The following is a 72,089-nucleotide window of genomic DNA, read 5'->3' on the forward strand; positions in this document are numbered from 1 at the left end:
AGTCTAACTGCTGTGGTGGGGAAAATATTTGAGGGGTTTGTTAGAGATGCTATCCTGGAGTATCTCACTGTGCACAACCTTATAACCCAGCGTCAGCATGGGTTTATGAGTGATCGGTCCTGTCAGACTAATCTGATTGGTTTCTACGAGGAGGTAAGTTCAAGACTGGATCTGGGGGACGCTGTGGATGATGTATATCTGGACTTTTCAAAGGCATTTGACACTGTGCCACATAAAAGGTTGGTATATAAAATGAGACTGCTGGGAATTGGAGAAAATCTGTGTATTTGGGTAAGTAATTGGCTTAGTGATAGAAAACAGAGGGTGGTCATTAATGGCACATTCTCAGATTGGGTTGATGTTACCAGTGGAGTGCCACAGGGGTCAGTATTGGGGCCACTACTTTTTAATATTTTTATTAATGACCTTGTAGTGGGTTTACACAGTCAAGTTTCAATATTTGCAGATGATACTAAGCTGTGTAAAGTAATAAATACTGAGGTCGATAGTTTAGCATTACAGAGGGATTTGTGGAAGCTTGAGGAGTGGGCAGAGAAATGGTTGATGAGGTTTAATGTAGATAAATGTAAAGTTATGCACTTGGGCCATGGAATCAAAAAGTATAATTATGTTCTAAACGGTCAATTACTTAGTAAAACTGGAGCTGAAAAGGACTTGGGGGTATTAGTGGATGGTAAACTCAATTTTAGGGACCAGTGCCAGGCGGCTGCTGCTAAAGCAAATAAAATTATGGGATGTATCAAGAGAGGAATAGATTCTCATGATAAAGACATAGTTTTGCCCTTATACAAATCCCTGGTCAGACCACACATGGAATATTGTGTACAGTTTTGGGCGCCAGTGTATAAAAAGGATATAGTAGAGCTGGAATGGGTGCAGAGGAGAGCAACCAGGATTATTAGGGGAATGGAGGGATTACAAAATTTGGGATTATTCAGTTTAGAAAAAAGATGACTGAGGGGAGACCTCATTACAATGTACAAATACCTGAACGGACAGTACAAGGATCTCTCCAAAGATCTTTTTATACCTAGGCCTGTGACCAGGACAAGAGGACGTCCTCTACGCCTAGAGGAGAGGCGATTCTACCATAGCCATAGACTACGAGCAGTGAGACTATGGAACGCTCTGCCGCAGGAGGTTGTTATGGCGGACTCTATGTACATGTTCAAGAGAGGCCTGGATGCCTTTCTGGAGAGAAAAAATATCACGGGTTATGGGGATAAAACATTTATTTAATTCTTAAAGGTTGGACTTGATGGACTTGTGTCTTTTTCCAGCCTTATATACTATGATACTATGATACTCAGAAGACTGAAGCTTCCCTCCACGTCCACCCTGCTTGGGTGAACATGAAGCCTTACATCGAGGCCTGGTGCTGGGAATGCCCAGCCTGCGCCATCGCTCGAGGAGAGTGACACAATCAAGGGGCCCCTCTACATCCCATTGTGAGCCAACGTCCTCTGGAGATCTTGGCTCTGGACCATGTGAAGTTGGAACCCAGCAGGTCCGGTCACACATACGCCATGACCATCATAGACCACTACACTAAATTTGTGGTCACCGTACCAGTCAGAGACTTGTCCGCAAGGACCACCACAACGGCCCTGGGGAAGAGTTTCATCCTCCCCTATGGCTGTCCTGATAATATCCTTACGGACCAGGGAACCGCATTTGTGTCACAAGTGTTCCAGGAGCTGTGTACCCTCTATGGCTGTAAGAAGCTGAGAACCACAGCCTACCATCCACAGGGAAATGGACTCTGCGAGAAGATGAACCAGACTCTCATCAATATGCTGTGGACCCTGACCCCTGAGAAAAGGGCTGACTGGCCGAAGCTGCTACCGGAGTTAGTATACCTGTACAATAACACCACCCATTGCTCCACAGGATACATTCCCCACTACCCGATGTTCGGGAGACATGGCCATCTCCCTGCAGATATGGCCTTGGACATGGAATCCCCTGATTCCCAATCTCTACTCCCCCAGACTGATTGGGTTCAGGAACACCAGAGAAATTGAGGACCTTCGGGTGGAGGAAGCCCGAGACAAACAAAAAAAGAGAATTTGACCGTAATGCCTGCGCTGAGCCTCTTGCCCCCGGAGAACGAGTGTGGCTGCGAAACAACCATCCCACCAGTAAATTACATGGGCGTTGGGAGAGTGAGCCATACCTAGTTAGGGACAGTCTCTCCCCTGAAGTCTACGAGATTTCAAGAGGAGAAATCCATCACTCCGAGTACACAGGAACTGGCTGAAGAGATGTCTACGATCCTTTGCCCCTGTGTCAAGTCCTCTGACCCCAACTTCCAGTTCAAGAGCCCCTTTGTGTTCATCCACTCCTAGTTTTCTTGAACTTGTGACTGTGCCTCAATTCTGTGTGGCTGTCTCTACCCCGTGAGAGTTACTCCGGAGAGGTCACCATCCCCGCCGCTGTCCCCAATGCTGCTGCCTGTGGAGGATGACCCTGTCCCAGAACCTGTTGCCCCTGTCACCTCTGAGGTGCCTGCGATTCCTACTCCAGTGCCTGATTCTGGAGACGATGACGAGGAATTGGTAGTTGTCTCCCAACAGGAGCTTAGGAGATCTCAGCGAGAGACAAAGGGAAACCTACTGTGTATCTGCAGGAGTACCAGCTGTCCCAGCACAAAGGTCGGAAGCCAAAGACTGTTCGCTTCACCGAGTTGGGCTGTGCCCCATATACCTCATAGAGCCAAAGACTTTCCTGAGACTCTTCCCCCTATTTATCTCAGTCAAGAGACTCTCCTTGAACTGTCTACTATTGTTATATGCTATGTTAGCATCAACCTCTGCTGACGCAGAACCACCATCCACAAAGGATTCTGTCCCTCCACATCTAGAGGAGACCCTTTGTGTGCACTTTTCCCACATCAAGGGCTGTGCCCAGAAGATGGACTTTGCCTTAAAGCCTTCTGAGGGACTTTTAGCCAACTGCCATAGAGGAAAAGTTGCTATTGGCTGTTTTGCACTGAATGTTTTTCATTTGCAGGAATGGACATTCTGTTTGCATATCTATGCCTTTTTCTCCACAGGAAAATGGACATTCGACATTTTACACTTTGTTTATGCTACAATGAGTAGTCAGTTTAACTAACGTTTGCAACGTTCAAGTAATGTACCCATTGGGCTGCTAAAGCCAATGTGCGTTCAAGTGTTTGCACAACTGTGATTTATTATCAGTCAGTTTGCAATTAACATTTTCATAGGCTTTGCAGGTGATAGTATGTGTTGGACCATCTTTGTATGTAAATCCTGACCGCAGGCTTACGCCTAGAACCGGAGTTCAGTCATTGTGTGGCCTCTGGAAACTGTGGGTCCTTAGGGGACCGGGGGTGTTCACTTAGATGCACCTAGATGTCATACACGGCAGGTAAAGTGTACTGTATGTATTGCATGTACCTAAATGTATTATTAATGTCGCCAAGGAAGAAGAGTTTTCGAACAAATAGTCAGGCCTTGGTGCATGTAGTGGATTACAGGACATGACACCACACCTTTCCCACATACAGTTGGTTTAAGGGCATTAGCTACCAACTGTCACATATGTTAGTATTTTGTGTATCCAGTCCAACACCAACCCAGGTGCCTGTCTCCAGGACCATGGGCGGTTTGTCCCCTATACTGCACATAGCCAGCACTTCTAAGCAAGATGGTGTATACCATCTACACCCCTACCGGCTGTAATACATCTGGACCCTCTGGAGACCATCTGCTGCTAGTCAGCGTTAGTTTTCTTCTCCCATCTGGTCCATAGCCGAGCCGTGGGCGGCTGTTTTAATTAACCCAGGGGTATGCAATATCCCTGCCAATGCGCATGTCGAAGGAGTAGTTGCGAATAAGCTCCTTGTACCATTCAGTATACCAAGAGGTAATATGCAGCGGTAGATACTGCCTGGATAGGCAAGGGTTAATGATGTTCCACCTTTGTAACTGGAGTGTGATTGGAGAGTGAAACTACATGACCAGGAGCTGGGGAGAAGTGACAGTGCTAACAGTCAGTTAGAGGAGTTAGTGCTGACAGGGAGTTAGCTGAGCTCTCACCTCATGAGCAGCTCTTAGGCCCAGCTCCTGACAGAGGAGCATATCAACTCCACACTGAGTGAGAGACAGCGTGTGCCTCACATCTCTAGTGAGCTCACACAGAAGACCCAGGACAAAGCTGCAGCTTCCAGCATTGGACACAGCTACATCCCAACCTGCATCTGCAACCAGGCTGGTGACCAACCTCCTGAGTTTCACTCTCCAAGATCACTCTCAGTAACCCGACCATTTGTACAGAATCGTTTGGCCTGCTGCTGCTGTTGGTTCGAATAAAGAACTGTAAGTTATTTTTGCACAACCTTGCCTCCGTCTGGTCCCTGCTATGGCTGTATCACCATCAAGGGCCCCCCCATCTATCATACAGGGGGTATGAACCAGTACAACAGCCTCTCCCTCATCTAATTTCTTGCACACACCACCCGCTATAGACCTGCCAGGCTGTGAAACAGCCCTCCTGTCCCCATACAAAGCACCATGACACTAGCGTGCCTAGGCCGCAACCGCCAGCCACTCCAGTATTCTGGGCCCCGGCTGCCTCCAGGCCCCAAGAGAAAAGGCTAGGCCCCGGGAGGGGGGGGGGGGGTTAATATTAAAAAAGGAACTATTAAATAAATAATTCTTTTATTGATAAGTCAATAAAACTTCTATACTGTCACTGTGACTGTGACCTTATCTAAACACACTTGTGGGTGTGAAACCCACCTTAAAAATACCGGCATCTACTGGGGATGGTAAAAAAAATTCCAGTCTAACAGTAAAAACCACAGTTAACCACAGTTACACTGAATGTGTATCATTCCTGGGGACCAGAACATCATCTGGGACTATTTGTCCTATAGCAGCCATTACTGGTACCTCTCGATACATGGCTTCCCTCACAGGGTGGATGACACTGTGCACCTCAGCTCAAATGCTACTCCAGTTTTTCTCTGCAGCAGACCAGCTCGCCCTTTATTGAAAACCAAAACTGACAGCAGGCAGCGCTCCGGAGGTGGGGCTAGCACACATGTTTGTGGGCGACTCAAGAAGCCCCAAGCTATCCAATGACGACAGTGCTGAGCTTCCAATATGACGTCACTGAGCAGCCCTATATAGGCTTTGGAGATGAAAGGTTATCTTTCAGTGCAATAAATAATTAGAGATACAGTAATACAGATAGATGAGTTTCCATGTAGTGAGATTGTCTTTGTTGGTATAATATGAGAGGCCCTTTTCTCATACAAAAAATAAGGGTATATAAATATATAGTAATACCTGCGCTGACTTTCGTATATGTAACTTTAGAAGTGATACTGGTAATTAATATATTGGGAAACATATAACTAATCTGCATGAGGAACACCAGACTTCTCAAGATCGAATAATCCACAATGCATGAATGGGCTACTTGCCAGGTGAGAAAAGATACGAAGCTACTTTCAAAAGTGCCCCATGTAAAACTATCCATTTTATCCACCCACACACTGGTGGGTGGACAACCCACCTTAAAAATACCGGCATCTATTGGGGATGGTAAAAAAATTCCAGTCTAACAGTAAAAAAACTGCCATGCCAGATACATACCAGCCTGAGGGCAGCCCTAACCACAGTTACACTGAATGTGTATCATTCCTGGGGACCAAAACATCATCTGGGACTATTTGTCCTATAGCAGCCAATACTGGTACCTCTCCTCACAGGGTGGATGACACTGTGCACCTCAGCTCAAATGCTACTCCAGTTTCTCTTCAGCAGACCAGCTCGCCCTTTATTGAAAACCAAAACTGACAGCAGGCAGTGCTCCGGAGGTGGGGCTGGCACACGTGTTTGTGGGCGACTCAAGAAGCCCCAAGCTATCCAATGACGACAGTGCTGAGCTGCCAATATGACGTCACTGAGCAGCCCTATATAGGCTTTGGAGATGAAAGGTTATCTTTCAGTGCAATAAATAATTAGAGATACAGTAATACAGATGGATGAGTTTCCATGTAGTGAGATTGTCTTTGTTGGTATAATATGAGAGGCCCTTTTCTCATACAAAAAATAAGGGTATATAAATATATAGTAATACCTGCGCTGACTTTTGTATATGTAACTTTAGAAGTGATACTGATAAGTAATGTATTGGGAAACAAATAACTAATCTGCATGAGGAACACCAGACTTCTCGAGATCGAATAATCCACAATGCATGAATGGGCTACTTGCCAGGTGAGAAAAGATACGACCATACTTTCAAAAGTGCCCCATGTAAAACTATCCATTTTATCCACCCACACACTGGTGGGTGGACAACCCGCCTCAAAAATACCGGCATCTATTGGGGATGGTAAAAAAATTCCAGTCTAACAGTAAAAAACCTGCCATGCCAGATACATATCAGCCTGAGGGCATCCCTAACCACAGTTACACTGAATGTGTATCATTTCTGGGGACCAGAACATTATCTGGGATTACTTGTCCTATAGCAGCCATTACTGGTACCTCTCCTCACATGGTGGATGACACTGTGCACCTCAGCTCAAATGCTACTCCAATTTCTATTCAGCAGACCAGCTCGCCCTTTATTGAAAACAAAAACTGACGGCAGGCAGTGCTCCGGAGGTGGGGCTGGCACACGTGTTTGTGGGCGACTCAAGAAGCCCCAAGCTATCCAATGACGACAGTGCTGAGCTACCAATATGATGTCACTGAGCAGCCCTATATAGCAGTGGTGGCGAACCTTTTAGAGACCGAGTGCCCAAACTATAACATAGACCCGCTTATTTATCGCAAAGTGCCAACACAGAAATGTAATTAGTAATTTATTCTCCCTTCTCTGTCACAGCTTTCAGTGATAACAGCACCTGTGGCACTAATATAGCAGAAAAGAGTCCCAGGTAGCACTGTCACTTTAAAATAGCTCTGTGCACAGCAAGTCCTGGGCTGTCTGGGACTGCAGGAAGATTCCTGGAGTCATCTCTGGTGATGGACTGAGTGCCCATAGAAAGGGCTCCGAGTGCCACCTCTGGCACCAGTGCCATAGCTTAGCCATCACTGCTATATAGGCTTTGGAGATGAAAGGTTATCTTTCAGTGCAATAAATAATTAGAGATACAGTAATACAGATAGATGAGTTTCCATGTAGTGAGATTGTCTTTGTTGGTATAATATGAGAGGCCCTTTTCTCATACAAAAAATAAGGGTATATAAATATATAGTAATACCTGCGCTGACTTTTGTATATGTAACTTTAGAAGTGATACTGGTAAGTAATGTATTGGGAAACATATAACTAATCTGCATGAGGAACACCAGACTTCTCGAGAGCGAATAATCCACAATGCATGAATGGGCTACTTGCCAGGTGAGAAAAGATACGACGATACTTTCAAATCTGCCCCATGTAAAACTATCCATTTTGTAAATGGAAAAAAGGCATAAGCAGTGAAGTCCCAGCCAGTGGCTTCAACTTGCTGTAATACAGAAGTACCACTGACATCACTATAGGTACAGATGGAGTAGTGGGACAAAAAAAGGCTTGCACCTAACATGTTTTCGAAAGGCTAAGGCTCTTTTCCTTATGGTAAGGCTTCCCTGAAACTGCTACTGCTGGAATTTATAGACTTCCCATATACTTCTACATCCGGATTTTTTACACTTACTGAATAGCAATCCTATATTAGGGCTAGATAACGAAAAACTCTTCTATATTCCACTCTACTGGGAAAAAAACTTGTATGTTAAAAGGTTATAGAAAGAAAAAAAGAAGGAACAATTAAATAAATAATTATTTTTATTGATAAGTTAATAAAACTCCTACTGTCACCATGTGACTGTGACCTTGTCTAAAGTGGGGGGACAACCCACCTTAAAAATACCGGCATCTATTGGGGATGGTAAAAAAATTCCAGTCTAACAGTAAAAAACCTGCCAAGCCAGATACATACCAGCCTGAGGGCAGCCCTAACCACAGTTACACTGAATGTGTATCATTTCTGGGGACCAGAACATCATCTGGGACTACTTGTCCTATAGCAGCCATTACTGGTACCTCTCCTCACAGGGTGGATGACACTGTGCACCTCAGCTCAAATGCTACTCCAGTTTCTCTTCAGCAGAGCAGCTCGCCCTTTACAGAAAACCGAAACTGACAGCAGGCAGCGCTCCGGAGGCGGGGCTGGCACACGTGCTTGTGGGCGACTCTAGAAGCCCCGAGCTATCCAATGACGACAGCGCTGAGCTGCCGATATGACGTCACTGTTCTTAAAAAAAAAAAAAAGTCATCCGACACTGAGCAGCCCTGAATGTGAATAGGTTTTGGGGACGGCCCCTCCCACGGACGTCACCGTAGCGCCCCGCCCCCTGGCCTGGCACTGGGAAAGGTATTGAAGAACGGAGAGCAGCGCGGTTCAGTATTGTTCACCGAGTAGTCGCGAAGCGTGCTGACAGCCTCCCGTGCGGACATGGAATGTGGGGAACCGGAGTTCAATATTCTGCTGGCGACCGATTCTTACAAGGTGAGGGCAGAGGGCCGGTCTAGAGGGATGCTACGCCGTGTCATAGCACGTACCTATAGGGGGTGCGGAGGGTTCATGGCCTCCTCGCCTGCATGGAAGGACCGGGGATGCAGAGCATCCTATAGCGACACCTTGCAGCTCCCCTGTGTCAGGATGAAGGTCAGGAACTGCCGGCATGATCCCTAGCAGTGATATGGTGCTCTTGGTACATGTAGTGCAGGGGGATGTGGAGCTCTACACACATGTGATCATCATCCCTCTCACCAGTTACTGGATGTGACTTCACTCTCATAGTGAAATGGAGAAGTCACTTTGTTCCCACTACTTGATGTCTTTGAGACCTTTTCATAATGTCTCTGGGTTTAAGTGGGATTTGTGTTAGTAGTGTAGTTTTCCATTTGCACTTTTGTAATATTCCAGCTGTGGAGCTGGAAAGGAGTCTGAAGTCTAAAAGAAAGATCTTATTATATTTAGCAGGTACATAGATCTTTCTGCTTTAATATCCAGGTCGCAGGCCGGCATGTTTCATCCATGGTGTGACTTTATATCTCAATGGATGAAACATCACTTCATCTCTGTGATCACAGTGGACAGAGGATGGCATTATCAATATCTATACTTAGATTGTGCCCCAAAAAGTGTAACCAACCTGCTACTACTTATAAACAATCTATACAAATAAATAGTATACAGGTACAAATAAACTTGCTTTAAAAGTCATATAAAAAATGTGAAAACCTTTATTTAAGAAGTCAATCTAATTCAAACCATCAAAAAAGATTCACCCCTTCATCCTCCTAGATTGTAAGCTCTTGCAATCAGAGCCCTCACTCCTATTGTTCCATATGAATGTTTGTACTCTGTAATGTAATATTATATTTACGTCCCCTATGATTTGTAAAGCACTACAGAATTTGATGGAGTTATATAAATAAAGATTATTATTATTATATGTCTATAAACCTAAACCACAACACTGTGCTGGTTTGACCTCCATCCTAACTACACACACAGTCATGTAGCAAAAAGTAATGCTATTCAATTCGCAAGATATAATAAAACCATCAATTGACTCCAAAAACCAATTACCCTCCAGGGTGTAACATAGCCACACAGAGATGGTAGAAAGGTCTATACCAACCACCACAGCGGTCGGGGTGCTGTGGTGGTGGTCTGTATACATCTTTCCCCCATCTCTGTGTGGGTATAGAACACACTGGTGGGTAAATGTTCGTATGTTAGTCCCATGATATTTTTATTACACATTGTGAATTTACCAGTATTACTTTTTGCTAATCGGTGTGTACGGTACTTGGAATGGAGGTGAGGCAACCACAATGCCGTGTTTTATGTTTAGAGATGTCTTTTATCTTTAATTGTATTGACTTATTGAATAAAGGTTTTGTAATTTTTTTTTAAATAATACCTTCGTAGCATATATTCCTATTGGTATAGAGGATGGCATTAATCTATAATGTATTGCTTGACTACATGTTTATTCTATAAAAAGGTTGTTTTTGCTTGTCAAGTTCTTTGTTGGGCTCTTTCACATTTGCAGCATGGGTGCAAGTGGTTCATGACAGGTCACTTAACATGCTTTTTTACAATGGAATAACATACCTGAAATGTGACACAGGACACTTTAGATGTCAATAAATGGGATCCTGATTTACAATTTAACCCTCAGTATCAACTCAGTGGCACCCCTTTTTGACCAGCTAATTAATGGGGCTGCATATCTGGTCTTAAATAATAGTTGGAGTTAACTACCCGTATCCTTGCCAATCAGTTGGTTCCAGCAAACCATTCTATGTGTAGTGACTGGCTCTTGGATCCTCAGATGAGCTCCTTTTCCTTAAAAAAAAGTAGTCAGCTATAGATCACTGACTGCCTGCTATATAGAGAATAAAGCTGTACTTCCAGCTTTGGTCTCCTTGTGCTAGAATCATTGGACCCCAAATTATATTGATGTCCTATGTTAAATATCTACACCCCCTTCAAATAGCTGATCAGCGCTGGTTTGAATGTTTAACCCCCAGAAATCTAATATTGGTGACTATGTGTAACACATTATTATGTTCAACTGTTGTCAAGGCAAGTAAAGATCCACAGTCCAGCAGTACACATATTTACTTATATGTACATGCATGTTAAGAAGGGTGTGATCTCACAAAGTGATCAACAACCTAGAGAACCTGACAGAGGCATGGAAACTCAATGTGTGGCAGAGAATGTGTGACACTGCATGTATTAGTAGTAGTGGTTATTGGTGATGGCCCTGATTTACAACCCTATTCCTATGCTTTAAAATGCATTGCAACCTTATATTAATAGTGTACACTTCCTCGTTCTCTAATGGACATGTGGCTTCTTGCCTGCTATATGGAGTTAGATTCCCAGTTGTACTTTCCCTTCTGTTTATAGTACTGCAGTGTCATGTAGTCTTTGGAATCTTAGTCCAGGGCATAGTGCTTCACCAAGGTCAGTGTTAGAATAGCATTTACATGACTCTCCATGAGCAGCACTTCCTGCACACAGGGCAGGTCTCTTGTTCTAAAACTGTCCCATTGACCCTGTACTGCACCTATGTAGTATTTCTCCTGACTTTAAGTGTCACGGTGTCCTTTGAGCATACATGCTGCTGAAAGGCTGCTCAATGAAGGTGACCCCAAGCTTTCTTTATGTGGCCTTTGATTCAAGGTTTACAGTAGCAGAGGAGACTTGATTATCATGAGATAATGTTCTGAAAGGCCTCCCATAGTTGAAATTATTAGTATGTAATCAAATTAGGGCTAATTCACAGTGTGTGCTTTGTTTGAAAATTGAAAATGGTTAAAGAGGCCATATTCGCAGACGACTTTATCTATCATGCAACCCAAGCAACTGCAAGATCATGGTGGCTCACACTGATGTCCTCAGGATGCCAATAGAATTTAAAGCTATTGCAGGTCAGGTAGCAATAGATTCCATACACTGCTATTCAGAGCAAATCTATCCATTAGAGGACCCTCAAACATAACATTGCTATGCATTGTACCAAATGCATCCTTGCCCACACACTCCTTTTTAGAGGACATTTCATATTGAATCGGTAATGTCGTCATCATTCAGATCAAGTTTTTTTCATTGACTGTGAAATAGGCACCAGTTAGGGCTCATTCAATTCTGTGTCCACAATAAACACATCCATTTTCTGTCAATTTTGTGTTTGTATTCTATCTCAAGTTTGTTTTTTTTGTTTTTTTTTTGTATACTCATTGACTTCTGTGGAAGCCAGTGAACTGCAAAAGCGGTCTTTGTATTGTATACTTACCATACATGACCACAAGTATTTATAATATGGACTTATAATAAAAAAGAACATTTTCTTTTTATAAAGAGCTGTCTGTGGCTTTCTTTTTTGTTGCATGAATAAAATAGTGCATAATTCAATATTTTTGAGAAGACTGCAGTCAGTAAGGAAAAAAGGACATAGTCACATAGACAATAAAGGGTCAGTATTCTATCCATGGAATCACAAATAACATGCTGAAGCAAAAAACTGATGTGTGAATAAGTCCTTATTTTGGTCTGTTTTGAGTAGCCATTTAGAATATTGTAATTGAAGGTTTTTTTTTTTTCTATTTTACACTCTTGACTGAGTCCTCTATAACAGCTCCAGTTAGAAGGGGTAAGAAATATACAGCACATAATGCTTAGTCATCAAGTGTTGTCATCACCATGAAGTTCCTTTATTATTGCTTCATCCTTTCAAATTGGTTCATTTTTGCTAGAGGCATTAGTTACTTCACATACACTAATCTTAAATATGCAAACAACTAGAAAAGTCTTTTAAAATACCAGTTAAGCATGTTCAGTGAGAATGCAAAGTTTCTATATCCGATCTTGTAATTGTTTTATTTGTTTGCATTGGATAGATAAGAACTTTGCTATTTAATCGAATTGCATGAGAATTTACATACCGTAAGTTAGAGTGCTGCAAGATACTTGTAATTTACATTTCAACTAAAGTACAAACTTACGATTACAAAAAGAAAGAGAAGGTGGCTTTAAGAAAATCGACTTCACCGATGGGGGTGAAGATTTTAGTAGGCAGCAGGAGGGGAGCGATGATAGAGCAGAGAGGTGGTAGGGAGAAATACTAGATGAAGCCTAAAGGGGCTGTGGTTATGTCCCACAGAGCTCTTTTGCTTGAGTTAAATAAATGTCAAAGTAAATTTTTAATATGTAGTAGTCCAAATCCCATATAAACATATGGCTGTATTTACCTTCCTTTAAAAAGCTTCATACAAGAACAAGAAGCTAGTTAAGGGTACATCCATCCGCAGTCGGGCGGGCATACCACTGTGTACCGCATGGCACCATACTGCCGCCGGGCCACCATTGCCGTCTATGGGGATGCATATGTGGCTGCAATTTTGCGGTCGCATATACATCCACCCGACAGCCATGTGACTGTACCCTTACTTTAAGCAAAGGGTAAGAATTTTACCTTGCAGAGTAAATTCAACTAAGGTAGTTTTCAGAATCAGAAATAAGTATTGGTCCACAGGAGGCAAGGTTTAAAAAAAAAAATAAAATAGAATTTTTCATTCCACCATATATACTCGTGTATAAGCCAAGTTTTTCAGCACAAAAAAAAATGTGTTGAAAAACCTCACCTCTGCTTATACACGAGACGATAAAAAAACAACTTACATACTCGACCTCCAGAGGCCTGATGGTCGGCGTGGCTCCCGATGTTCGGCGCATTTTCCGGCGGCTCCTCTTCTCTCTTCCCCGCGGCACCTCTTCTCTCTGTTTTAACAGCAGGCAGATACGTGCCCATGCGATCTGCCAGCCGACGCACAATATGATGCATCATAGTGCACCAGCCGGCAGATGACCTGGACGTATCTGCCGTCTGTAACCAGAGAGAAGGGGGAAGACCAGCCGCGGGGAACGGAGCATCAGGGAGCGGCGAAGATCATCGGAACCGCAGAAGGTGAGTATGGTAGGTTTTTTTTTATGTGCTTGGCAAATGGGGCTGGCTGTATACTGGGAGGCTGAGACCAACGTATTTTCAACCCTCGGCTTATACTCGAGTCAATAGGTTTTCCCAGTTTTTGGTGGTAAAACTAGGGGCTTTAGCTTATACTCTGGTCGGCTTATACTCGAGTATATATGGTATTTTAGATCTGTGTCCCTTTAAGCTAGTCTCTGTTTTTACACAGGGGACACAGTGATAATTCCATGTTAATGGCACATGATCAGTAAATCCAACAAATGTCCTCTCATTAACATCTAATTTCTTTTATGTAATTTAGTTTTTGACACCGATCAGATGCAGTTCTTTCCATTGTACCTTACCTTGTCTCCATAACTGAAGCAAAAAAAAAAAAACTGATAAAAACTGATTTGTGAACTGGCTCTTAAATTCACCTCTGCTGATTCAAGGGGAATTTCCATTACTGATATGTGTACAATATGTCTGTGACGGAAATACCCCTATACATGCATCATAAATGTGTTAGAAATTCCCCTTGGCAGATGTAGTAAAGGATTGTGAAATAATTCAGTTCCATTTTCTTTCTTTATGGCTTCCTAGAACAAAGCTTATAATCCACAAACTTTGACTTGCACCATAGACGCTTTAGATTGTGTTTGCAGAAGTTACTGGGGCGTATACAAGCCACTCTCCAGTATCCTCTGCAGTTAATTTACATATTACTAAAAGAAAGTTTTTTAACACGTTTGGTTATGTTCCCGGATTATTAAATTACAGATTAGGGCAGAGGCAGGCAGAAGGAATCTACCATCAGATGTACTTCCTTTTATGATGTTACTGGTGTGAAGCGGGCATTTTTAGATGAGGAGCGCTTGAATTCAGTGCTGGGCACATCAAAGCTGATTTTTCCAGATAATGCCAACGTTCTGGGCCATTAAAGAAACATGAACTAGAAGGTTGTTCACCTGTTTGACAAAATACTGGTAGTATGAGGACTGATTTTTTTTTCCCAGATCGATTGACTTCTTTGGAGGTCTACATGAAAACGCCCATCACTGATGGGAGTTATTAATATATTTGAAAAGGACACATGGATAAGCAAGGGTGGGGCGGATAAACTGCTTCTCCATAGCCACTCCCAGGAGAGGTACTATATAACAGATAATTTTTTTTTCTGGAAAACCTTTTTTTTTTTTTTTATACAAAAACGCTTTTGGCAGTGTATATACTACGCTCTGTGCGGAAGTGCTAAAAATGAGTCTCCTGGTGGCAGGTTCCCTTTAAGCTGAAAGTTGGCCCAAAATCCAGAAAAACAGTTCATAGAATAAGGAAGCAAATCAACAATCTACATTACATGTCGCCTAGCACAAAGGCAGCATGTAAGCATATTCCTTGCTGACTAAGTTAATATAACATCCCCATTCTTGTGAATCATCCTCATTCTGTACAAGGTTTCATGTTGTCTAAGAAAACACTTGATTTAGAAGAAAAAGAAACTGAAAGTACACAAAGTACTGGGAAAGGCTTGTGAAAAGTCTCTCCACTCCCTGGAATTTGTTTCCATTTTTAACATTGTAGTTGCCTTTAAGCTTCATGGTGTGTTGATTATAACAATGCATGGTTTACAAAATTGTAGTAATAGGTATGCATTTACTTTATCTACTCATTATATTCTTTTGTATGTTTCTATACAAATTAAGGAGAAGATCTTTGGCCTTTCTAGTCTCTACCACTCATTTTCAAGAATTAAAGTGTTGTAGGTGCTGTGAATTGTGGTAATAGCTTTAAATTCTTTATACCCAAAAAGTCAAAATTAAAATTTTATTTTTACAAATATCAGTACCACTACTGTAATTCTACTGCCTGTTTTGGAATTGGTAAATGCTAGCAAATTTGGGTACAAATTGTGGTTGTCCACTATCAATAACATAACGTTATAGAGGACCCTTTATGTATCCTCGTATGTCCATATTCATTGGGGATAAGTATTTGCTAAACTACAAAGATGCTTTTGGTTCAAATGTATGGTACTTTTGTAATTTGCGTGTAATTGTAATGAATTTTTGCTTTTATTCAAATATAAATATTTTACGTTAAGTGGTGTTACCAGTGCCCCCCCCCTCCTCCTGTGCTGGGGTGCACGGTGTTATTAAAGCCCGCCTGCGCTGTAGCTTCACAGGCTGTTGCTCTGTGCAGGAGCACTTCTCACCCTCCCACTCTCCTGCTCAGCACTTTTTCCCTCTATCTGCCTGATATAACGTTTCTGCAGCAGAGGAGGTTTCGGCACACAGGGGAGGTGATCCTGCACAGTGTAACAAACCGCATATGAAGCTATCACAACAGATCACTTCCCCCTCCCCTGTGTTATGAAACCTCCTCTACTGCAGGAACATTACATCAGGCAGAGAGAGGGGAAAAGTGCCGAGTGGGAGGGTAAGAACTGCTCCTGCACAGCGCAAAGCCTGTGAAGCTACAGCACAGAGGGGCTCTAGTAACACCATGCAGAGCACTTCATCATTCGCATCATTAAAGTGGATTTTAGAAGGATAAAAAATATAAGAATATTGCCCCAGTCACATTTATCATGCTTGAGTTTCATGGTAAATTTCCTTTAAAGGGAAATAAATGGTAAACTGTAAACTGTTTCAGAGTAGCATTAAATTGAGAAGAGAAAACATCTCTGCTCACTCTTACTCAGCAAGTCTTGATATAACTGCATTATGATCTTAAAGTACAAATGTTGACATATGAAAATGCCTGCTTCTAAAAAATATACTACATTAGCAAATACAACTACAGATGATTAAATGAAGAATAACAGACTGGTAGATATGTATAAAATAGAAGTACCACTTTTTCAAGACTAGGGAATATTTTTCATGCTTTACTATAGAAACTATGACTAACTTTGCATAATATATCCATAGAGATATGAAAATAAAATTATAGCCATGCAGGAAAAGTGGTGGTGTGGAAGTAGACTAGGAGAATACCCAGCTGCCAGCTTTGTCATTACAAAGCAGTTTGCCATTCAGAACTAATGTGTTTGTAAGAACCTACATACATATCCAGTCACTTCACTTAATGAATAGATTTCGATCATGCGAATGTATGGAGGTCAGCATCAGCAATTTTGAATAAAATGTTGTTTTAGAAGCTTAAGTTGTCAGAAACCGACTGCCCACCTGTGGATGGTGCTGGGAAATAAACTAAGACTTCCTTTCTCTGCTTACCTCAATTATAGAGGTTGTTCAGTTTCAATAAATGAAAATTATGTAATATACTTTCTGTATCAATTCCTCATAGTTTTCTAGATCTCGAATTACACTTTAGGGCTAAAAAGTGAATGTGAATCCTGGACTCTGGGTTGACCGGACTGAACACTGCCAGGGATGAAACTACAAGCATTATAGTTGTATATGATGCAAGGAGACTTTGCTATTGTTCCAAGTTTTTGCTGTGACTCCATGCATCATATGATGCTTGTAGTCCCATTCCTGGTGCATAGTTCGGCCACCATGGAAATTTGTATTTGGCATTAATGTATAGATTCCTTCTACGTGCAATGCCAGTGTTAATCTGCCCCCATTACAACACTGGCACAGAGGCCAGAGATACAGGTTACGTAATGCCTATATCATAAAACACAATGCTTAGCCATTTGAAGGATCTTACAGCACTTCGTATGTACAAAGCAGTTGGAATATTGCAGAAAGCTGTATCACTGAATTTTTGGTATGGTTTTTATATATACCGGTCAGATATCTTGGACACCTCTTATATTTTATAATTGTTAAATAGAATAATTCGAGTGGTATGGGGTCTCGGCAGCTGATGGCTTTGTTCTATGTGTAGTGGTCCGATCATGTTTCTGTCAATGAGTGCTCATTCATTTAGGGTACTTTTTTGAAGGTAGTCTACAAGCACTACACATAAAATATATTAAGGGGAATTAAGATTGGCAAATCGTGGGCAAATCGTTATATTCCCCTCACTGGTATTATATGACCACTTTCAAAAAAGAAAGTTCTTCTTTTTGCATATTATTGCTGTACAGGGTGTCAAATCTAGGTTGTGATGGACATCATAAAAACTAAACAATGGGAGACTCTACCATTTGCATAAAATGTAATCATACATAGTATCTTATCATAATTAATAGTTTTTTTGTTTTTGCCAGGTTACACATTACAAACAATACCCACCAAATACAAGCAAAGTTTATTCTTACTTTGAGTGCCGGGAAAAGAAGACAGAAGACTCCAAGTTCAGGAAGGTGAAATATGAAGAAACCGTCTTTTATGGTTTGCAGTACATTCTAAAAAAGTATTTAAAAGGTATGGATGCTGGCTGACACAGTTTATACTGTATATTATAAAACATGTTTTGTTTTTGTTTTTTTCTAAGTATCTCTGTTCCGCTCTGGATTTCTCTACATGGCTATCGCATATAAAATAATATTGAACTAAGAAACCCGATATCACAGAACCTACCCATGTGTTGCTTAATATTTTAGTAGGCTGCCCATTCTCAATAAACACATTAGTGAGTAAACAAACGTGTATATCTCGTGTTACACCTGTTAATTACTAAGAAGGAATGAGGGCTTGTCCTAACACACCTATTATCTGAGAATAGTAGCCCATACTGAAAAAACTTTCCTTATTAGATTATAATTGCAAACGTGTTTATAGTTTATATGCACTATCTGGGGTTCATGAAGTGGTCACATTCATGAAATTGCAACTCTTTATTCCCTTAAAGGGGTTATCCGGGTTTAAAAATTTTTTTTATGGCCGGGCTGGGGAGGGCTATTTAAACATAATAAACATGTACTTACCTACTCCGGTGCTGCCGATGTCCCGCGCCGCGGCCCGTCTTCTCCGTGCGCCGGTTTCAGTACAAGGGCGCACAGGGAGCTTCCGGCCGGCCGGAAGCTCCCATGCGCACCATCTCCCAGCGCTTACAACGCTGAGAGATAGGGACGGATGGGAGGAGCCATCCACAACGCGGACCGGAAGCTCCCTGTGCGCGGCTTCCGTGCCCCTGTTTGTTTACAGAGGCACGGATCGAAGTGACCGCGGCGCGGGACATTGGCGGCGCCGGAGGAGGTAAGTCTATGTTTATTATGTTTAACTATCCCTCCCCAGCCCGGCCATAAAAAAAATTTTAAACCCGGATAACCCCTAGAGACTTGGCCTTTTTTTAGTTTTTTCACTTTTTCACTCACCAACTTCAAAAATCTAACTTTTTTATTTTTCCACATAAAGAGCTGTGTTATGGCTTATTTTCTGTGTAACAAATTGCACTTTATAGTGACTGTATTTTATATTCCATGGCGTGTACTGGGAAGCGGGGAAAAAATTCCAAATGCAGTGAAAATGGTGAAAAACCACATTTGCAACGTATTCTTGTGGGCTTGGAGTTTACAGCTTTCACTCTGCGTCCCAAATGACATGTCTACTTTATTCTTTGGGTCGGTACGATCACGTGGATACCAAATTTGTAAAGGTTTTATAATGTTTTCATACATTTAAAAAAAATTAAAACCTCCTGTACAAAATATATATTTTTTTTTTATTTCGCCATCTTCTGGCGCCAATACATTTTTCATACTTTGGTGTACGGAGCTGTGGGTGGTGTCATTTTTTGCGAATTTTGATGGCGTTTCATTACATTTTTCAAGATGGCAAAAAAATTCCATTTTCGACTTTGGACGCTATTTTCCGTTACGGGGTTAAACGCAGTAAAAAAACCGTTATTATATTTTGATCGGGCATTTTCGGATGCGGCGATACCTGATGTGTTTATGATTTTTACTGTTTTTTTATATTTATATCAGTTCTAGGGAAAGGGGGGTGATTTGAATTTTTAGTTGTGTTTTTTTTTTTAACTTTTTTTATTTTTACTTTTACTATTTTTCTGACTCCCTAGGGTACTCTAACCCTAGGTAGTCTGATTCATCCTATCATATACTGCCATACTACTGTATGGCAGTATATGTGGTTTTTACTCCCCATTCATTACAATGTGCAATTAGAGAACAATGCAGCATGCCAATATGTTAAGTTGGATAGTAAAGTGATTCTCTAACTAGGCAAAGATGACTGATGAAATTATACCAGGTTAGTATGGAAAAATGTAGCATGCCTTTCATGCCAGTTTTTGACCTTTTTTGTCTGTGTGCTCCTGAAAAAATAATAAAAGTAAAAATTTAATGTAGTGGCCCACTGATTCACTACAATTGCAATTACACTACTTGGGTCTCTTTTCCTACTCATTTCTCTGTGCCTTCTGTCTGTTCCCTCTTTCCCTGCAGTGAACAGTTAATCTTGAAGGGGTTGTCCGAGACCCTAATAAATACATACCATACATAACTTGAGTATAAACCGAGTTTTTCAGCACAAAAAATGTGCAGAAAAACCCTTACTCAGCTTATACTCAAGTCTATGAAAAAAAACCCCTCTGTACTCACCTTTCCAATACCCCCCACAGGTCATCAGCTCCGTCTTCAGGTTCCTGTGCACTGTGTCATACACAGCATGACGTCAGCCGCTTGCCGATATCGTAGTGTGTGTGCTCTGCCATCGGCACACATTGATGTCAGCAAGTGGCTGACTTCGTGGTGTATGCGACGGCACCCCGTGTGGACCCGAAGAAGGATCTGGAGCTGAAGACAGAAGATGATTTGTGCAGGGGTGTCGGAAAGGTGAGCAAAGAATTTTTTTTTTTGGCTGCTGGCTATATACTGGGGTGAGGGGGCAGGTTGCTGGCTATATACTGTGGGGGGGAGCAGGCGGCTGGCTATATACTGTGGGGGAGAGCAGGCGGCTGGCTATATACTGTGGGGGGGAGCAGGCGGCTGGCTATATACTGTGGGGGGGAGCAGGCGGCTGGCTATATAGTGTGTGGGGGGGAGCAGGCGGCTGGCTATAGTGTGTGGGGGGGGAGCAGGCGGCTGGCTATAGTGTGTGGGGGGGGAGCAGGCGGCTGGCTATATAGTGTGTGGGGGGGGAGCAGGCGGCTGGCTATATAGTGTGTGGGGGGGGAGCAGGCGGCTGGCTATATACTGTGGGGGGGGGTGCAGGCGGCTGGCTATATACTGTGGGGGGGGAGCAGGCGGCTGGCTATATACTGTGGGGGGGAGCAGGCGGCTGGCTATATACTGTGGGGGGGGGGTTCAGGCGGCTGGCTATATAGTGTGTGTGGGGGGGGTGCAGGCGGCTGGCTATATAGTGTGTGTGGGGGGGGTGCAGGCGGCTGGCTATATAGTGTGTGTGGGGGGGGTGCAGGCGGCTGGCTATATACTGTGGGGGGGGAGCAGGCGGCTGGCTATATACTGTGGGGGGGAGCAGGCGGCTGGCTATATACTGTGGGGGGGGAGCAGGCGGCTGGCTATATACTGTGGGGGGGGGTTCAGGCGGCTGGCTATATAGTGTGTGTGGGGGGGAGCAGGCGGCTGGCTATATACTGTGGGGGGGGTGCAGGCGGCTGGCTATATACTGTGGGGGGGGGAGCAGGCGGCTGGCTATATACTGTGGGGGGGAGAGCAGGCGGCTGGCTATATACTGTGGGGGGGGAGAGCAGGCGGCTAGCTATATACTGTGGGGGGGAGAGCAGGCGGCTGGCTATATACTGTGGGGGGGAGAGCAGGCGGCTGGCTATATACTGTGGGGGGGGAGCAGGCGGCTGGCTATATACTGTGGGGGGGGGTTCAGGCGGCTGGCTATATACTGGGGGGGGGGGGTTCAGGCGGCTGGCTGGAGGCTGTGACCAATGCATTTCCCACCCTAGGCTTGTACTCAATGTCAATAGGTTTTTAGTTTTTTTGTGTTAAAAAAAAACTCTGGTCAGCTGATACTTGAGTATACACAGTATGGGGTCGTGGGGGGGGGCTGCTTAAAAAAATTAACATGTACTTATGGTGTCCTGCGCCGCCGTCTCTCCGGTTCATCCCCTGTAAACAAACAAGGGCACAGAAGCTGTGCTTTGAACAGCTTCCTGCTGGCTGAGGTCGCCGGCCTTGTCCACCTGTCCACATATCTCAGCACCTGATAAAGCAATGTGAATGTTGTCGGGTAGGCGTGACCGGCTGGACGGAAACTGTCCTCAGCGCAGCTTCTGTGCCCCTGTAAACAAACAGGAGTATGGACCAGGGAGTACGGACACTGGGAGGGATCATGAAGGTACAAGTTTATTTATTTAAGCAGCCCTCCAGCAGCCACCAATATATTTTTATTAGGGTCTCAGACAACCCCTTTAAGTCCTATACACAGCTTTGAAATAAGGCTCATTTGATAGTTCAGCTCTTTAAGGAGTTTTAGAAAGAGCGTTTTGTGGTTATCATTTTTAATATGTTTGCATTTTTTTCTTTGTAACAGGAAAAGTGGTGACCAAAGCGAAAATTCAGGAAGCCAAAGAGGTATATAGAGAGCACTTTCAGGATGATGTCTTCAATGAGCCTGGCTGGAATTACATCCTTGAGGTAAGTCGTGGTTTTGGCTTTTCACCATTTTTTTATCTGATGTACATTGTTCCTTCTGGGTGGTTATCATTACAGACTGCATTGTATATATTGTAGTTAAAGGGGACCTCCTTTTCATATAGACAGGATACAGAAGCCCATTACAGCTGCATTGCAAACATGCCTTTCTGCTTTCTCTAAGCATTTGCATTACAATATAATTGTGTGTTATAACTTGCCTTGCACCCTGACAGAATCCTTTGTTTAGTCCTAGGGATTGGGCTTTGGATGCAATGTGATTTGTCTTTGCTGCAAACTGCTCAGCTCTTGGCCCCCACCTTTGTGTTCCTTTACAGCTCCTCCCTCCTGCTCCTTTACAGGTCACAGCCTGGTGAGCTGACATCAGTGGGAGAGGGAGGAGCTTTACAGGAGCACAAAGGTGTGGGGGAGAAGAGCTGGGCAGCCTGCAGCACAGACAAGTCACATACACAGAGGATTCTGTCAGGGTGCAAGTTATAACACACAAAATATATGCAGAAAGGCATATTTGCAATGCAGCTGTAATAGGCTCTTTCAACCTGTCTTTAGTAAAGGTTCCCTTTAATGTGCCAAACTGGCCCTGCCCACTCCCCAACCACTTAATGTGCAGGTGGCATAGGGTGGAATTGTGTGTTTTGTTCTTGTAGCTTGTACCAGGGGTGAACCAAGAATTTCTGCTGCACGAGGCGAGGCCTAGAGAGAGTACTAGTAAAATTATAACTTGTGACCAAGTCACACTGCAGTAGTAACTTGTGTGTTTATGTATATATATGTGGCCGGAAGGTGGGCATAAATAGAATCTGCACTGTAATTTGCAATGCAGGCAATCGGCAGACTCCTAGTGTGGTGCACAAGCCCACAGGAAATAATGGGGCTGTGGGCCGCAGAATAAACTAAATAATCTCACGGCCCTATTACCCTGTTAAGTTCAATCGCAACTGAACTTCATAGAAATTATTGGAGCTGAATTGCAATACTGGCCCAAACTACGGTTAGGAGTTGACTTTTTTTTGGAAGAAAGTAGCTATGTTTTTGAACCTTTGGACAACCCCTTCAAGTCTGTTCTTTATTTCTCTATTGAGATGCTCTATTAATCTCCATGGTGAAAGTTACAGGAACCTTCACCACATGCAATGTGGTTCTGTGATCTGTTTTAGGAAACTGGCATTTAAACTCTGTGCTCTCTGTAGGATTGGAATTTTTCAGCTCTGCATTCTGGAGTTGGAACACAATGTGAAGGGCAGATGAATGTTTATAATTTTTCTGTGTCATTGCATGGTATTATATTGTAACCATTTCATTACCTATTTTTGCATTTTAGAAATATGATGGCCATCTGCCAATTGAAGTAAAGGCTGTGCCTGAAGGCAGTGTGATCCCCAGAGGGAATGTATTGTTTACTGTAGAAAATACAGATCCTGAATGCTACTGGCTTACAAACTGGATTGAGGTTTGTTTTCATAATATAGTTAATGCTCTCTTTATATAAAAATTTAGTTTGCTTATTTTTCTTTTGCTTGCTTTAGTTTGTTGATTCATTCATTTTGATCAATGTGTACACTAAATGTAAGTGTCAGCTGACAAATTTTTTAGCAGGTTAACACATTACAAAAGTTTTTTTTTCTTATTGCCCATGATGGGCAAAATAAAGTAACTGTCTTGAGATGAGGCATTTTAATGAAGGCAAACTGAAATAATGTTCCCATGGGGCCACATACGAAATTGAAATGGTTTTAGTGCCAGGCTAATATACTTAACTCTGTTCTACTCTAACTAATGCCCCCTCTTATTTTACCCTCTTTTTTTTATAATGCTTCCTCCATTATGCCCCCACTTGTAGTGCCACATCTCCTAATGCCCCCTTTTATAATGCTCCCTCCATTATGCCTCAGTTAATAGTACCCCCTCTCATTCTGCCTCCTTTACAGTGCACCCTATTCCATCCTCCCTTCTTATGGCAGTTCCTTCTATTTTGGTTTCTCCAGTCTTCTTTCTTGCAGTGCAGAGCTGTGCATAGTGGCAGAATAGGGATTACTTGCTGTATTACTCCCTGCTCTGCCACTGCACAAGCAGTCAGTGGCAGTAGTGCACAAGCCAGGAGCACGACTCCTGCATCTGGCTTATGCACTGCCACGGTCCCTGCTAAGTGTCTTTGACCAGCCAACGTGACTTGAATCTGGCGGGTGGTCCTGCGGGCTGTTCAAAAATCCTCAGTGGGCCATAAAAATTTGGACAAAGTCAATCCATCACCATTTAGGTTCAGAGACAGAGGTTGTATGTACTTTTTCAAAGTGTCTTCTGCAGCTCCTTATACTTGCTTCCTTGAAATGATGGGCTAGAGGGGTTCCCCTTTAAATGAAGCCTACCATCGGGAACACACTGAGTTATTCCTGATGGCAGATAGCTTTCTATTAAGTCCTACTGCTTATGCGTGGTGAAGACTTTGGAGGCTACAGGGGTGTGGTATAGCCTTAGTAGCCTGGCCAAGCACAGGAGGCTATGTGTTTTAGCTGGTTTTAATCTGTTTCACAGCTACTTACACTTCTAGAAATTAAGATAAATATGTTCAAAGCAGCCAAACACATGGTAAACATTCAAAAACGCATGCATTTAAAAAACTTATCAGTTTTTAAACGGACTGAAAACCCATACCTTAAAATGGTCCTAGAACGCGGTATGTGGCAACATCCTCGGCATTAAGGAACTGAAAATATTTACATTTCATCTAAAGGAAAAGTATTAAAATGTACAATTTCAAGTCACACCTTGAGTACTAATTTAGCTTCTGTAGGATTGCAACTGTTTTATATTTTGGGCATCTTTTAGTCATATAATTTTTTTAAAAGATTTTTTTTTTTCAAATGTATTTTTAATCTATAACCATCTTCTATGATTGTTGTTCTGTTTTTATACAGACCATCCTTGTGCAAACATGGTACCCAATCACTGTTGCAACTAACTCCAGAGAACAGAAGAAAATACTTGCAAAATATTTATTGGAAACATCTGGCAGTTTAACAGGTCTGGAGTATAAATTACATGACTTTGGCTACCGAGGGGTTTCTTCGCAAGAGGTAATTTTTCACAATGTCAAATTCAATTTACTTTTACAGATAGAGTGCAAATAAATAGGGGGAGCAGCAAACAATCAAACTTTGAAAGCAAGGCTTAGCACCCAGACAACAGTTCGTCAACCAAAAAAATGGGAGAATGGCAGAACTCCAAAAATTCTGGTGAAAACAAATTTAAGTATTTTTATTTTCATGTTTCAGCCCCTAAACACTTGGGCCTTTCTTACCGGTTCCGCTGCTGCGCGATCCTCTCCTGTGTGCCGGGTCCGTGCCTTCTGGCAGGACCCGGCTGTAACGCACTGAGCATGCGCATCTGTATTACACTGTGTAATGTGAAGAAGAGCTTGAATAAGTGATCAGTGGATCACTTGTTCAAGCTAACCTGTCAAAGTATATAAAAAATGTTAAAAACATTACATAAAATAATTTTTTTTTTAAAAATTAAATAAAGTTAAAGTCCCCTAAACACAAATATTCCCTATACACATGCAATAAAGTGAAAAAAACCACAAAATCGCAAAAAAAACCCCCCACATATTTGGTATCGCTGCGTCTGAAACAATCTGTACAATAACTCAGAAACATTATTGGATACGCTCAGTGAACGCCGTAAAAATAAAACCTGAAAAACACGCCAAAAAAGTACATTTTTCATAAAATCTCTACCCAAAAATGTTCTAAAAAGTGATCAAAAAAAGTTATGTGCGCCAAAATGGTACCACTGAAAATAACAACTCAACTGGTAAAAAATAAGCCCTAAACTAGCTCTGTCAACCGAAAAATATTAAAGTTACGTCTCCGAAAAGATGGCGATGCAAAAACAAATGAGATTTCCTCTATATTAGTTTTTATCCAGTCAAATTGTAAAAATAAATGAAAAACTATATAAATGAGGTATCACCGTAATCGTAGTGACCTATAGAATAAAGATAATATAGTGAACGATGTACGACCTCCAAAAAATACGAAAAGAAAGTAAAAAAAAATTGACAATTTTTTTTTCCTCCATACATTCAAGAGTTAATAAAATCTCATCAATAAGCTAATGACCCACTAAAATGAAGTATTTGTAAAGTGCATCTCATGTCGCAAAATATAGCCAATAAAAAGTGACAATGCATAATCTGCTCTGAATGGCGCAGCTCCCTTCGATGCCCTGGCGTGCGCCAATACAGCAGGTTACCACCACATATGGGGTATTGTTATACACGGGAGGGATTGGGTATCAAATTTTGTGGAGCGATTTGGTATTTTATCCACTGAGAATTTGTACATTTTTTGAAAAACACATTAATTTAGCCCAAAAAATTTTACTTTCAAAATTGCATCCGATTTTGTTTTAACCCCTGTAAAACAATTAAAGGGTTAACAAACTTCATAAAAGTAGTTTCACGTACGTTGAGGGGTGTAGTTTCTGTAATGGGGTAATTTATGGGGTTTTACTTTTATTTAGGCCTCTCAAAGTGATTTGAAACCTGAGCAGGTCCCTCAATAGCAGGATTTTGCGTTTTTTATGAAATGTGAAAAATCGCACCTAACGTTCAAAGGCCAATAACATCTTACAAAAATAAGAGTATGCATAAAAAAACCATGTCCACATAAAGTAGACATTCAGTGAATGTTAGTTATTATGTTTTTTGCGGTGATGACTATGTGTGGAAAAAGTAGAACATTTTGAAGTTCGAAAATTGAGAATTTTTCCAAATTTTCACCAAATATCTGATTTTCTCATAAATGAATGCAAAACATACCACCAAAATTTTTCAACTAACATGAAGTACAAAGTGTCACGAGAAAACAGTTTTAAAATCACTTGGATATGTTAAAGCGTTTCAAAGTTGTAATAATTTATAGTGACACAGGGCAGATTTGAAAAAATGGGCCGTGTCAGGAAGGTGAAAAGTGACTTCAGCATTAAGGGGTTAAGCAAAGTTACAAGTGCAATAGTGTGAGCATCAACAGTAAAAAGACAGGTAGTAACATCATTAAACATAGTGACATAGTCAAAATTAATTTACATAAATATACAAATATCAATACATTTACATATACAGGTGGTCCCCTTCTTAAGAATACCCGACTTTAAAGGGGTATTCTCATCTGGGCATTCACATTCAGTTTCATTAATTTAATTAATTAATTAATTTGCCATATGTAAACATTTCTTCAATTGGATGTTATTAAAAAAAATGTTCCTGTGTGAAGATAATTTCCCATAAATGTAGTCATATGGTCCCTTAGAAACGAGATAGCTTCCTCGGATACGGCCACCTCTGCTGGAGGGATTGCACAAAGAAACAAACGGTTATTGTATATGAAATATCCGGGAGTTACTGCATGTCGCACAGCCGTCCTGTGGTAATGATTGCTGAATCCTGGTGGTCCAGCTGGACTCTATAGCGCAAGTCTGGCCACCGCTGCCAGAGTATGACGTGGTCGTATCCGAGGAAGCCATCTGGTTTCTAAGGGACAACATGGCTATATTTATGAGAAATTATCTTCACACAGGAACATTTTTTTATTAACATCCAATTGAAGAAATGTTTACATAAGGCAAATTAATTTATTTTAATGTAAATGCCCAGATGAGAATACCCCTTTAAGACTACCCCTAGTTACAAACGGACCTCTGGATATTGGGAATTTACTGTATTTTAGCCATAGGCTACAATAAACAGCTGTAACAGTTGTCAAAGGTGTCTGTAATTAAAGAGGACCTGTCACCCAAATTTTCGGGGATACATCAGACCGCTTTGCGAGCGGTGCGATGATTAAACCGTACCCTGCCGCAGGAGGTTTCCGGTAACGCTATCACTGAAACACTCTATGGAGAGGGGCGGGGTGAGCAGCGCTCATCTCCTCCTCCTCCTCTCCCCGGCGCCGCCGTGTGCCCCACCGTGCAACAGTACGGCGGGCAACGGCAGTGTGAATGCGCCCTTAATCTGTGAGGTTGAGCCTGGTCAATAATATGTACATTCAATTGAGATTCGTTATGTCCGGCCTCCGTGGAAATGTTTGGAGACTGGTAAATCTGGAAATGTTGTGACACATGGAGATTGTGTGTGTGTGTGTGTGTGTGTATAGAAAAGATCATATAGCATTGTTCTGTTTATTGGAGGGTAAAAAGGGATTCAGAAATGTAAAAAAATTGAGAGCTTTAGAAATTATACTTTGTGTTTTGTACTTCATTGGAGGCAGCAGAATACTCACATATATTTTTCAAGATACACAAAATACACTTTATGGGGCATAAAACGCGCTGTTGGATGTTAGTGTTCCTTTTATTTTTACAAACTGCTAACATATCATAAAGCCATGTCAGAAGTTATGCTAAATTATGCTATTTAACAATAATTTATGTTGTTTTTCTACTATCAACTACCCAATTTTTGCCCCTCGACAGAGGAGACAGAAGGCTAGACTTAACACAAAAGGTATCATAAGAATGTATCAAACTTTATTGACATAATTATATACGCCCCCGAATTTCTTAATAAAATGAAGGAATGACCACAAACAATGACAAACAGATTTAGTTCTCTAGTGGTGGTACACACATACCCGGACATTGGTTGAAGATACGTGATGACTTATTGCACAAATGGTAAGCAGTTTCAAAACCGTAAGAACGCGCCAAGCACATATAAGCTTTGGTTCTGGGTAAATGCAGCTCAATCAATTGCTGTAACAGCATATAAGAGGCAGCTAAGGTGAAAATACCAGTCTTTACCAAGGTGAAATGATGGGAGACTCCAATGTCCGGGGATGACTGTGTCCCCGACTCGCTCTTCTGCTCGTACTGAGCCTTCGTCTGGGTGTTTTTCTACTATGGAGAAATGAGAGAACATTACTACAAGTATTTATCTGATAAGGGTCTATTTATCTCCTCTATTTAACTCCTTACAGATCCAGTGTTTATTATAACTCCTTATAAGTTGTATTGATTGTAGAATATGGCAACAAAGACTAATTATTTTACTTTTTATTAAGACTGCAGGTATTGGAGCATCAGCTCACCTGGTTAACTTTAAAGGAACAGATACCGTAGCAGGAATTGGCTTGATAAAGAGGTACTACGGGACCAAGGACCCAGTCCCTGGTTTTTCAGTACCAGCTGCTGAACACAGGTAAGTTTGAAATTCCTGGATCCTCTATGCATTTCTGCTACTGGCGAGATAATTTACTTTCCAATGTGATCATGTAAGCATGTAGTTGGTAGCAGGGCTGGATTAAGGTTGGTGGGGGCCCCTGGGCGCAAAATCTGGTGGAGGCCCCCACTGAGTGTAGCGTGCATACACGTCCTCCTTCTCACTTTCCACTATCTCAGCAGTAACACCGCTACACACAGCCGCCTCGCCCCCAGTAACACCGCTACACACAGCCGCCTCGCCCCACCAAGTAACACCGCTACACACAGCCGCCTCGCCCCCCCAAGTAACACCGCTACACACAGCCGCCTCGCCCCCCCAAGTAACACCGCTACACACAGCCGCCTCGCCCCCCAAGTAACACCGCTACACACAGCCGCCTCGCCCCCCCAAGTAACACCGCTACACACAGCCGCCTCGCCCCCCCAAGTAACACCGCTACACACAGCCGCCTCGCCCCCCCAAGTAACACCGCTACACACAGCCGCCTCGCCCCCCCAAGTAACACCGCTACACACAGCCGCCTCGCCCCCCCAAGTAACACCGCTACACACAGCCGCCTCGCCCCCCCAAGTAACACCGCTACACACAGCCGCCTCGCCCCCCCCCAAGTAACTCCGCTACACACAGCCGCCTCGCCCCCCCAAGTAACCCGTTACACACAGCCGCCTCGTCCCCCCAAGTAATACATATATATCTATCTCCTCACCCCTACCAGACACGCAGTCCCAGGTAACGTACACGTCAGCCCGCACAGCCATATAGACCCATGGCGGCGGTTGTATGGCCGCCGATCATAGGGGGAAGGGGCTCAATCGGGGGAGGGCTTGTGTGGTCACTGAGAGCTGTCTCTAGTTGGGAGCAATGCTCTGCAGCCGCGGTGCAGCACATCATTCCATCCAGAGGCTGTCAGCTCACAGCAGCGATCGGGCAATGTTGCAGAGCTAGCTCTGTGCAAGCTGACTTTTCCTGCCTGTCTGGGGGCGATGCTCTACAGCAGCGCCGCTGGACATCGCTCCCAGTCAGTGTCAGACATGCTTAGCTGGTGGGGGCCCACTGTGGGGCAAGATGGTGGGAGCCCCGCCTATGAACCGGCCCTGGTTGGTAGCATGTTAATGTGTTCCAGGCACATAATGTAAACCTGTTCAATGCTTCTGTAAGTTTATTTCTCTACATGGTGCTTTGGTGGCAATGGGATCAATGCGTATCACACATTGCCTCCTCGGTTCCTCTGCTGCAGTTGTGGCTGGTTGACCTTTTTATGGCCACTTAGTTTTACTGCCTCTGCCATGGACTAAAATAAAAAAATACACAATTTCTTCATGCTTTTTAAAAAAAAAATCTCAATAAGTTGGTCACAACATTTGATTTAGGCTCCTTGTACACAAACTGGAACCATGCCTGCTATGGAGAGGGGAGGGTCCTGACACGTTCTTGGAAAGGAGCCCAAACGTAATATTGTAATGTCTTTGTTTATTTATATATTTACCTGCTATCTATCTGTTACAGTACAATTACAGCCTGGGGAAAAGACCATGAGAAGGATGCTTTTAAACACATTGTAACACAGTTTTCTTCAGTACCGGTTTCTGTGGTTAGTGATAGTTATGATATTTACAATGCTTGCGAGAAAATTTGGGGAGAAGATTTGAGGAGTTTAATAGAATCAAGAAGTGCAGATGCACCTCTGATAATTCGTCCAGACTCTGGAAATCCTCTGGATACAGTTTTAAAGGTAAGATAAGAAAATATATATATCATGTGTATGTAAGTTAGGTGATCTCCTTTGTTGTGCACTTATTTTGTTTTGTTTTAATGTGGCAATTTTACATTTTAGGTGCTAGAAATTCTGGGGAAAAAATTCCCTGTTCGTGAAAATTCAAGAGGCTACAAAGTTTTGCCACCTTACATTCGTGTAATACAAGGAGATGGTGTAGATATAAACACTTTGCAAGAGGTAAGGAATGTGTGCAGATCCTTTACACTTTTTTTTTTTTTTCTTTTGTTGTTGTTGTTTTAATATGATTATAATTGAAGACTTTTTTTTGCAAGCTTACATAAAAATCACAAATTTCAATATGTGCACATAGTATTGAAATTTGATAGGTGTAGGTCTTAACTGTGGGACCCCCACCTACCTCAAGATTCAAGGTCTATCGACCTCCATCTTTTTTTTTTTTTTTTTTATAGACCTAAATGTTTTTTGTTTGCTTGTTTGCACTGCTCTCAATATAGTGTGTTATTTTCAGATTGTAGAAGGAATGAAGAAGCATATGTGGAGTATTGAGAATATTGCTTTTGGATCTGGAGGGGCTCTTCTACAGAAACTTACCCGTGATCTATTAAACTGCTCATTTAAGTGTAGCTATGTGGTGACCAATGGCCTTGGGGTAAGAAGACAAATTTACAATATCATCTGGAAATATTATCCAATATAACAAGTTATTTAGTCATTTATTTTATCATGCCTGTTTATAATATGTATTTCTGCAGGTAAATGTGTTTAAAGATCCTGTGGCTGATCCAAACAAAAGATCAAAGAAAGGGCGACTCTCTCTTCACAAAACCTCAACAAATGAGTTTGTGACTCTTGAGGAAGGAAAGGGTGATCTAGAGGAATATGGACCAGTAAGTACAATCTATCCTCATTAGAACTGATAATCACTGAGCTATTCTAGCTGCTGTTTAACTGGTTGGTGACTGCCCGCCCTGTATTCACGGCGGCGGTCGGGTCCCGCTGCATGGAGAGGGCCCACGGGCTGAGCCTTCTCCATAGCCGGTAAGTCTTTGCTGCATATTGCTAGCACTGATCGCGGGTGTTATAACAGTGATCGCTGCAAGCAAAGCTGCCGACAGCCTCAAAAAGATGGCGGCGCAGGGGTGCCGCCATCTTGCCTAGGATCGCCACTCCCCGTGACGACATCGGGGAGCGGCGATCTGTCTCCATGGTAGCCTCGGGTCTTCCGAAGAGCCGAGGCTATTTCGTTCTAACCCCTGATAGCACATTGTAATGAATGAGGAAAATCCCCATATACTGCCATACTATGATAGGATCGATCAGACAACCTAGAGTTAAAGTACCCTAGGGAGTCTGAAAAATAGTAAAAAGAAAAATAAAAAAGTTAAAAAAAAATTAGAATTAAAAAAACCTAAAAATTCAAATCACCCCCCTTTCCCTAGAACTGACATAAATATAAATAAACAGTAAAAATCATAAACACATCAGGTATCGACGCCTCCAAAAATGCCCGATCTATCAAAATATATTAACGGTTTTTTAATGTATTTAACCCCGTAACGGAAAATAGCGCCCAAAGTCAAAAGTGGCACTTTTTGGCCATTTTGAAAAATATTTAAAAATCTATAAAGAGTGATCAAAAGGTCATGCAGTCCTAAAAATGATATCATTGAAAATATTATCAAATGTCGCAAAAAATGACACCACCAACAGCTCTGTACAACAAACTATAAAAGTTATTAGCGGCAGAAGATGGCAAAATAAAAAAAAAATTTGGACAGGAGGTTTTAATTTTTGTAAATGTATGAAAACAACATTCTATAAAACCTATACAAATTTGGTATCCCTGTAATCGCACCAACCCAAAGAAAAAAGTAGACATGTCATTTGGGGTGCACAGTGAAAGCCGTAATATCCAAGCCCACAATAAAATGGCGCAAATGCGTTTTTTCACCATTTTCACTGCATTTGGAATTTTTTCCCCGCTTCCCAGTACATGGCATGGAATATTACATACCATCACTATGAAGTGCAATTTGTTATGCAGAAATCAAGCCATCACACAGCTCTGTACATGTAAAAATAAAAAAGTTATAGATTTTTGAAGGTGGGGAGTGAAAAATGGACATGAAAAAACAGGAAAGGGCCCGGTTAAAGAAGTTTCATCTTTTGCTAGAATATTTCAGTAAAGGCTGTTGCACATGGAACAAGTTTTTCTGATCAAACTGTGTCATGTATAAAGGCCCTAGAAGAAAAATTGTTTAATTGCTGCTTAGCTTTCCATTTTCCACTACAGGTTTGTAGTCCATTAGACACGAAGTGGGTAAAAAAAGTAACCGGCAACTTAATGGTCCAAACGCAGGTGTGGGCCTTGGACCTCATTCCTTTAAAGTTACAGGGGTATTCCCATGAAGGCGAGATTCTTAAATGTACTCGAGAACAAAAATAACACATTCTCTAATTCAATGTTAACAAAAATGCAGCATTTCACAGATATCATTCCAACCTGTCTATAGCGTCCTGATGTACATAATTTTGATTGCACCTGGACACAACCCTGGATCTTCTGAGTTTAGGTTCCACAGACCTATTGTTCTTCTGTCTGATGCTGAAGTGGCCCCCACCTTTGCATTGCAGGACAAATACCCCCCCCACACACACACAGACTGTCTACAGCTACTAGCTATAAGCAGATAAATTCTTTAATCAGGGGAGAGGAAGGGAGGTATATAGTAGATATGACCATATGTTATGGCTGTGATGAGGGGAGAATGTCATTTGTAATATGCGTCTCATGGATCTCATCTGTCTCATCTCTCTTTCCAAGTCTCATATGCTAGTGAATGTTCAGAAGCTAAATGAAAATGTATATAAAACAGTACCCTGATGATCTGACCATATTATCAGAACACAGAACTAGATGGATCATAATGGGGGTCATTTACTAATGGCCCGATTCGCGTTTTCCCGACGTGTTACCCAATTATTTCCGTTTTGCGCCGATTTCCCCTGAATTGCCCCGAGATTTTGCCGCACGCGACGGAAATCGTTGGGGGGCGTGGCCGAACGTAAACCCGACTGTTTCGGGAAAAAAAATTCGCGAAAAAACCTTCACTCAGCCCGGCTCGGTGTATTCCAGTGCGTTCCGATGCTCTTCAGCGCAGCAGCGCGACCTGGTGGACGTCGGAGGAACTGCCTTAATAAATCCCAGCCGGACCGGAATCCACCGCAGAGACCACGCAGCTGGATCGCGAATGGACCGGGTAAGTAAATCTGCCTCAATGTGTCTGCTTAGACACACTTCTTGTATTGTCCAAATGCTAGTAGGTTAAATATATTAAGATTACCACAGAAACTGTGCCTGGATCTATGAGAAAGGCCTCTTTCACACTTGCATTGCAAGTCAGAGTACAGTGTGTAAGAAACTGACGTTTTTGCCTGCGGTTTTGTTCAGTTTTTGCTAGAAGTCATTATCGTTTTTGTTTTTCACGCGCATGTTTGCTTTTTAACTTTGTTTTTCATGCGCATGTTTCAAATCAAATGATTTGTTAATTGGTACCCACGTGCCACTTCCTACCAGCTCTGTGACGGTTTTCTGCATAACAAATTGCACTTCATAGTGACCAGGGCCGGTTCTAGACAAAGTGGGGCCCTGGGCAAAACTAAAAGTGGGGCCCCAAAATAAAACTATTTTATGACCAGTCACAGTCAGCAAGAGGCTCCTTTAGTATAGTAAAACAAACTGTAATTTTGGAGAATTTTATAGGAGATAGCTGGGCAGCACGGTGGCTCAATGGTTAGCACTACAGCCTTGCAGCGCTGGTCAACATCTGCAAAGAGTTTGTATGTTCTCTCTGTGTCTGCGTGGGTTTCCTCCGAGTCCTCCGGTTTCATCCCACACTCCAAAAAATTACTGGTAGGCTGATTAGACTTGTGAGGCCCATTGGGAATAGGGACCGATATTTTCTGAAAGCAGACACTTGCCCCATTTTCAAAATAGCATCAAAGAGTTTATAGACATAGGAGCCTTCATGCAACTTTGATTCGAAATGAAACATTTTACAAAAAAAATACTTAAAATTTGACTTTGATGGCAAAAAATGTTCTCCAAACAGAAACTATTTACCTTCACATCTCCTAAATGTAATAGATGGACATGTATACAGTTCACAAATGTCCCATATTGATATGTTTACATAAATAAATCATCATAATATCACTAACACTGTAATAACTAGATATCTGCTTTTCAGCTACAAAATTCACACAGATCTATTATTGTATGTTCCTTACACAATGGTAACCCAAATAAATAACTATATATCCATAAACCTCTCTAATGAGATAATAAAGTCACTTTTAGATGTGCGCCATTGTATTAGCTTCACAATAACAGAACCCTCCGCGCTTCGTAAGAACGAGAGTGGAAACATCATAACATAGGTGTAAGTAATGGAGGATGATGGGAAATAATAACTTTATTCCAGAACATGTGTGTGCTTTTGGTGTTACATATAACTTTATGGACATGTTCTGGGTTTGAATGTTCATTGTATCAGTCAATTTTCCCAACAACAGAAAACTATCACAAAATAAAAGGCAATAAGAGAGAAAGTGTGTTCTCAGATAGTTCTGCAAAGAGAAGGGTTAAAAACATGAATATTAGTTGATATTATCCCTTCTCAAAATGTAGTAACATATAAAGTGAATATTTCCATTATCTGTGAGGTGCAGCGGCTCCTGTGACACATAGAACCTCACTTCTTTTTTCCTATGAAAGAAGAGAGTCTCCTCTTTTATATGAATTTAAATTTGTGTTTCTAAGTTTTAGGAAAATTTAGATATTAACTGTTGAACTGCCATTGGGAGTGATTTTTATATATAAAATGGCACCTGATATTCTCACTTTAAACCTGAATATCTCTGGATCCATAGCACCTAGAAACAAAATTCAAGATTCATTTGAAAGAAGAGATTCTCCCCTTTCAGGGGGCACTGGGCAATTGCCACCTTTGCCTACCCATAGCGCCGGCCCTGATAGTGACGGTATTTAATGTTCCATGTCCAAATACAGTGAAAAAACCGCATGTGCGCTGTTTTCTTGTGGGCTTGGATATTACAGCTTTCACTGTGCCCCAAATGACATACCGTATATACTCGAGTATAAGCCGAGTTTTTTAGCACAACTTTTGTGCTAAAATTGGAATTTTCTTTCCTGGACAAACCTCTTTTTAATGTAGCAAAGAGCATGTGCTTTATGGATGCTAGAATGGCACAATAAAAGGTGTTATCTGAGATATAAAAGATGGATAAATTTATATAATTTAAATATATGGTGTAAAGTTCCATAGATCCTGCCCTGATGTTAACCATCAGACCAGTATCTACAGAACATCAGCGCTTCGTTACTGTAGCAGTCATATGCATCAAACTACACTGCTGGATTACTATTTTTGGAATCAGGCAAGTTTTATTATATTATTTCTAGGTCATGGGGGCACTTATAATATATATTAAAAGAAGCTGCACTAATTATTTTTCTGTCAGAAAAATAAATAAAAATATTTCTTCAAGTTTTTTTGAGGAGTATTTATTTGTGGAGGAGTACTAGGTGAGTTTGCAGCAGGCATTAGAGGCTGTGGTGGACAGATTCAACTGTTTTACATTTATCCCCGGGCTCCAGTAAGCATATACTGTGGGCAATTCCCCAGTGATGTAATTGTCCAAATTTGACCAGTTAGTTCCCTCTGGAGACACCCAAAACATTGGCAGCAGCCATGTCTGTTTTTACTTCCACTTTTGGGGGAAAGGGAGTTGGCCTGGAGGCATACATTGGAATAGGTTGTAGGCCTTCCTTGTCAGAAACCCTCCCAAAGTATCCTTCCAATGGAGAGGTGCTACGGCGGCACCCGTGGAGAGGAGGAGGTGAGCGCTGCTCACCACCACCCCTCTCCATAGGAATATATGGCGCACGACACCATATTCCAGAGAAAGATAGAGCATGTCCTATCTTTCTACGGGGTATGGAGCAGTACGATGCCGCACGTGGGCTGCACCATACTGCTCCTGTTGCGCCCGTTGCCATTTATGGGGGATGTATATCGGCCGTATATAAGTTGGCCGAATATATACGTCCCACCAAACGGCAGTGTGAATGTAGCCTTATACTGGCAGCTTCCTTTTTGTCCCCAGTTGGCTCACTTTATGTTGCATCCTGCAGGAAACGCCGGATGAAAAAATGCAGCAGGCTGCACCATATCATCCCGCTACCTGCTGGAGAGTGCTAAATACATTCAGCAGAGGCCATTAAAGGCTATTGGGGATGGATATCACTGTATGGCCTCCATTCCCAGCCTCTGCTGATCGTAGCATACGGGTGTTTCCCCAGTAATGTAATTGTGCATGTATGTACAGTTAAGTCGCCTTGGGAGACACCTGGAACATGAGCAGAAGCCAATATCCCAATGTATGAGCGGGATACAGTAGGATAAACTGCTGCCCTCCTTTTTTTTTTTTTTTTTTTTAAGATATAGTGTGATTCCTCCTGACTGTGTACTGCAATCTATAGTGGTGTACATAGTATAGCAGCGGTACAAGGTAATGAAGTAAGTGCTGGCTGCAGCCTATGATGTACTATCGGCCAATTAAAAAGCCCCTTACATGCTGTTTAAATTCACTAGTGTGTAATTGGCTGTTTCAGCGCTGCATTAGTTCTCCTGTTGAGTGGCCCAAACACTCACGATCCTCCTGCATAGCACAATATCAATACTATGCCGTACTAACCAATAATTTATAAGGAGTAAAGTCCTTGATGCTTGTATCCACTTTAATGTGACCTCTGTATGTGGATAACCCGTTAGTGTGGAAGTCAAACATTCAATATACCGGTAATTCTGGTGGTGCAGAAAATATCAAAATTCTTTTAGAGAAAAGGAATCAACAGCACACACCATTGAAACTTGACCATATCTTTATTTCAAATCTTCATACAACACTTGCATGCAGCCAGGGAGCTGGGGAGTGTCTAGAGCTATGCAAGCTCTTTGTCTTGCTGAAAATAGACAGCATCCGCACCTGCTCTAAATAGGAAGTGTCAGTCGCCATCTCTCAGGTAACGAAAGGACTCTGCAGGAGCCTCTTGTCTAACGTTATTGATACATCTGCCAGGGAGCAGCACCATAGTCTGGTTAACCTGAGGATGCCTATTGTGCTCTACTTTTGCACATTCCTCTTCATTGTTTTCTTCCTGAAAAGCATTTAGTCACTCAGGAGGGGACATCTAAGGGAATTCAGGCTCCATACTGGAGATCTATTTCCAAGTCACTGGTCTCCAAGGTCTCTGCTCTTAAAGAAAACACTTCAGAAAAGTAAAAAACACATAGAAATCTTCACCTGCGCTCCTATTAATTCCAATCCTTGTGCTGGTCTTCTTGATTGTTGACACTCGGAGATCACCTAGACAAAAAGACTATAAGCCCGGAATGCAGGGATAGGATATCCGGCGCTTCGGGCTGCTAATTATGCATGCCCTTGTCACCTGGGAGAGGGAAGTGGTGAGGGTGTACATAATTGGCAGCTCGAAGCCTGAATGATATTTAGCCATCATATCAATATATTAGTAATTTCCGTCCTTGCTAAGGGTGATGTATATGTGAAAACCAAATTTGAAAGTATAGAGTTGATTTAAATATAATAGTAATTATGGAATGACAGTTGTAACTCACTGTTAGATTTTAGTCGGATTCTAGCATACTCATAAGTAGTATTCAAGCAGATATATGGTTGTGATGGCAGCCGGGATAATGGAGTTTTACTCGCAAGCTCGGCATCTTCAGATTCTCTATATGCATGCGGCCGTTTATCTCCTATGTTGTTTCAGCTGTTGCTTTTAGCATCAGTAAGATCTGGAGCTTCAATATCATTGGGAAAGATGAAAATGGCTTGTGTGTCTCCTTTTATTATAGGAGTCAGTGATGATCGCTGTAGCTTTTAGTATACAACGGACCAATCGTCTGTGTCTGCCAGGATAACTGTTTGTATAAGAAATTGTTGTTTGACAACAAATGCTATTCTCAGCTTCTTCCTCAGTATATAGGAAATTATGTGCATTCCATGAATTGGCTTCTAATGGTGTGTTTTTTTTGTTTGTTTGTTTTTTTTACAGGATCTTCTGCGGACAGTTTTTAAGAATGGGAAGATAGTTGCCTGTTACTCATTTGATGATGTAAGAAGCAATGCTGGACTAAAGAACAGAGAGCTTGAAGAAGAGATTCAGTAAATGCAGTACTATATATATCATTTTGTATGTAAATCTTGGATAACTTTTACTGTACAAACCTGTGTGTCAGATTATCTTTTTGTGTTGCTGTTTTTTTATGCTGGTTTATCAATGCTTTTATCTGAATTACTGTTTTTCCTCTGCAGTGATCTCAAATAACCCTTTCCCTCAAATCATAAACAATTCTCTTAATGTTTTGTACAGCAGAAAACTGTAAATTATATTTAATCTTAAGTGGTTTCATGTCTTTGCTTGTAATTTTTTATTTTACAAGCACAAATTTAGAAAGCCGGTAGATTGTTTTTAGTTCACTTTCCAATAATTTGAGAGTGTAATTCTTTCTATATTTCTATCATCTCGTTTAGATATATTTTATAAACTCAAGAAATCAGCTTTGTCCAGCTACAAGATCACATTTTATTTGCCTTATATAGCTAGCACTGTTTTCTAAACGTGTCTTAAGAATGAAAACATCAGCCTCTGTGGCATGTGTGATTTCAACATCTAGATTATATAGTGTATATTCCACAACACACTGCGTCATATGTACTGTTTTAGTATAGTCTACCAGTCATGTAAATGCCATACAGGGAACTGGTCCATAAAACATGGTTCTGGAAATTGTGTGTTTTGTTGTATATTGAGTTTATAAAGTTTTACTAGAAACTTTCTTCATATATTTCCATAATACATGGTTGCACCAGAAAAGCCAAAGACTACTTGTCAATACAGTTGTCATGTCCTATTATAATAAACCTCCAAAATTGTCACCAAATATTTCAAGCAGTGTTTGGACTGTTTTTTGTTGTTGGCCATAGAAATGTATGCTTTTCAGGAGATCTAAACCCTGCAAACTAGTAGCTATAATGCCATATTTTTCCAATAATGAGCATTGCATGCATGCACTTACTTTCTTTGGCCTGTATGTCAAACACTTTTTTTTATTCAAATACACAAGTTTATTCTAAAATAATGTGTTTCATAGGTCCACATTGTGGAACCTGTATTGAAGATGTCGGCAGGTTTAGAGCTTGGGCAAAGTATATTTGATCAACATAAAACCACGTGTGTTCAATTTGTTTCTTAGAAATGATTTATATGCTATATTACCAACATTTACATATTGTTTGTTTTTGTCATTTCCATATTACTGTATCTAAATGTTATTATTGATTTTTCACAAAAAATTGTAAAACCGATAAATATACCGTCTAACACTTTTAGGGTGTAGTCTCATGCCGCACATTTACTTGCACAAAGTTTTGCAAGAATAAATGAATTCCATTTTTGGAATAAGGTTGTGTTAAGAGTAGACTCTAAGATTTCAGTTCACAAAACTTTCGGCAACAGCTCTGCCATAAGTAGATGTATAGCATTGAGGAGCTGGTTTCATATTCACTGAGAAAACAGCTAAAAGCATCCTAGAAACTGGAAACCACTTGCACTTTGCTTTTTGCAAAAACTAATTACTCTATGAGGTCTAGTCATGTTTGTGACCAGGATTGATTTGTGTTAGAATTTGGACCCTGCATGCAGCAGAATATGCCCATACCTTATTTATATTTTGAAGTAATCTTTAGTAGATATGTATATGGCTTATTATTAAAGTATAAGTGACCACATAGAGATGCAAAGGTTCCACTAGAGCTTGAGGTCCCTTGGCTTCAGGCACTTTTTTGATTGAAATATAAAGTTTAGCAAAAAGAAATCCATCATGTAAGTAAGAACAATAGCCTATAGTTAAAGTATAGTGATAACATATTGACAGTGTAAAAACAGGATCACTTTTGGAAACTAATTTTATAGAAACCAGAAATTATAGAAATTTTTAGAATCTATAGAAGCTCAGCAGCAAATATGTTCCTTCTATATGATTTTTCTGTATTTTACATATGCTGTGGCATTTTGATGTATTTTTGTATTGAAGAGTCTATTTTCCTTGTTTAACTTGATTTTCGCCTAACTTGCCTTCTATAGGTTTTCTAAGAGTTGTGTATTTGATGGTGTGGTAGAACAATTGATTGAGTTTTATTGTAGAGGCCCCACAAGTTTTATGTTACTGAAGGGGGAGGCCTCTGTATTTATAGAAAGCTGTAAACGCGACCATTAACTCTGGCACATTATTCTGCACTGGATATTTTTGATTTATTAGGACAAGGACAATATATATTGTCTGCAGTGTTTTGCAAATGTCATCCTTTTTAATCCTTGGTGCCCCTAATCTGAAATGCAAGGTGTCTTGTGCCACTCTGACATGACTGAAATGTGGACATGTTACTTAAAATCATGTCTGGGTATAACCCTAGATGGCGGCATGCTTTTAGCATATATATAATGGCATCACATTATTCCAATTGTAAGATCCACACATACATTAACCGTTATCATAAACTTTAGCCGTGAGCAGTTACCCAGTCTGTGTAATCAAATAGTCATGGTCAGCATATCCGAACACAATATTAAGGGTGTTGTCACACAGTGTGCTTGAGGTGCAGTTGACACTGCCACGAAAAGTACATTTTGTGGCAGTTTTTAAATGAGGGTTTTGTGGCTGACAAATGAAAGGCCGCAACAAAAACAAATGGTAAAAACTGCTCAATAAATACATGCATTATATTTCCAACTACACTTAGAAAAAATCTTAGTCTCTTTAATGGACATCTACTGTCAGTTTCGCCAATGGTAGATTTCTAGCACTTAAGTGTTCCAAGTGGAACTGTTCTTGGTGAATGAAGAAATGGCACACTTCCATAGATAAAGTTTTTTTAAAATATGTAAATTAGTCAGTGGGGCTTAGGCTGACATCACCTGAGCGCCTCTCCCATAGTCTGCTTTTAATCTATTTACGCCCTGCACTGTAATAGTACTGCCTGCTCCCGCCCGAGGAGCCAGGAGAGAGCTCCTGCTCTCTGACATTGCTGGTGATGCCGAGAGGTGACGCCTGAGCGCTTCTAGCTAATTTTGCATATTTTTTTTTCAAGTTTTGTTTATAGTGCATTAAGAAATGTGCAAGTAAGTGCTACACATCTACCATCATTTGAACTGAGATGTCCTTTAATGTATCTGAAACCCATACAGTGTTGTATTTAAGCTTGGTTTATTATAGAACATTGCCTCTTGGTCATGAACATAGATTTCATTCCTTAAATATGTATTTCCATATGTTTTGTGACTAGTGTTTTTTTCTTTTATGCTATGAACTGTTAGTTACCCTATAAAAGTATAGTCTATTTTAATAAATGCATCTAAAGATTCCATTCTGCTATTTTTGTATGTGACACAAATCAAGAATAAGAGATAATTCTGCTGCTTTGTTTTATGTATGACCATTTCAGGTGATGGAAGAGGCATTGCTATAGGCACATACTAAGTCATCTCTGGAATACATTTTTCTACACAATCAGACTTGTCATTGTTTTTATCAGTGAAAGGCACTTTGCATTTCTAGTGCTGACTCTCTTTTTTTTCCACTTTGCAACATTAACAGTATGAAGGAGATTAATTATTGTTGATCATTTAAGCCAGACTTGGGAAAACTGCATATGAGCTAGTGAAAAGTTCACCTACATGTCCCCTGCCTTTCATGATTTACATCAGGGATCTGCAATATTTATTCTCTTCTAAATAAAAGGAAACCTTTACGTTCACACATCTCATTGGTTTCCTATTATGATTTCATGTTTGTTTCATAATTTATATCAGTGCATTTCTTCTAAATAAAACTGGACTGCAAGACATGTATGTATGTTCATATAATTTATTTGATCTTCATGTATTGGTCAAGCATTTTATGTATCCATTTTTTTGTATGGACTTGTATGTTAAGGTATTAGAAAGCTGAGTGCCCTGATATTTCTATTCAATATTATTGCCAGGTATTACATTCCTTAAACTCTATGTGGAATGTCAAGTTTCAAAAATTTCTATCCTTCGTCAGTTTTTCTGTAATGTAACAAAGCTATACAGTGCCCTGTAATACATATAAAAGACAATAAAACTCTACCTTCCCATTGTATATGAATGGTCTTTTTTGTGTGTATGGTACATGGGGGTATATAGCTAAATCACTAAACTAATAGAAGAAACAAGTAATAAATTAATTCTATGCCTTATAAACAAACAATAGATCCTATAGCAAACTGATTGTAACAGCAGAAGTTATTCCACTGCATTACCCCAATAAGCAGTGGGGCAAAAAAGTCATTTTACATTGGTAGCTATAATTCGCTGTCCACACTCCAAAGTTTTAAGGGATCTTTGTCTGTTATTATAACAGAATTATGCAGCACCCGTAAAAAGATCAGGGAATCTGTCCATCATGGATTCTGAAAATTGTAACCCTGAATTCCCATATCCTATCTGATAGTAGGTTACTCGGGAGTAGTGAATACTAATCTGCTGACTCCAATAAAGAAGGGATAGTTGTAGACTACTAATTTTTAGGGTAATTTATCAAGTTGATAAGTGTCTGTGAATCAGGTGATAATTCAAAACCTATTAAACGTTCAAATAGTTCAAAATAAACTGTGTAGTATACTTGCATCAGACAGTTTTGATATGCCTCTTTTTTTGGCAACTGTATTTCTTTGCTTTTGTTTTCCTTCTGAATTGAATTATTTTGATACTGTCACTGGTTTACAGAAAATGGAAACTAGGTGGTCCAGATTAACCCCTTACCAACATGTGACGTAATAGTACGTCGCATGTCGGGTCCTGGTGCATGGAGAGGGCTCGCGGGCCGAGCCCTCTCCATAGCCGGTAAGTCTTTACCCCTTACCGGTAACACCCGCGATCGGTGCCGGCACCCATAGCGGGTGTTTTCCTGCAGATCGCCGCTGGCAAAGGTGCCTGCGACTTCAAAAAGATGGCAGCGCTTGGGCGCCGCCATCTTTCTGAGGATCGTCGCTCCCCGTGACGTCATTGGGGAGCGGCGATCCGTTGCCATGGTAGCTTCGGGTCTCACGAAGATCCGAAGCTACTTCGGGTTAACCCATTCATGACATCATGACATCAGCACATTGTAATGTATGAGTAGTAAAATACACATATACTGCCATACTGTAGTATGGAAGTATGTGATAGGATCGTACAGATACCCTAGGGTTAAAGTACTCTAGGGAGTCTGAAAAATAATAAAAATTTTAAAAAAGTAAAAAAAAAAAAATTATAATAAAAAAAACCTAAAAATTCAAATCACCCCCCTTTCCCTAGAACTGATAAATATAAATAAACAGTAAAAATCATAAACACATTAGGTATCGCCGTATCCGAAAATGCCCGATCTATCAAAATATGATAAAGTTTTTTCACTGTGTTTAACCCCGTAAAGGAAAATCGCGCCCAAAGTCGAAAATGGCACTTTTTTGCCATTTAAACATTTTTAAATTTCTATAAAAAGTGATCAAAAGGTCCCACAATCCTAAAAATTATAACATTGTAAACGTCATCAAAATGCGCAAAAAATGGCACCACCCACAGCTCCATACACCAAAGTATGAAAAAGTTATTAGCGCCAGAAAATGGCAAAATCCCCCCAAAAAATTTTGTACAGAAGGTTTTAATTTTTTTAAATGTATGAAAACATTATAAAACCTATACAAATTTGGTATCCCCGTAATCGTACCGACCCAAAGAATAAAGTAGACATGTCATTTGGGGCGCACAGTGAAATCCGTAAAATCCAAGCCCACAAGAATACGGCACAAATGCGTTTTTTAACCAATTTCGCTGCATTTGGAATTTTTTGAGAATGATACAAATGTTAATTTTTACTGCATCAGGTTTTATTATGGCAATTTGCATATACTCCAGAATGTTATAAAGAGTGATCAGCTTAACAGCAATTAATTGCAAAGTCAATATTTTGCCTAGAAAATGAACTTTCTTTCCCCCAAAACACATTTCAACTTCATTGCAGGCCTGCCTCAAAAGGAGCAGTTAAAATTGTTTCAGTGATTTGATCTCCAGCCCTGTCCTCAGCAACATCCACTCCTGTGTTAATGGAGCAATCTGTCATGATTAAGTAAGAATCACACCACTGGACACTTTGAAAGGAGGCTTGTTCTTGGCATCATTGTTTCTTTTCTGTTAACCATGGTTATCTCTAAAGAAACATGTGCAGTCATCATTGCACTGCACAAAACTGGCCTAACAGGGAAGAGTATCGCAACTAGAAAGATTGCACCTCAGTCAACAATCTATCGCATCATCAAGGATTTCAAGGAGAGAGGTTCCATTGTTGCCAAAAAGGCTCCAGGGCGCCCAAGAAGGGCATCTGCACGCACTGTGAGGCGGAGACTCTTGGAGCAAGGCCTGGTGTCACGGAGGGCAGCAAAGAAGCCACTGCTCTCCAGAAAAAACATCAGGGACAGACTGATATTCTGCAAAAGGTACAGGGAGTGGACTGCTGAAGACTGCAGTATAGTCATTTTCTCTGATGAATCCCCTTTCCGATTGTTTGGAACATCTGGAAAACAGCTTGTTCTGAGAAAACAAGGTGAGCGATACCACCAGTCTTGTCTCATGCCAACTGTAAAGCTTCCTGCAAGCATTCATGTGTGGGGTTGCTTCTCGGCCAAGGAAATTGGCTCTCACAGTCTTGCCTAAAAACATATCCATTAATAAAGAATGGTACTAGAATGTTCTCCAAGAGCAACTTTTCGCAACCGTCCAAGAGCAGTTTGGTGATCAACAATGCCTTTTCCAGCATGATGGAGAACCTTGCCATAAAGCAAAGGTGATAACTAAATGGCTCAGGGAACAAAACATTTTGGGTCCATGGCCTGGAAACTCCACAGATCTTAATCCCATTGAGAACTTGTGCTCAATCTTCAAAAGATGGGTGGACAAACAAAAACCAACAAATTGTGACAAAGTCAAGCATTGATTGTCCAAGAATGGACTGCTATCAGTCAGGATTTGGTCCAGAAGTTGATTGAGAGCATGCCAGGGAGAATTGCAGAGGTCCAGAAGAAGAAGGGTCAACACTGCAAATATTGACTTGCTTCATTAACTCATTCTAACTGTCAATAAAAGCTTTTGTTACTCATAATATGATTGCACTTGTATTTCTCTATGTGATAAAAACATCTGACAAACACACATAAAAACCAGAGGACAATAGATCATGTGAAAATATAATATTTGTTTCATTCTCAAAACTTTTGGCCAACTTGTCAACAAACTTTGCCTATTAAAATGTATGTACATAAAAGGTAAGATGGAGATGCTATGTATTATATTCTGCATTACAAGATGTTCTTTATCACATTTTCTGTTTGATTTTCAGTTGACCCTGATCTGGGCTGCATCTACTCACTCCTTCCTCTTTCCTACAAAGAGCATATTCTGCAGTGATTTCAGGGTCCAAGTATGCTTGTAAGGCAACGCACATGAAAGAGCCATGTAGATGCCAAAAGTAGCAATTATTTTTAAGATAAAATGTATTACAGAGCTTGAAGACAGAAGTTTAATGGTGATATGGGTTTACCAGTTAATCTACTGTTTACCTTCAATAAATGGGCCATGAATAGCTTAATATTTTTTTTTAATTCAGAAAAGAGTGGGGGATAAAAAATTTGCAAATAGTAGGTACCAGTAAGATCTGGCCATGGATCCCGCCAAGGTTTTGCTACCTGAACTGGCTGATCTTACACCATTGTGTTCCAGCAGTCCCAGCAGATTGTCACAGACGGTCATCAACTTGGACAGGGGACCGCCATGTTGGCTACTCCAGTTGGTCAACCTCCGCTGAACCTAGGCTGAGACTTTCTGAGCCGATTAAAGACACACTGTTTGCACGTGACCTACGGTCTATACTAAGTGGTCTCATCTCTCAGGCTACTCAGATTGACATCCGGTTTGCTGAGCGTTCAGAGGAACAGCGTCTGGAACAACTGCATGTCAGGACCTGATGTTAACCCCGCCTGGCTCTTGTCTTCCAAAGACCGTGTCAACCACCTTGCGTGTCTGCTGCAGAGGAACCAATGCAGGTGGATAGAGCTCATCTGACTACCCTCTGCCTATATTGTGCCAGCCCAGAGCACTTTCTTGAGACTTGTCCAGTCCATTCTCAGCGTCTGGGAAATGCACGCACCTAGGATTCTTGGGAGAAACGTTCCGACACAATTCTTTTTATGTACTACCCCTGTCTATGTCTTCTATCCTGTTGGGTCTTCCGTGGTTGCAGGTCCACTCACCCATACTTAACTGGCAGACTAGGGAGGTTCTTCGTTGGGGACCAATGAGTGCCAGTCTCACTGTATGGTGGTTCCTCAACCTGTGCCCATCACGGTCTCTTCAGTGTCCAACAAGCCACTGGTAGGCCTCCCAGCCTCAAATCAAGATTTTGTGGATGTCTTTTCTGAGAAGCAAGCAGAGAGTTTACCACCGCAGTGGGTGTACCCACTGTCTGTGCCCAAAACCGCAGCAATGTTGGCCTACATGAAAGAGAACCTGCAGAGGGGTTCATACGTAAATCCTCTTCTGCTGGTGCAGGGTTCTTCTTTGTGGCCAAAAAGGATGGGTCACTCTGTCCATACTGTACATAGACTATTGCGGCCTTAACAAGATCCCCATTAAGAACCGCTACCCCGAGTGAGACGGGAATGGGGAGGGTGGTGGTTGCACTGGACACGGTCAAAGCTTTTGACCGCGTCGAGTGGGACTACATCTGGTCCACATTAGAGAGGATGGGTTTCGGATCACAGTTTATTAATTGGGTGAAAATCCTCTACAAAGGAGCTTCAGCGAGAGTTAGTGTCAACGGGAGAGCGTCAGCGGCTTGGCAGCTATATAGAGGTACAAGGCAGGGGTGTCCTCTTTCCCCGCTCTTGTTCGGAGTAGCCTTAGAGCCCTTGGCTTGTAACATAAGAGCATCTGATAGACTGGTGGGGTTTTGGTGGGGAGAGAGGGAATCCAGACTTCAGTTATATGCAGACGATATGCTAATATATTTGGATAATTATGAGGACAGTATTAAAGAAATCTTTGACCTTCTAAGAAAACATGGTAAATTCTCTGGCATATGTATTAATTGGAGCAAGTCATCATGTCTCCCGTTGGATACTACTGGACAAGTGGCTCCGGTAATAGACCATCTTCCAGTGGTAGAGAAAATGAGGTACCTAGGGATAATGGTTAGTAAAAATTATGTTAACCTAAATATTAAACCCTTAATTCATAGTAAAAAAATAATAGTGTGGAGGAAAATGAACTTATCGATGGTGGCTAGAGGGGTGCTGTTTAAAATGATTATATTGTCTCAGATTCTCTTCAAGTTTTAAAATAGTCCTATAATTATACCGAATAAAATTAGAAACACCTTGAATACGTTGTTAAGGGAGTTTTTATGGGATGTGAAAAAACCTTGTATAAATTTAAATAAATTATATGCACAAATAGATGAAGGGGGGTTGGCCCTTCCGGATTTTTTTCTTATTTTATTGCAGCACAATGACAAAATTTAGTGGATCACAATTGTTTCATAATGAGGTATATGTTAAATAAGGAACATAAGCTATTAAATGTTTATAATATTTGGTCACTTTTGGAGTCAGGAATATTTTCAAAAAGAGAATTTAAAGCACGGTACCCTATATTTGAACTAATGAATTGGGTTTGGGAAAAAACTAAAGAGAAACTGCACTACAAGGGATTCTTAGAGGGCTCACCATTGTGGGGGTTCACAGATAAAAGTTTAACACCTTTAGATTATTCAAGGTTTTGGCTAGGGAAGGGAGTACGTTTTTTTGTCCAGATATTGAATAATGGGAATTTAAGATCTTTTGAAGAGATGTCTGAGGAATTCAATCTAAGTGAAAGAGATTGGTATTATTATGTACAGCTTAGCTGTGCTTATAAAGAGCTTGCATAAAGAGTAAAATACTCATTGGAAAAACATCCACTTAGCTTTGTCTTCGATTCTGAAGTAAAACAAAAGGGTTTAATGTCTAGAGTGTATAAAACATTGTTGAAAAATCAAATTTACCCCCCAGCCAAAGGAGGATTCAACAAATGGAAGAAAATAGTACCCGATCTGTCTATAGAAGTATGGGTAGATTTACTCAAAACGACGAAAAAAATTACTAAAAATATGTCCCATATTATTTCCCAGGTATTTATTATGCATAGAGCTCATTACACCCCGAAAGGATTGAATTATTTTAGGAAAACCAAGGATGAAAGGTGCCCTAGGTGTAATCTGGTGGATGCAGACCTAATACATATGTTGTGGCGATGCCCGAAATTACATATATATTGGAATAAGGTTCTAGACAGATTGGCAGGGTCATTTAGCTGTACAATCTTGGCAAGTGTGGAGGTGTGTATTTTGGGCTCTAAGATCGGAGTAACAGGCTCAACGAGTGGGGTGAATTATGCGATGAAAGGTTTACTCATGGCAAGAAAAGTGATCCTATTTAAATGGAAAAATAAAAACCCGCCAAACGTGCAGAATTGGGAAAGCAGAATGGATACTCTGCTATATGCAGAACAACTAGATAGAAAAGGAATGGACCAGGAAATGGAAAAACTAAGGAAAGTATGGCTCTCAAGAATCCCCCCACCCTGAAGTAAAAGAAAAGCCATTAGACAACTCTATACCTTAAATGAATTTAGGACTATGCATAGATTTCAACCTACGTTGATTTTTTCCAGGTACATATTTGGATATATAAAAGTAAATGTCAACCACCGGGGGGAGGGATGGGGGGAGGGTATAGGATCAGAAGGAATAATGTTATGAGAATAAATGAAGGGTTCATATGTAAGATATGTGATACCAATTAAGATTGGAAGTAACTTTTGTAAAGATTTGTATGATCCTAGCTTTCTTTTGTTCTTATCTATTGTAAATGAATTTAAGGAAATAATAAAAATATAAAATTTAAAAAAAAAAAAAAAAAAGAACCGCTACCCATTGCCGTCGATAACGGAACTTTTCGATTGCTTACTTGGAGCGAAGGTCTTCACCAAACTAGACCTAGACTAGATAATGTCATCCATATCCACGAAGGTGACGTGTGGAAGACTGCCTTCAATACTCGCGATTGGCACTTCAAGTACCTGCTTATGCCATTTGGACTCACCAAAAATGCACCAGCTGTTTTCATCAACAACCTCTTCAGAGGTTTGCTATATACCTGTGTCGTGGTCTATCTCGATGATATCCTGGTGTTCTTTACTTAACTTGAGTCTCAACGGTCCCACATAGGGCAAGTTCTCAGTTGTTTAAGGGCCAATTTCCTTTACACTAAACTCTAGAAGTGCCATTTCCACCAGAAGAGTCTTCCCTTCCTCGGCTATATCAACTCTGACAAGGGCCTCCAGATGGATCCTACTAAGTTGTCTGCGGTTCTCCTGTGGTTCTCCAGTAGGTGTACGTGCTATACAGAGAGTAGTTGGGCTTCGTCAACTACTACCAACAGTTTATTCCACACTTCTCCTCTCTTGTATCTCCCATTGTGGCGCTGACCAAGAAGAACGCCAATCAAATACTCTGGCCCCTGGCAGCTAAACTAAAGTCTGCCTTTGCCTCGGCCCCAGTTCTCACACGGCCTGATATGAAGAAGCCTTCCCAGCTGGAGGTTGACGCCTCCTCAGTAGGAGCTGGGGCAGTTCTCACCCAGAAGGGGCCCAAAGGTCGAACTCTCACTTGTGGGTTCTGCTCTAAGACTTTCTCCTCCGCAGAGAGGAATTACTCCATAGGGGACCAAAAGCTACTGGCTATAAAACTTGCCTTAGAAGAGTGGTGCTATCACTCATCTTTTCCTGCTTCAATTTTCTTATCCAATTCCGTCCGGCAGAAAAGATCTCTCTCGTGCCTCGGATGTTATTGGGAAAGAACCGGCTCCTTGGCATGTCATTCCTCCTGAGCGACTGCTTGTGGCCGCTCCAGTCGCCCTCATGTCCCATCTCTATTGGTGGCCTGATCTGGTCAAAGATGTATGGGATTTTGTGGGTTCCTGCACTTCCTGTGCCCGAAATAAGCCGTCTCATCTCAAACCTGCTGGTCTTCTTTAGCCGTTGCCGATACCCAGCTGCCCGTGGACTCACATGGCTATGGATTTTATCACAGACCTTCCATCTTCCTCTGGTAATAGCGCCATCTGGGTGGTAACTCACCGGTTTTCCAAAATGTCTGCTCCATGCCTTGCCAGTCTGTTCTTCCCACATCTTCCGGCTCCTTGGATTTCCCCAGCCCATCGGTTCAGTTTGTTTCTAAATTCTGGCGATCTCAGTACAGCCAGCTTCAAGTGAAATTGGACTTTTCTTCTGCCTGCAGTCTAATGGTCAAGTGGAAAGAGTTAACCAGACTCTGGGCTGCTATCTCTGCCACTTTGTTTCTCCCCGTCAGGACGACTGCACCACTCTGTTGCCATGGGTGGAGTTTTCTTATAACTCTCTAGAGTCAGCATCCGCCGGCCCTGCTCCATTTTTCATCCTTTATGGACTGCAGCCACGCCCTACTCCTCCTCTACCTGTGTCCTTAGACTGCCGTTGAAGAGTTGGTTCAGGATCTGAAGTCCATTTGGGAGCAGACTCGTCTTTCCCAGGCTTCTGCTCAAACCAAGATCCAGGCCAACAAGAAACTCAGGCCTTTCCTATTTTCTCTAGGTGACAGTCTGGTTATCCTCTGGGTATATCCGGCTAAAGAACCCCGGCTACAAACTTGGTCCACGTTTCCTGGGTCCTTTTGAGGTGCTGCGCCTTCCTCTCACCATCCGCATCGAGAACTACTTCCATGTATCTCTACTCAAGCCAGTCATCCTGAACCGCTTCTCCCGGGAAGTTCCTCCTCCTGCTTCTGAGGCTGACTCTACCTACATCTTCGAGGTAAAAAAGGTCCAGGACATGAAGATGGTGAGGGTTAAGCGGTTCTTCTTGGTTCACTGGAAGGGGATCAGGCCTGAGGAGAGATTTTGGGAGCCCCAGGAATATATTTTGGATCATGGTCTCCTGCAGAGATTCCTCCCAACCAAGAAGAGGGGGAGACCGAAAGGGGGGTACTGTCCCTGCTGCTCCCGTTCTCCTCTCCATGCTCCAGCACAGCCCCAATCTCACTTACATGTCCCCGTTGCTGTTCGTGCGCGCACGTCGGCTCCTGAAGATTTAAAGGACCAGCACACCATTGATTGGAGGTGGGCATACCCAGAATCCCTTATAATCCAGCCTCTCCCTGCACACCCCGCCGTATCTTTGTGCCTTGTGTCTTTGAGAAAGCTTTGTTCCTGATGCCCTGTGTTCGTGTTCTGAATTCCCGTTGTGACCCAGGTTCCGTTCCTCACTACGCTCCTTTGCCCTGACCTTCCGCTTCGTCCCCGACTCCATTCCTGTGCCGCCTGTCCTGACGTCCTGCCTGTCCCAGACTACGACTCTGCTCAACGTCTCTGTACCTCGCCTTGGTCGCCACCACGGACAAAGTTGTGCCTGTGGAACGACCTGGTGGTACCACGCTACAACAAGTCCAACCTGCTTTGCTGTGGGCTCTGGTGGGCATCTGCTTCCTTATTTGCTCGGATGGAGGACAGCAGGAAAGCTTCGGGGCAGGGCCGCATCTGCCATGAGGCGAGAGGAAAATCTCGCCTCAGGCGGCAGAATGCGGATCCCTGTAAAGGGCGGCGAAATTCGCCGATCTAAATTGGGCGATTCGGGCGCCCGTTAACGCCCGAATCGCCCACCAGCTAAATAAATCGTGCCTGTCTCTTTAAGACACAGGCGCGATTTATACGCGGAGCGACGCAGCGCCTTTCCGGCTGCTGCGTCGCTCCTTCTAAGCAGTGACACAGGCATCATGACGTCACACCGCCTGTGTCACTGTGCGGAGCCGCGGCTCACAGAAGAGCCGGGTGAAGGCGGGACCCGCGCCGAGGAAGCAGCTGAGTATGATTTTATTATTTTTCGTGTGCTTTCATTAATTAAATGTGGCTAATATGTGGGTGGGGAGGTGTCATGTTATGTACTGTATGTATTTTATGGGGCTAGAAAACGTTTAATACTGGGGGGATGCTATATATTTATTATTTGGGGTTATAATTATTTTATAATAGGGGGTGGGATACTATATATGTTATTTGGGGCTATATTTATTTTATACTGGGGGGGGGGGGTGCGGTATATATTATATGGGGCCAGAAACGTTTTATACTGGGGCGGGGGATGCTGTATATAGTATATGGGGCCAGAATAGTTTTTTAATCCAGCCTCTCCCTGCACACCCCGCCGTATCTTTGTGCCTTGTGTCTTTGAGAAAGCTTTGTTCCTGATGCCCTGTGTTCGTGTTCTGAATTCCCGTTGTGACCCAGGTTCCGTTCCTATGCTCCTTTGCCCTGACCTTCCACTTCGTCCCCGACTCCATTCCTGTGCCACCTGTCCTGACGTCCTGCCTGTCCCACACTACGATTCTGCTCAACGTCTCTGTACCTCGCCTTGGTCGCCACCACGGACAAAGTTGTGCCTGTGGAACCACGCTACAACAAGTCCAACCTGCTTTGCTTTGGGCACTGGTGGGCATCGGCTTCCTTATTTGCTGGGATGGAGGACAGCAGGAAAGCTTCGGGGCAGGGCCGCATCTGCCATGAGGCGAGATGAAAATCTCGCCTCAGGCGGCAGAATGCGGATCCCTGTAAAGGGCGGCGAAATTCGTCAGTGGTCATGTGGTCAGTTGTGTTGTGAGGGGTATATATTATTTAGGAGCACAGTGTTGTTATCCAGGAGACTTCATAAAGTAAATGACAGTGGTATTTTTAGGGACGCCGGGTGGAGATGATGCACAGAGATGAAGGCATCTGGCTGTGAACTCAGCTGTGATACGTCATGGATTGGAAAGCACTGAATAAAGTCCTCCTGATGGAAGAGATTGTCATCTATAAGGTACTAGATGTCACTAATGCCTCTCAGATCCTGTAGTCAGTCACACAGTATCAGGGAGCTGCCTATGGGAATGTTAATTGTTAGTAAAGTTTCAGGATTTACTTAACAGGGAGCCGAGGGGGAGGGGCAGCATTTTAATATTCGCCTCAGGCAGCAAATATGCTAGAATCGGCCCTGCTTCGGGGTACCTGGTAGTGTAATCGAATACCATCAAAATGAATATTTTTTTTTCAAGAACTGCTGGTTACAGATAAGGGCCCTACAAGATCCACGGAAACCCCCTGGAAAGGTTCATTGATGATCAGCGAACAGGTCCAGTAAAATGGCCAATAAAAATGCTGTTTCAAGCTGTCTTTTGTCTTGCATATACCTAGATAGCTGGCAAAAAGTATCTCATGGGCTACATGCAATAACTGTTTCCTGAATGGAGAGGCACTACTAGATGCCTGCCTTACAGCCATTTTGGCTAGGCATCCGTGGAAATTGCCTGCAGGTACAGGTGGCCCTGATCCCATGTTGTGATATTAGACACCTCCTGGGATTTCATCATCCATATCCCTTAGTTCTGTAAGGTTTTATCTGGAACATTGTCCAGTCTGTGTGAGAGTTGGCTGACAGTACACCTTCCTTTCTAACCTTTTGTATCCACTGGGAGCTGTACAGTCATGGCCATAAGTTTTGAGAATGACACAAATATTATATTTTCACATGATCTGTTGCCCTCTGGTTTTTATGTGTGTTTGTCAGAGGTCTTTATCACATACAGAAACACAAGTGCAATCATATTATGAGTAACAATAGCTTTTATTGACGGTTAGAATGAGGTAATGCAGAAAGTCAATATTTGCAGTGTTTTTTTTTAAAAGCTTTATTTATTAGATTTTTTAAAAAAATAAAAAACTTCAACAAAGACATCAAAAAGTACAAGCAGAAGTAAAAATGTATGATGGAATATTTTAAGCTTCACCTAAAAGACATGCAATGCATAGTTCTAAATTCCAATGTAATATATATGATCATAAATCTGCAACACTCATATACATTCTTATTCCTTCCAATTAACTTTGTTATACATATTTCTGCTTTCTACTGATGAATTAATCAATATCTACCCCACCCGACCCAAAAAGCTTAAAGCTATTGATGTTTTTGGGGGTGTAATATAGCCTATATACAATTTTAAGCTGCATTAATTTGACGGTTTCCGACATTGACAAATTCCCAGCATTCTGATAAATACTTGCCCATTGTGTCTCAGATAAAGACCCGATGTCTTCTTCCCACTTTTTTTTACTACTGTGATATAAACAATCATAAAGGTTGGTTGAAATAAATCTATATATTTTAGATATTTCCCCCTCCCCTTTGATTTTCCCAAGAAATTCCACCATGTGACTCCTATCTACTTTTAAGTAGTGTCTTCTACTTATAGTTTTAACTCTGTGGTATAGTTAAATATATAGAAAATAATATTTCTCCTCTATATTATATAAATCTTTAATCATATTAAATTACATTGATCTTCCATCAAAGAAAATTTGTGCGATTTGCTCAATACCCCTACTTTCCCAAAATCTCCGACCTTTAAATTGCTGCATCTCTTTTAAGTAATAATTGTTCCATAATGGTGACTGTGTTATACTACAGTTCAACTCATATTGCTTCCTAACCCAATCTCACACTTTACTAAAACACCTACAAATTGGTATTCGTGCTAGTTCCGTGAATTTCAAAACCCCCGATTCCAAAAAAGCAAACCCATTATTAAACTCCATGTTTACCCTTTGTGCAATAACTTTGATTGTCCTATCATCTTTCCCCCCTAACATATATTGGAGTAGAAAAGCCACAAAAAGTTTGGCAATGCCCAGCCTCCCTTTCCTTTGGGTTTATAAAGGTGTTCCAATTTTAGTCTAACCCTCTTCCCCAAATTAACTCATTCAAAAGTCTCTCAATAATTAAAATTTTTTTACCGCTAATCCATATGGGTGTAACTGTGATCACATGTAGCAACTGGGGTAGCAAGATTAGTTTAACCCATATGTGTATTTTTTTTCCGAATCTTTTGTATTAGTGGCATTAAATTATTTCCAATGTATTCCTTCGGATTAGCAGAAACTTTAATACCTAGGTATTCTATAGTATCTCCTTTAGACAAAACTGTCAGGTTCCCCCTATTTTCAATAGAAAATCCTCCACTGGAAGAATGCAGGATTTGTTCCAATTTACTTCTAACCCAGAGAATTTGCTGAATTCTGCTATTGTGTCCATAATAATCGGGATAGATTGTTCTGTTTGTTCTACTGTAAACAGTATGTCATCTGCATACAATAACATTTTATCCTCTGACCCGTCACAACTCCACCCTAGGATGCCTGTGTCATTCCTGCACTTTATTGCTAGTGGTTCCAAAAACAGTACGAATAAAATCGGAGAGACTGGGCATCCCTGTCTCGTCCCTCTTAAGATGTTGAACTCTTCCGTCAAGTCTTGATCCATTCTTATTTTGGCCTTTGCGTCCAAATACAATACCCAAATATACTTCACAAACTGTGTACCAAACCCAAATCCCTTCAATACCTCCCAGAGGAAGATCCACTCCACCCTGTCGAAAGCCTTAGCTGTGTCAATCGACAGGATGGAGCGGGTCCCCCCCTCCGGCCAAACTGTTTACCTGCAAGAACCCTCCTGATGTTGCTAGACATACACTCACCGGCCACTTTATTAGGTACACCATGCTAGTAACGGGTTGGACCCCCTTTTGCCTTCAGAACTGCCTCAATTCTTCGAGGCATAGATTCAACAAGGTGCTGGAAGCATTCCTCAGAGATTTTGGGCCATATTGACATAATGGCATCACACAGTTGCCGCAGATTTGTCGGCTGCACATCCATGATGCGAATCTCCCGTTCCACCACATCCCAAAGATACTCTATTGGATTGAGATCTGGTGACTGTGGAGGCCATTTGAGTACAGTGAACTCATTGTCATGTTCAAGAAACCAGTCTGAGATGAGTCCAGCTTTATGACATGGCGCATTATTTTGCTGAAAGTAGCCATCAGATGTTGGGTACATTGTGGTCATAAAGGGATGGACATGGTCAGTAACAATACTCAGGTAGGCTGTGGTGTTGCAACGATGCTCAATTGGTACCAAGGGACCCAAAGAGTGCCAAGAAAATATTCCCCACACCTTGACACCACCACCACCAGCCTGAACCGTTGATACAAGGCAGGATGGATCCATGCTTTCATGTTGTTGATGCCAAATTCTGACCCTACCATCCAAATGTCGCAGCAGAAATCGAGACTCATCAGACCAGACAACGGTTTTTCCAATCTTCTACTGTCCAATTTCGATGAGCTTGTGCAAATTGTAGCCTCAGTTTCCTGTTCTTAGCTGAAAGGAGTGGCACCCGGTGTGGTCTTCTGCTGCTGTAGCCCATCTGCCTCAAAGTTTGACGTACTGTGCGTTCAGAGATGCTCTTCTGCCTACCTTGGTTGTAACGGGTGGCGATTTGAGTCACTGTTGCCTTTCTATCATCTCGAACCAGTCTGCCCATTCTCCTTTGACCTCTGGCATCAACAAGGCTTTTCCGCCCACAGAACTGCCGCTCACTGGATGTTTTTTTTTTTTCCGGACCATTCTCTGTAAACCCTAGAGATGGTTGTGCGTGAAAATCCCAGTAGATCAGCAGTTTCTGAAATACTCAGACCAGCCCTTCTGGCACCAACAACCATGCCACATTCAAAGGCACTCAAATCACCTTTCTTCCCCATACTGATGCTCGGTTTGAACTGCAGGAGATTGTCTTGACCATGTCTACATGCCTAAATGCACTGAGTTGCCGCCATGTGATTGGCTGATTAGAAATTAAGTGTTAACGAGCAGTTGGACAGGTGTACCTAATAAAGTGGCCGGTGAGTGTATATCTACCTGGGAGAAACCCAGACTGGTCCGGATGGATCAATTCCCCAATAACCACTTTCAGTCTTATGGCAAGGGCTTTTGCGTATATTTTAATATCTGTGTTAATTAAAGATATCGGAGGGTATGATTTTATTTCTGTGTTCGCTTTATTTTTGGGGGGGAATAAGTGTAATTATTGCCTCTTTCATTGAGGCCGATAACCCTTCTTTTTCCAGTGAATACTTCAGAACTTCCGCTAGAATCGGGAATAACACCTTTCCACATCTCCGATACAACTCAAATGGGATTCCATCCGACCCAGGGGTTGTCGAAATTCTCCACATTTATTGTAACTCTAAAATTTTCCCTACATTCCTAAATGTTCTCTTTTAGCTCTCCTTCTTGTATACGTTTAGATTTCCTCGCCCAGTGAATCTTATTGTACAAAAATCCCTGAATATGGGATTTTAATGCGTCCCACACAATCCTTATATCCTAATGATCCGATATAGTGTTAGGCTCATATGTCATTTTCGCTACATGTTCTATACAGGCCCCATTACCTAAGGTGAGATCTATCCTGGACATGCCTTTGTGTGACTTACTAAAGCATGAGTATGCTATTTTTTTGGATATTTTTGTCTCCATATGTCTAAAAGCCCTACCTCATCACAGATCTTTTTCAAGGGTGTCTCTCCTACTATTTTCCTAGAGGGGTCACATGATATTCTACCTATCTCCAGGTCTATTATACAATTATAATCTCCGCAGGATAATACTGGGCAGTTCGGACAGTTCTCCAAGAAATGCAACAGATGTCTGATAACCTCAGGGGAATAAGGTGGAGGAATGTATACAAAGGCCAGCACACATCTCAGACCTTCCAAGATTGCATCAATAAAAACATGCCGCCTGTAATCATCAATTTCAGATTTCAACACTTTCAAGTCTATTCTTTGATGGATCAAGACACTAACTCCCCTGGAGGTATTAGTATGGCAGGAATGGAACTGTTTCCCTATCCAATTACGATCTAATCTACTTACAGTTTCTTGTGTTAGATGGGTTTCTATTAAAACTACTATGGCTGGAAGATGCCTATTTATACAATCAAAGATGGCCGTTCTTTTGATTTATTCCCCCATTCCCCTGATGTTCCAGGTCAATAGCTTAATACTCTCCATTCAAAAAGGAAGAAAAAAAAAAGGAAAGAAAAGAAAAGAAAGAGAAAAGAACACAAACAAAGCCCCCTCTTGCCGGGTTCCCCTCGCCTTTAATTGGCCTACAAACCATATCTTGTAGGTCTCTTCACTCCTACCTCACCCCTCCATTTACCCCCTCCCTCCGCCCTGCTACCACCAAGCTTTCCCACTATGTAATCACAAGATAGCTGATCAATCTTACAATTTCATAACCCCTTCGCATCTAGCCACTCCATCGCTTGCTCTAAGGTTTCAAAAAAGAAAACCTTATCATGATGAATAACTCTTTATTTGGAGGGGAAGAGCAGAGAGTATCTTAAGTTGGCTTTCTGTAATCTCCTTTTAACCTCAACAAAACTCTTCCTTTTATTTTGCATGGCCTTTGAGTAGTCCGGAAATAACATAATTTTCGAGTTTCCGTAAAACACTTCCCCTTTCTCCCTTGCTTTTTTTAACACCACATTTCTATCCCTGGAAAGCAGTAATTTCACAATGAGATGTCTTGGCCCCACACCAGGTGGGGGCGGTCTCCCTGGTACTCTATGTGCCCGCTCTACACAGAATAGGGTAGATAAATTTTCTTTTCCTGCTATCTCCAGAAGCCATTTCTCCATAAGCTCAATGGGTTTTCCCACCTCTGACCCTTCTGGCATACCAACCACCCGTATGTTAGCCCTCCGGGACCTATCTTCCATCTCATCTAGCTTCTTTTGGAGGGAGCTTCTACCTTCCTTAAGATGATTAATCTCTTTCTTCAGACTGCTCACTTCTTTTGTTAATTCGCCTACCTTATTATCATTCCCTTTGAGTTTTTCTCTTATTTCTTTTAGCTCCCCCCTCATCGATGTAATTTCTGTGTCAAACTTATTAGTCAACTCCTTTTATGGCTTGCAGAATTTCAAAGACCGAGTCCTTATTCAATGTTACATTGGTATCTAACCCCTTATCTCTTTCCACCTCCTCTATTCCTGCTCCATTCAACCCACTTTCTTCTTGGGCAATCTCTTCTGTATTCACTCTAGTGGAACCTTTAGAGTCTGTCCCTTGTTTCTGACTTACTTTTGTCCTTGTCTGGGGAGATTGCCACATTTTATCCAATTTATTCTCTCCTTTTAGGGTCCCTTTTTCTTTTGGTGACAACACCCCTTGAGATTTCCTTTTCTCTGATTTATCTGCTTTGGGCGCCATTTCCCTTTCTTCCCTTTCCTCTTGTCTAGCAAGTTGCGTGTTGTGAGTTTAAGTTCCTTCCCTCAACGTAACCCAAGAGTAACATGATTTAGCCTTCCTTCAGAAATGCAGTCAGTTATATTTTAGCCTTAGATGTTAGTAGGCAAGTAAAAGCGGGATTATAAGAGAGAATCAGCCAGCTGCGGGTTAATTGTTTAGAGGAGACTAAAGTGAGAGTTAGAATATTAACAGATTTTATAGTCCAGCAAGTCACAAGGGTTCAGACAAGAGGAGCTGGGGGAGCAGTATCACTCCATTCAGGCTTCCCGCCCTCCAAATATGGTTATTTTTAACACCCTTAAAGAAAAAACTGTTTTAGTAGTTATTCTCTCTTATTTTCCAGATTGCACATAAATAATCAAATCTTCCTTCATGCGTGCAGTCAATTATATATATACGTCTTTAGATGTTAGTAAGCGAGCAGCAGCGGCTTAGGTAAAAGTTAGAATATTAGCAGTTATCAGAATTCTTATTACTATCAGCAGCCGCAGAGAAAACACATATTCCTTAAATATTTGTTCCTTACTTCAAGGAAAAGTCCTCCTTAATACATGAAAACACGATTTTAAACACCAGCTGCAGCCCCTTCTTGCATAGTCCACCATAGGTGAGTGTTAGTAGGCAAGTATAAGCAAGTTCCAGAGGGAAGGGTTAATAGCTACAGGTTAAACGTTTGGAAGAGGCACAAGCAGAAAACAGCTAAAGCCCAACAAAAAAATGGGATATCTTACCACCTTCAGCCTGCTGGCCATATATTCACATCTCAGGCATACACAGGCAAACGTTGCTTCCTTGCGGTGGCTCCGTTCCTTAGCTCCTCAAGCTATCCTCAGCGGCGTCCCTGTGCCTTTCCATCTACCGCCCATGAGCTTCTCCGGAGAACTGGTGTTCAAAGCCCACACCGAGGGCACGTGGACACGGCTATTAAACCCGGCCCCACACGTCACTGCACCTCAGCCAAGCCCACCGAATCGGGGACCAATGGGACCAGTGCGGCTCTCTGCCAATTTTACCCCTTCTCAGACCATCCGGACCGTCTGGGGCAGGTAACCTCTGTGTGCAGTGGCGCTCTCCCAATCGGCAGCGGGAGCAGCGTCCTTATGCTGGAGATTCCGGGGGCAGATGTCCTCTGAGCGAAGCAGCACTTACCCGGACAACAGCGAGGGCAGCGCTCTCATGCCGTGGGTTCCAGTTGCGTGCGGTGGCTGGTCTCGCAGGGCTGCAGCCAGAGGAGGAGGAGTGGTGAGCGGTATGCTTACGTCATACCGCTTCCGGCCATCTGTCGCTCTGCCAATATTTCCAGTGTTGACCCTTCTTCTTCAGGACCTCTGCGATTCTCCCTGGCACCTCTCAATCAACTTCTTGACCAAATCCTGACTGATAGCAGTCCATTCTTGCACAATCAATGCTTGCATTTTGTCACAATTTGTTGGTTTTTGTTTGTCCACCCGTCTCTTGAAGATTGAGCACAAGTTCTAAATGGGATTAAGATATGTGGAGTTACCAGGCCATGGACCCAAAATCTCTATGTTTTGTTCCCTGAGCCATTTAGTTATCACCTCTACTTTATGGCAAGGTGCTCCATCATGCTGGAAAAAGCATTGTTGATCACCAAACTGCTCTTGGCCGGTTGGGAGAAGTTGCTCTTGGAGGACATTCTGGTACCATTCTTTATTCATGGATGTGTTTTTAGGCAAGACTGTGAGAGAGCCGATTCCCCATGGCCGAGAAGCAACCCCACACATGAATGGTTGCAGGATGCTTTACAGTTGGCATGAGACAAGACTGGTGGTATCGCTCACCTTGTCTTCTCCGAACAAGCTGTTTTCCATATGTTCCAAACAATGGGAAAGGTTATTCATCAGAGAAAATGACTATACCCCAGTCCTCGGCTGTCCACTCCCTGTACTTTTTGCAGAATATCAGTCTGTCGCTGATGTTTTTTCTGGAGAGAAGTGGCTTCTTTGCTGCTCCACTTGACACCAGGCCTTGCTCCAAGAGTCTCCGTCTCACAGTACATGCAGATGCACTCACACCTGCCTGCTGCCATTCTTGAGCAAGCTCTGCACTGCTGGTAGCCCAATCCTGAAGCTGAAACCCTTTAAAGAGACGGTCCTGGCGCTTGATGGTCCTTCTTGGGCGCCCTGGAGCCTTTTTTGCAACAATGGAACCTCTCTCCTTGAATTCCTTGATGATGAGATAGATTGTTGACTGAGGTGCAATCTTTCTAGCTGCAATGCTCTTCACTGTTAGGCCAGTTTTGTGCACTGCAATGATGACTGCACGTGTTTCTTTAGAGATAACCATGGTTAACAGAAGAGAAGCAATGATGCCAAGCACTAGCCTCCATTTAAAGTGTCCAGTCGTGTGATTCTTACTTAATCATGACAGATTAATCTCCAGCCCAGTCCTCATCAACACCCACACCTGTGTTACTGAAACGATGTTAGCTTCTCCTTTTAAGGCAGTCCTGCAATGAAGTTGAAATGTGTTTTGGGGGAAAAAGTTCATTTTCTAGGCAAATATTGACTTTGCAATTAATTGCTGTTAAGCTGATCACTCTTTATTAACATTCTGGAGTATATGCAAATTGCCATTATAAAACCTGATGCAGTAAAAATTAACATTTGTATCATTCTCAAAACTTATGCACACTTATCACAGATTACTGGTGTGGATTCACACGGTAAACTGTAAATATCAAGATATACCGGGCCATAGGCAAGGCTGAGTTCACTCCTCCAATCCCTGTAACATTCCGTGTTTTATCACTTACAAGTTTTTGTCAGGCCAGAGTTATTCCTGCCCCATTGTCTCTCAGTATCAAAGTGACGGTGGTACCCAGAGTGACAGACTTCTGGTTATCATTGAGCTCCTTTCTCGTCCACCCACATATAAAACAGTGGATGATTTGGGCATAGGAGTAGATTTCCTTTTCGCAGGGCAGCAAGTGCATTTCCCACCTTGTTGCTTAGAAAACACTCGTGAGTTTCAATTGCAGGGTATAAGGGCAGAACATTGGCAGAATCTCCAGTAGTAGTCTGCTTAACACCCTTCCTGCAGACTTTTGTAATACTGGTGCACAGGTATACATCATCCTTGCTGCCTGTGCTGCATCTTTGTGCTTCTGGTCCATGAAAAATTGTCACATTTCCACAGGATAATATATGCAAAAACTGATCTTTTACCATCAGGTCCTTCATGGCTTTATTTTTGATAACCGACATTTGATTTTGAAAACCCTGGATCCACTGCTCAAAAGTAGTTTTCTTGCTGTGTACCACATCAGAGAACCTGTCCTTTGGTTCATGTTGGAGAGTTTGGAATGCTTGATGGCTTCCTAATTTCCATCTTTGTCTCTGGGTAGAGACACAGACACATCCAGGACTTTGCCAACTATGCCCTTCACCTTGCTAAACAGGTCATTTTTACTAATCTAAAATCCTATCTCTAATGATCCCAAAAAGCTCTTCAACACTCTTCACTTATTACTAACACCAAAGGTGCAGCCACCTATAACAGGTCTTGTGGGTGAAGATCTGCCCACCTACTTTAAAGATAAATTGATTGCATTGATGGATCGCCAGGAAATAATTTCTCAATCCACTCCATTAATCCCCTTCCCTCCAATACTTCACTCTGTGACCCCCATCCCAATACAACGCCTCTAAAATCTCTAAAATCTTCAACCTCTCTCTTCTTGTGTCGTTCCCTCTTCTTTGAAGCATGTGGTTGTTACCCCATTACTAAAGAAACCTTCCCTTTTATCTCCAAAATCCTTGAATGCCTGGTCAATTCTCCACTAACTTGCTATCTCTCAGCTAACTCCCTCCTCGATCCCCTACAATCAGGTTTTTGTACTATGCATTCCACTGAAACTGCTCTTTCTAAAGTCTCTGATGATCTCCTCAGCGCTAAATTCAATGGTGAATATTCTCTCCTCGTTCTTCTGAATCTTTTGGCAGCATTAGATACTCTGGACTCCCAGCTCCTACTCAGGATGCTTTGCACTGTTGGCCTAAAGGACATTGTGCTCCTTTTCTGGATCTCCATCTTCTCATCTTCCTCTCACTGTTGCGGTCACTCAGAGCTCAGTCCTAGGTCCTCTTCTCTTTTCCCTCTATACTGCCCCCATTGGACAAACCATGCTGATAATACCCAGCTTTATACTTCTGCCTGTAAAAATGACCCCTGTCTTACTTCATAACACTATGTACAAGAATATAACTACTATAATACTGCCCCTCATTTACAAGAATATAACGACTCTAATCAGGGGTGTACCAAGCCTGTCTGCTGCCTGAGGCGAGCCATAGAGACGCCCCCCCCTCCCGCCCATATATGTAATATATCAGGGAGTGTCAGGACCAGATCCATCATATTGGTATGATGTGAAAATAAAGCAATGCAAAATGCATACAGTGTACCGCCATGTAGTATAAAATGCATACAAAGTACCACCATGTAGTATAAAATGCATACAGCGTACCACCATGTAGTATAAAATGCATACAGTGTACCGCCAGGTAGTATAAAATGCATACAGCGTACCACCATGTAGTATAAAATGCATACAGAGTACCGCCATGTAGTATAAAATGCATACAGCATGCCACTTAGTATAAAATGCATACAGTATATCGCCATATAGTATAAACTGCATACAGCCTCCCCCCATGTAGTATAAAATACATACAGCGTCCCCCCATGTAATATAAAATGCATAAAGCGTCCCCCCATGTAGTATAAAATGCATACAGCATATCAGAATGTAGTATAAAATACATACAGCATATCGCCGTGTAGTATAAAATGCATACAGCATATCACCATGTAGTATAAAATGCATACAGCATACCACCATGTATATAAAATGCATACAGAATATCGCTGTGTAGTATAAAATGCATACAGCATATCGCCATGTAGTATAAAATGCATACAGCATACTGCCATGTAGTATAAAATGCATACAGCGTACCGCCATGTAGTATAAAACGCATTGGGAGTACCGCCATGTAGTATAAAATGTATATAGTGTACCACCATGTAGTATAAATTGCATACAGCATATCGCCATGTAGTATAAAATGCATACAGCGTTCCGCCATGTAGTATACAATACATACAGCATACTGGAATGTAGTATAAAATACATACAGTGTGCCGCCATGTAGTATAAAATGCATACAGCGTACCACCATGTAGTATAAAAAGCACACAGTGTACCACTATGTAGTATAAAATGCATAAAGCGTACCGCCATGTAGTATAAAATGCATACATCATGCCACGTAGTATAAAATCCATGCAGCATTTCGCCATATAGTATAAAATGCATACAGCATACCACCATGTATATAAAATGCATACAGAATATCGCCGTATAGTATAAAATGCATACAGCATATCGCCATGTAGTATAAAATGCATATAGCATACTGCCATGTAGTATAAAATGCATACAGCCTACCGCCATGTAGTATAAAATGCATACAGTGTACCGCCAGGTAGTATAAAATGCATACAGCGTACCACCATGTAGTATAAAATGCATACAGAGTACCGCCATGTAGTATAAAATGCATACAGCATGCCACTTAGTATAAAATGCATACAGTATATCGCCATATAGTATAAACTGCATACAGCCTCCCCCCATGTAGTATAAAATACATACAGCGTCCCCCCATGTAATATAAAATGCATAAAGCGTCCCCCCATGTAGTATAAAATGCATACAGCATATCAGAATGTAGTATAAAATACATACAGCATATCGCCGTGTAGTATAAAATGCATACAGCATATCACCATGTAGTATAAAATGCATACAGCATACCACCATGTATATAAAATGCATACAGAATATCGCTGTGTAGTATAAAATGCATACAGCATATCGCCATGTAGTATAAAATGCATACAGCATACTGCCATGTAGTATAAAATGCATACAGCGTACCGCCATGTAGTATAAAACGCATTGGGAGTACCGCCATGTAGTATAAAATGTATATAGTGTACCACCATGTAGTATAAATTGCATACAGCATATCGCCATGTAGTATAAAATGCATACAGCGTTCCGCCATGTAGTATACAATACATACAGCATACTGGAATGTAGTATAAAATACATACAGTGTGCCGCCATGTAGTATAAAATGCATACAGCGTACCACCATGTAGTATAAAAAGCACACAGTGTACCACTATGTAGTATAAAATGCATAAAGCGTACCGCCATGTAGTATAAAATGCATACATCATGCCACGTAGTATAAAATGCATGCAGCATTTCGCCATATAGTATAAAATGCATACAGCATACCACCATGTATATAAAATGCATACAGAATATCGCCGTATAGTATAAAATGCATACAGCATATCGCCATGTAGTATAAAATGCATATAGCATACTGCCATGTAGTATAAAATGCATACAGCCTACCGCCATGTAGTATAAAATGCATTGGGAGTACCGCCATGTAGTATAAAATGTATATAGTGTACCACCATGTAGTATAAATTGCATACATAATATCGCCATGTAGTATAAAATGCATACAGCGTGCCGCCATGTAGTATACAATACATACAGCATACTGGAATGTAGTATAAAATACATACAGTGTGCTGCCATGTAGTATAAAATGCATACAGCGTACCACCATGTAGTATAAAATGCACACAGTGTACCACTATGTAGTATAAAATGCATAAAGCGTACCGCCATGTAGTATAAAATGCATACATCATGCCACGTAGTATAAAATGCATGCAGCATTTCGCCATATAGTATAAAATGCATACAGCATACCACCATGCATATAAAATGCATACAGAATATTGCTGTGTAGTATAAAATGCATACAGCATATCGCCATGTAGTATAAAATGCATATAGCATACTGCCATGAAGTATAAAATGCATACAGCGTACCGCCATGTAGTATAAAATGCATTGGGAGTACCGCCATGTAGTATAAAATGTATATAGTGTACCACCATGTAGTATAAATTGCATACATAATATCGCCATGTAGTATAAAATGCATACAGCGTGCTGCCATGTAGTATACAATGCATACAGCATACTGGAATGTAGTATAAAATACATACAGTGTGCCGCCATGTAGTATAAAATGCATACAGCGTACCACCATGTAGTATAAAATGCACACAGTGTACCACTATGTAGTATAAAATGCATAAAGCGTACCGCCATGTAGTATAAAATGCATACATCATGCCACGTAGTATAAAATGCATGCAGCATTTCGCCATATAGTATAAAATGCATACAGCATACCACCATGTATATAAAATGCATACAGAATATCGCCGTGTAGTATAAAATGCATACAGCATATCGCCATGTAGTATAAAATGCATATAGCATACTGCCATGTAGTATAAAATGCATACAGCCTACCGCCATGTAGTATAAAATGCATTGGGAGTACCGCCATGTAGTATAAAATGTATATAGTGTACCACCATGTAGTATAAATTGCATACATAATATCGCCATGTAGTATAAAATGCATACAGCGTGCCGCCATGTAGTATACAATACATACAGCATACTGGAATGTAGTATAAAATACATACAGTGTGCCGCCATGTAGTATAAAATGCATACAGCGTACCACCATGTAGTATAAAATGCACACAGTGTACCACTATGTAGTATAAAATGCATAAAGCGTACCGCCATGTAGTATAAAATGCATACAGCATGCCACGTAGTATAAAATGCATGCAGCATTTCGCCATATAGTATAAAATGCATACAGCATCCCCCCATGTAGTATAAAATACATACAGCGTCTCCCCATGTAGTATAAAATGCATACAGCATATTGGAATATTGTATAAAATACATACAGCATATCGTCGTGTAGTATAAAATGCATACAGCATATCGCCATGTAGTATAAAATGCCTATAGTATACTGCCATGTAGTATAAAAGGCATACAGCGTATCGCCATGTAGCATAAAATGCATTGAGAGTACCGCCATGTAGTATAAAATGTATAGAGTGTACCACCATGTAGTATAAAATGTATACACTGTGCCGCCATGTGGTATACAATACATGCAGCATATCGGAATGTAGCATAAAATACATACAGTGTGCCGTCATGCAGTATAAAATGCATACAGTGTACCACCATGTAGTATAAAATGCAAACAGCGTATCACCATGTAGTATAAATTGCATACATAATATCGCCATGTAGTATAAAATGCATACAGCGTGCTGCCATGTAGTATACAATGCATACAGCATACTGGAATGTAGTATAAAATACATACAGTGTGCCGCCATGTAGTATAAAATGCATACAGCGTACCACCATGTAGTATAAAATGCACACAGTGTACCACTATGTAGTATAAAATGCATAAAGCGTACCGCCATGTAGTATAAAATGCATACATCATGCCACGTAGTATAAAATGCATGCAGCATTTCGCCATATAGTATAAAATGCATACAGCATACCACCATGTATATAAAATGCATACAGAATATTGCCATGTAGTATAAAATGCATACAGCATATCGCCATGTAGTATAAAATGCATATAGCATACTGCCATGTAGTATACAATGCATACAGCCTACCGCCATGTAGTATAAAATGCATTGGGAGTACCGCCATGTAGTATAAAATGTATATAGTGTACCACCATGTAGTATAAATTGCATACATAATATCGCCATGTAGTATAAAATGCATACAGCGTGCCGCCATGTAGTATACAATACATACAGCATACTGGAATGTAGTATAAAATACATACAGTGTGCCGCCATGTAGTATAAAATGCATACAGCGTACCACCATGTAGTATAAAATGCACACAGTGTACCACTATGTAGTATAAAATGCATAAAGCGTACCGCCATGTAGTATAAAATGCATACAGCATGCCACGTAGTATAAAATGCATGCAGCATTTCGCCATATAGTATAAAATGCATACAGCATCCCCCCATGTAGTATAAAATACATACAGCGTCTCCCCATGTAGTATAAAATGCATACAGCATATTGGAATATTGTATAAAATACATACAGCATATCGTCGTGTAGTATAAAATGCATACAGCATATCGCCATGTAGTATAAAATGCCTATAGTATACTGCCATGTAGTATAAAAGGCATACAGCGTATCGCCATGTAGCATAAAATGCATTGAGAGTACCGCCATGTAGTATAAAATGTATAGAGTGTACCACCATGTAGTATAAAATGTATACACTGTGCCGCCATGTGGTATACAATACATGCAGCATATCGGAATGTAGCATAAAATACATACAGTGTGCCGTCATGCAGTATAAAATGCATACAGTGTACCACCATGTAGTATAAAATGCATACAGCGTATCACCATGTAGTATAAATTGCATACAGCGTACCACCATGTAGTATAAAATACATACAGCATATCACCATGTAGTATAAAATACATACAGCATGCCGCCATGTAGTATAAAATGCATACAGCATATCGAAATGTAGTATAAAATACATACAGCTTATCACCATGTAGTATAAAATGCATACAGTATATCACCATGTAGTATAAAATGCATACAGCATACTGCTATGTAGTATAAAATGCATACAGAATATCGCCGTGTAGTATAAAATGCATACAGCATATCGCCATGTAGTATAAAATGCATATAGCATACCGCCATGTAGTATAAAATGCATACAGTGTATCGCCATGTAGTATAAAATGTATTGGGAGTACCGTCATGTAGTATAAAATGTATATAGTGTACTACCATGTAGTATAAATTGCATACAGCATATCGCCATGTAGTATAAAATGCATACAGCGTGCCGCCATGTAGTATACAATACATACAGCAAACCAGAATGTAGTATAAAATACATACAGTGTGCCGCCATGTAGTATAAAATGTAAACAGCGTACCACCATGTAGTATAAAATGCACACAGTGTACCACTATGTAGTATAAAATGCATAAAGGGTACCGCCATGTAGTATAAAATGCATACAGCATGCCACGTAGTATAAAATGCATGCAGCATTTCGCCATATAGTATAAAATGCATACAGCATCCCCCCATGTAGTATAAAATACATACAGCGTCTCCCCATGTAGTATAAAATGCATACAGCATATTGGAATATTGATTAAAATACATACAGCATATCGTCGTGTAGTATAAAATGCATACAGCATATCGCCATGTAGTATAAAATGCATATAGTATACCGCCATGTAGTATAAAAGGCATACAGCGTATCGCCATGTAGCATAAAATGCATTGAGAGTACCGCCATGTAGTATAAAATGTATAGAGTGTACCACCATGTAGTATAAAATGTATACAGTGTGCCGCCATGTAGTATACAATACATACAGCATATCGGAATGTAGCATAAAATACATACAGTGTGCCGCCATGCAGTATAAAATGCATACAGTGTACCACCATGTAGTATAAAATGCATACAGCGTATCACCATGTAGTATAAAATGCATACAGCGTACCACCATGTAGTATAAAATACATACAGCATATCACCATGTAGTATAAAATTCACACAGCGTACCACCATGTAGTATAAAATACATACAGCATATCACCATGTAGTATAAAATTCACACAGCGTACCACCATGTAGTATAAAATGCATGCAGCATATCACCATGTAGTATAAAATGCATACAGCATACTGCTATGTAGTATAAAATGCATACAGAATATTGCCGTGTAGTATAAAATGCATACAGCATATCGCCATGTAGTATAAAATGCATATAGCATACCGCCATGTAGTATAAAATGCATACAGTGTATCGCCATGTAGTATAAAATGCATTGGGAGTACCGTCATGTAGTATAAAATGTATACAGCGTACCACAATGTAGTATAAAATACATACAGCATATCACCATGTAGTATAAAATTCACACAGCGTACCACCATGTAGTATAAAATACATACAGCATATCACCATGTAGTATAAAATACATACAGCATATCACCATGTAGTATAAAATGCATACAGCATATCGGAATGTAGTATAAAATACATACAGCTTATCACCATGTAGTATAAAATGCATACAGCATATCACCATGTAGTATAAAATGCATACAGCATACTGCTATGTAGTATAAAATGCATACAGAATATCGCCGTGTAGTATAAAATGCATACAGCATATCGCCATGTAGTATAAAATGCATATAGCATACCGCCATGTAGTATAAAATGCATACAGTGTATCGCCATGTAGTATAAAATGCATTGGGAGTACCGTCATGTAGTATAAAATGTATATAGTGTACTACCATGTAGTATAAATTGCATACAGCATATCGCCATGTAGTATAAAATGCATACAGCGTGCCGCCATGTAGTATACAATACATACAGCAAACCAGAATGTAGTATAAAATACATACAGTGTGCCACCATGTAGTATAAAATGCATACAGCGTACCACCATGTAGTATAAAATGCATACAGTGTCCCACCATGTAGTATAAAATGCATAAAGCGTACCGCCATGT

The 72,089-nt window shown here is 41.3% G+C and overlaps 1 protein-coding gene across 1 annotated transcript; it reads left to right on the forward strand.

Moving 5' to 3' along the window:
• Nucleotides 1-8,354: 8,354 nt before the first annotated feature.
• NAMPT (nicotinamide phosphoribosyltransferase) lies at nucleotides 8,355-43,303 on the forward strand. The gene is made up of 11 exons (XM_072147173.1): nucleotides 8,355-8,563; nucleotides 17,731-17,887; nucleotides 21,932-22,035; nucleotides 23,375-23,503; nucleotides 24,969-25,127; nucleotides 29,115-29,251; nucleotides 30,782-31,007; nucleotides 31,110-31,229; nucleotides 31,522-31,662; nucleotides 31,766-31,900; nucleotides 39,175-43,303. Exons 1-11 carry the CDS (start codon nucleotides 8,510-8,512, stop codon nucleotides 39,286-39,288), a joined length of 1,476 nt encoding a protein of 491 aa, XP_072003274.1. The 5' UTR covers nucleotides 8,355-8,509; the 3' UTR covers nucleotides 39,289-43,303.
• Nucleotides 43,304-72,089: the final 28,786 nt, after the last annotated feature.

The sequence above is a fragment of the Engystomops pustulosus genome, chromosome 4, assembly GCF_040894005.1.
Source record: "Engystomops pustulosus chromosome 4, aEngPut4.maternal, whole genome shotgun sequence".
Classification (NCBI taxonomy): Eukaryota; Metazoa; Chordata; class Amphibia; order Anura; family Leptodactylidae; genus Engystomops; species Engystomops pustulosus.

Bases quoted from the DNA above. Each gene is read 5' to 3' on its own strand.
- NAMPT (XM_072147173.1), top strand. From the start codon at position 8,510: ATGGAATGTGGGGAACCGGAGTTCAATATTCTGCTGGCGACCGATTCT. The intron at 29,252-30,781 runs GTAAGTTTGAAA...TATCTGTTACAG, and splicing joins GTACCAGCTGCTGAACACAG to TACAATTACAGCCTGGGGAA. The intron at 31,230-31,521 runs GTAAGGAATGTG...TGTTATTTTCAG, and splicing joins ATATAAACACTTTGCAAGAG to ATTGTAGAAGGAATGAAGAA.